Source organism: Pistacia vera, unplaced genomic scaffold (assembly GCF_008641045.1).
Source record: "Pistacia vera cultivar Batoury unplaced genomic scaffold, PisVer_v2 Contig29, whole genome shotgun sequence".
In the NCBI taxonomy this organism is placed as follows: Eukaryota; Viridiplantae; Streptophyta; class Magnoliopsida; order Sapindales; family Anacardiaceae; genus Pistacia; species Pistacia vera.
The window spans coordinates 763653-834296 of record NW_022196101.1 but is presented as its reverse complement, the minus strand read 5'-3'; the positions used below and the strand labels follow the sequence as shown (position 1 = coordinate 834296).

The following is a 70644-nucleotide window of genomic DNA, read 5'->3' as shown; positions in this document are numbered from 1 at the left end:
TCTTCATAATCTATTCCTTCTTGTTGTGTATACCCCTTCATGACTAAGCGAGATTTGTATCTTTCAATATTGCCATCAGCCTTATGCTTAATTTTGAGAACCCACTTGTTCCCAATGGCTTTGCGTCATTTTAGTAAATCAACCAATTCCCATACTTGGTTTGATTTCATAGACTCCAATTCTTCTTCCATTGCTTTCATCCATTTTTCCTTAGAAGGGCAATTGAGAGCCTCATCTACATTCCTTAGTTCTTCTTCATCTTGTGGACTAACTAGAAAAATTTTCCCCTCAATCTCAAATCGTCGACGTGGAACTTGTTTCCTGTTTGATCAACATATTGGAGATTGATTGGTGTTACTCCCACTTGGACTAGCTATCATAGTTGGATCATTAGTAGGGAATGATGGAGGATCTGAAACTGATTCATCAACTTCCAAATCGCTCCCACTGGGATGTAGTATAACCAACTGATTGTCGGCAACAGAATTGCCTTGGTCTTTTGTTTCATATAGAAACAAGTCTTGACCTATCTCGCCCTTCTTTGGAAAATCAGTTTCTAAGAATGTGACATCTCGTGATTCAAACTCTCTCCTATGAAGACGTATCCTTTTGAATGTTTTGAGTATCTTATGAAAATACATTTCTTCCCCCTTGGACCTAATTTTCCATATTTATGGGAAGGATCATGAACATAGACAGCACATCCCCATGGCTTTAGGAGACTCAAATCAGGTTTTCAATTTGTCCATAACTCATATGGTGTAGTAGTAATAGATTTGGAGAGTACTCGATTGAGGATATATGTGGCAATCAATAAGGCATCACCCCAAAAAGTGATGGGTAAGTTTGCTTGTGTCATCATAGACCTCATCATCTCAAGTAGGGTTCTGTTTCTTCATTCTACAACACCATTTTGTTGCGGAGTTCTTGGAATAGTTAATTGACGTTCTATTCCCATTTCATCACAAATTTTTTTGAACTGATAAGATAAATATTCACGACCTCGATCGGTTCGTAGAACTTTTATCTTTTTATCTAATTGATTCTCAACTAAGATTTTAAACTTCTGAAAGTATTCTAAAGCTTCTGATTTTTGAGAAATAAAAAAAAAAACATAACCATATCGAGTGAAATCATCTATAAATGTGATGAAATAAACAGCCCCATGTCTAGCCCTCACATTCATTGGACCACATATGTCAGAATGAATTAGTTGCAATAGAACTTCAACTCTTATCGCTTTTCCAAATGGTTTTCTTGCTGTTTTTCCAATTAGGCAATGTTCACAAGTAGTCAAGTCTACTTTTGTTAAGGATCCTAACAAGCCTTCTCTTGCTAGTATATTCATTTGTTGTTGGCCAATATGGCCAAGCCGTGCATGCCATATATTCACATCATCATTATTGGAAGATGTAATGAAGGAAAAACAAATATTACTATAATTATGAGCAATGTCAAGTACTATAAAACCATCAGAAATATAACCACAACCATAGTATGTTATGTCCAAAAATAAATGGACACCAGTACTGGAAAAGTTTAAATTAAAACCAAGTTTAATAAATTCTAACACGGAAATCAAATTTCGACGAATATCGGGTGCATATAACACCTCATGTAGGTATAGGATTTGACATCCACGCATGATCAATTTGCATGTGCCGATCCCTTTAACTTCCACTTTTGAATTGTTACCTACATATATCCATTTTGTTTCCCATGGTATTCGTCGAAACTCCACGAAATCACTCATTTCTTTTGCTATGTGGTCTGTTGCTGCTGAATCTACAGTTCACAAAGGATGAGATTCAGTTAGAAAAACAGAACTGGAAACATTTATATAACTTACTTGTGCAAACAAGTAATTCACCTTCTTCGGCTCGCTACAATTGCGAGCAAAATGTCCATTGTTGCCACAATTATAGCATTTCACCTTTGCCATGTTTCTCTTCCTGGCAGGATGCTTTCCTTTTCCATGTTTAAAAAACTTTCTCTTCTTCCTTTGAGCCTTATCAGTATTGCCTTTTCTTTGGGATCCACCTTGGAATTTACGTTTAAATCCCTTCCCACCATGTGAATTGGAACCAGTCATATACACATCAGTATTTGCCTTACTTGCATTAAGGCGATCTTCTTCCAGTTCTAAATGTCGTGTGACATCTTCTAAATTTCTGATGCCCCCATTGTGCGTAAGGTGTCTTTTAATGTGTTCCCAATTTTGAGGCAATGATCTTATGACAGCTTGAACCTGTTGTTCATCAGTTAAGACATGACTTGCATCTCTCAACTCACTAATCATGTTTGACAAGTGTTGTAAGTGTACTCTCATAGTATGTTCAGGCTTTTTCTTATATGTGTCAAACTTGATAATGAGTGACCGAAGTTTGGTAATGGACGTACCGCCAAACTTTGTAGCAAGGGCGGACCACATGTCCTTTACTAATTCGTAATCCCGGTACTTTTTCATGAGATCATTGTCCATGCTGCTCAACAAAGTGATGCGAGCAGTGGAATTCTTCTTCTTCCACATGTCATAAGCTGCACGGTCTCTTCTATGTTGAGCTGTGACTCCTTCTTCAGGCTCTTCCATGGTCGTGGTAAGAGCTTCAAGAACCTCTTGTTCTTCCAAGACATATTGGATTTTCATGCTCCATATCTCATAATTTTCGCCGTTAAATTTTTCTCCTTTATTAAGTTTGGCGACAATGTTCTTAGATGCATATGCCATTTCTAAAATTACACATTGGATAATGCATGTTATTCAATGCTCGGAACATACTTATATATTTAATTAATTATATCAATAATAATTGTATATTAGATTTAGAATCAAAAGTTAACAATGTCAACAATCATCATCCAAAAATTCTAATCTCCAATTATCATAGATATAATTAATTGCAATTCTAAAATAATATTAAGACACAATCATATAAATATAATTCAACATAAAGTCACATAAAAATTTAAATTTTAATTAAAAAAAAAAACTAATTCCATTATGTAAATAGAATTCAACATGTAGTGAAATTAAAACAAACAATTTCAAAAAAAATTAAGTGTACTGCCACATTCCATAAACTGGGAAGGATCTAATAATCTTTATCCTAAGGTCTTTATCTAACTTGTAAGTAACCCTAGGCAAGGAAACTCCCAGTTTCTTATGATTTCCTTTACGAGTGTAGACTCCTATAGATGCACCAGCTGTCTTTTTGGCACCTCATTCTATGTACTCCTTGATGTAGTTGTTGACTAAACGTCTATAATCTTTATTGTCATCTTTAAGGTTTTGAACTTTTAGCTTGTTCCAAACCAGATCAAGGAGACCAACGAGAGTAGGGTGACCAAGAGTCTCTCTAAGGACTTTGTATTTCAACTCATCTTCCTTTAATCCCCCTATCCAGACAATTTCCTGAATCTTTTCATTCACATGAATGAAATGATTTACGAGTTGCACCAACTCATCCTTTATGTCTCTTAATAGTAAGATGTGAGTTTGTAGAGTTCTAATCATGTTCATAACCCTTTCCTTTTGAGCAGGTGTTCCAGCAGCCATTACACGTTTATAACGTAATATTTTTCTGTAACAAATACAAAAAAAACTATTTTATTTATCAAATAAAGGTTGACTATATTTGATAAATAATATATATACATGTTTATGGCTTAATAACAAAATTAGACTCATAATAGCATACCAAGTATGCATTTTATTCTTTATAGCAAAGAAAGAAAAAAAAAATTAGAACACTTCACGTGCCCTCGCACACCACCCAGAAGCAGTCATGAGCCTCCACGCGCCGGTTAGGGTCCTTCACGCGCTTGCCACACGCCTCACACTGAATTCAGGTGGATTCGACCCGTTTCACCTTTAACTGGGTCAATTTTGACCCGTTGACTTTGTTTGACCTTATGGGTCGGGCGTTGACTAAGTCGTTTGGTCATATGTGTTAGGGTCGACCAGGTTTGACTAACCTGTTTGATGTACTGAGTCAAATCCGCGGGTCAACTTGACCCTTTTTTTTGGGGGGGGGGGGGGGGGGGGGGGGGGGGGGGAGTTGGGCTGGAGATGAATATATGGGGTTTGTAAGTATAGCTAACACAAATCAAACATGTAGCCTAGTGGTTAGGGAGTTGGGCTTTATTCTGGAGACTTGGGTTCAAGTCTCACCACCTATATTGGTTTTCATGTTTTTATTAAAAAAGGAGTAAAACGACTTGTCATTTATAAGGTTGAAATTAAAACGACTTTTCGGTCCTTGTCATCTTCTACCTCTATCCGGGTCTGCAACTTGGTACCCGACTCGGAAATCAACCCATACAAAACCCGAAACTTTAAAGAGGCATAACTAAGTCATTTTAACTCCGTTTTTTATGATTCAAAAGCCATTTTCTTCATAATTTCATAAGGAATCTAATAATCTAATTATCATTACCAAAAAGACAACTTTTTATGCACAAAAATTGAAATTTCAGAACTGGATTTAAGTAATAAGCAACATGCTTTAACATAATAGTACGAATTTAAAACAATATAAACCACGGCTCTGATACCATTGTTGGAAAAAATACAGAATAACAAATATTCTAAACTAATCCCAAGATCATATTCATAGTCACCCATTGCAATCACATTTTTTATATAAACGAATTACAATGTATTTACACAGCATAAATACCTCTTCTCTTTAACTCTGAAGCAAAAGTTGAATCTGGAGAGAAAACTACCGTAAAATTTTTCCTTTAACTATTTTCAGATAGAGAGAGCGTGTGTGTATTTCTTAATTCTAAAAGAAAAAACTTTTCTTTATATATGGGCGACGGTTATGGAAAAACTGCCTTTGGCAGTTTCCACTTCACACGCCGTTTGGGTTAATCCATCATGGGTGCTTACCCTTATCCAATACATCTAATAGTTGATTTTGTTTCTCTGGTTTGACTATGAGAGTTGGGCCAGCTAGCGTGAGTTTGATTGAGAGCTAGTTTGGGTTTGAGAGATGGCGCGAGTTGGATTAAGAGCTGGTTTGAGTTTGAGAGTTGTCGCGGGTTTGATTGAGAGCTGGTTTGGGTTTCAGAGATGGCGTGAGTTTGATTGAGAGGTGGTTTGAGTTTGAAAGCTATCGTGAGTTTGATTGAGAGATGGCATGATGATTGATTAAAAGCTGGTTTGGGTTTTCAGAGATGGAGTGAGTTTGATTAAGAGGTGGTTTGAGTTTGAGAGCTAGTGTGAGTTTGATTGAGAGCTGTCGTGATGGTTGATTGAGAGCTGGTTTGCATTAACGATTGTTTTACTGAATGAAAATGACATGGGATCAGATCGAAATAATGCTATTATGTTTCTTTTGAAAATGATCTATGACATGGAAATAGAAACTCTTGGTTATAGTTTTAGCAAATAGATTTCATTTGTTATAAATATGAAATTTATTATTGGTTTGATTGCTTTATGATAGGAATTTTTGAAATCTGTTTAACGTTTGTGTGTGATAGCAATTTTTGAAATGGCATGAGTTTATTGTTTTATGGTGGCAGGTCTTGTGAGTTGTGATTTGTGAAATCAATTTTTGAAATGGCGTGAGCTACTAGTTGGTTTAAATTTAATAGTTTAAGAAGTTTTAACTTATGGTTTTCATTTTTTTATGGAATTTTTGTAGATGATGTTGATATTGATCTTGACGATGTTGATGTTGATATTGGGTTTATTTGATCACTTTATAGAGTCACCTAATGGGTATTACATACATAGAGTTTCATATATTCTTATTCTTTCAACAAGCAGCATGCATACTTGTTTTCTTTCTTTCAACAATGACAATTGCCTATAGTAATAAGGTGTAACCTATTATTTGTTTAGCTCCACATGGAAATTGAAGACATAAGTGATGAAGCAATATAAGAGAAGATTGAGCAATTGTTGAAGAATCGATCTAGGAACGAGTGGTAGAAGTTGCACAACCATTTTAAGAAGTGTACAACACTTGAGGAAGCACAAAGAAACAAGCCAAAAGAAAACAGTTTGACTCAAAATAATTGGAATTTACTTTGCAAATATTGGTCTGATCCTAATGTCAATGTATAAAATCTTATAGTTATATTAGACCAATAATCAATATAAGGAATTTACAAGATTCACTATTTTATTGGTTTTATCTAATGTAGGCAAGATGTGAAAAAATTGTTGAGAATCGAACAAAGCATATTATGCCACACAACCAAGGATCTATGGCTTTCATGGTGGTCCACAATGAGTTTGTAAGTACTCTGAATAGCCTTCATTTTTAACCTAGATTGTTTTCGTTAGTTTAGTACAAACATATATAAATCAAATTTGATGAGTCATATAAATTCAATTATTTGGAATTTGAAATTGTATTGTGACCAATTTGGAGGTACATGAAATCAGGAGGAGAATGAATTTAATAGGGAGGAATTTGATCAAATTAGCTTTTTTAAATTCACTCATTTCAAAGAAGGAAAGGGTTGGATGCCCCCAGAAGTTGAGGCAAAATATGTAAATGAAATTAATTAGTATTCAATTGATTGTATGTAACAACGTTGTGTTTGCTTACTAAGATTGGCATTGTTTAACCTAATTCAAATATCAAGAGAAAGTAGATGAACTAACCTTACATTTAGAACAACAAGAAAAGATGTTTGAGATGTGGCTTGCCACTGGAAATCATCCACCTGCTCCTTGAAGGTAAAAATCATTAGCAGTATGTCTCCCTGATGTTTTATGTTAATTTTATCTTACAAACTTTAAACAAATATATAGCTGAGTAATTGTTAATAATGATTGTTATAAACTTGTCTAACATGCATTTATCTAGACGTCCAACAACTTCAACAATTCGCTTTTTTGCTTCTTTTGACATGCGGCTACTATAGGAGTGGTATCTTTTTTGACATCCAAGTAGTGAAGAAAATATTATATATTTTGACATCCAACTAACAAAGAAAGTGTAGTTATTTTATACTAATAGCTGATACATTCTATACTTTTTGTTTATATGTTAATTACAATTGGATGTGTTTATGATACATGTATAGATATATAATATTTTGTTATTACTTGGTTATTTGTTGATTTGTATTAGTATCAATTTGACATTAATTGATATTTTTTACTTAGTTAAAAAGATGTTTCATATGAATTTTTTTACTTTGAGAATCAATACATTTGTTAATTTTCAATCAAAAACAAATTCTCGTCGTAATTCATCATAAAAGAAAGGACGAAATATTTTATCCCCAAATCTTAACACAATCATGGATGGAAATTTTCGTCCCCAATTCACCACAAAGACAAGGACAAAAACATTTGTCCCCAATTATTGACCCAATCAAGGATGAAATTTTTTGTCCCCAGTTGTGCATTTTTTTTGGACGAATAGTTATTCTTTTGTGGACAAAAAATTTCGTCACAAAATAAATAATCTTTAATGACGAAACCGTATTTCATCCCCAATGACGTGGCTTTGGGGATGATTTGTTTTTTCGTGGGCATTACCTTTTGGTAACGCGACTTTGGGGAGGATTTGGTTTGTTGTCCCGCATTGCTTTTTAGGAGGAATTTTTCATCACCTTTTTTTAAAATTTCTTGTAGTGTTCCCAACTGAGGTTTACCAAAATCCAAAGTTCATATCCCTAGTTGCATTTATTTCAGATTCTCACTCTTAATCTAACACCGTTAATTACTATTTGATTGTAACATAATGCTATTACCAAACTGCCCCCATCTTCTTCTTCTTCTTCATCTCTCCTCCGTTCTAACATAGGAACTCCATTTTACAACTTTGTTTTTTTACCCATTCTTCCTCCTCTTCTTCTTCTCTTCTTTTCCTTCTTTCTTTCTTCTTCTCTTCTCTCTATCAGTTGCTTCCCCTCGCCATCCCCACCAAAACCCCCAACACTTGGCCCCACCATTTCCTTTTAATTCACTATCATCCCAACCCATCGTCCGTTAATCACTGTCGCAAAGCCACCACCTTAGAATTCATTGTCGTCGTACCCAACTTCATCTCACAACCAAAAGGGCCACAAACAACTAAAGTCTCCTTTCAACCTGTAGTCAATCTTTTCACATTTGACAGCAAACACCATTGCCCACCCAACTCATCTCACAACCATAATTCTCTGTTGTTGCTATAAGGAGTGGGTTTCTTATTTTTACAATTTTGGATGGAGGTGGCAATGTTTGGGTTTCTTGTAGGTTCATTTGAGATTTCTTTTGGATTGTATTAACTAATTTCGTTCAGTTTTTGTGAGTTGTGATTACTAGTTGCTTGGTAATTTTGTGGGTTTTTTAGGACAATTTTGTGGGTTTCTAAGGATTTTTGGTTGTTTGAGGAAAAAAAATGGAGAAACATGGAAGTGGTGCCAGTGTGGTGGGGGTGAGAGGGACGATGTGGGTTGGCCATGATGAGGGCTATTGTGCGCGGTGGAAGGCGGGTGGGTGGAGTGGGTTGTTGGCCATGGAGGGGATTGCAAGGGGAAGCAACTTGTGGAGAGAAGAGAAGAAGAAAGAGAGAAGGAAAAGAGGAAGAATGGGTAAAAAAAAAAAAAAAAGTTGTAAAATGGAGTTCCTATGTTAGAACAGAGGAGAGACAACGAAGAAGAAGAAGAAGATAGGGGCAGTTTGGTAATAGCATTATGTTAGAATCAAACAAGGGTAGTTTGGTAATAACATTATGTTAGAATCAAACAGTAATTAACAGTGGAATAAATGCAACCAGGGGTATGAACTTGGGATTTCAGCAAACCTCAGGTGGGAATATGTCGTTTGCTCAATGTTTTAATCATTTATAGTTTTTATAGGTCATTTACCATCTTATCCTTGTTTTGCTTAATTTAACTGAAATTTTATGAAGTTCAGGTAATGAGGTTGGGAGTTTAAGGCTATTCTTGATACCTTAGGGTCAGGAGCGGATCTAGAGTATGTTAAGGGAAGGCCATGGCCCACCCTCAATTTTTTTTAAAAAAAATATTAAATATGTTATTCTCACAAAGATTTGGTTTGACTTTGGCCCACCCTTAATTTTTATTTTTAAATATTAAATATTAAAAAATCTGGCCCACTCTCAATTTTAATACTAAAAAAACTTGGCCTACTCTCAATTTTAATAATAAAAAATCTTGGCATACCTTCAATTTTTTAATAAAACTTGCAAAACCTTCCTCTTCAATTGCAAACCCTTAGTCTCTCATGTCTCCCCAGTTCCTCTGCTACTCTCCCTAATCCTTCATAGTTCAGACTTCAACAAAATTCTATTAGCCATTTTCTCTCTGGTTAGTTCTTTTTTTTTTTTTTTTTTTTTTTTTTTTTTTGTGTGTGTGTGTTGTGTGTGTATAATGTTTTTCTTTCATTTGTGTATATTAACATTGATTTTTTTATTGAGAAAACTTTTAGCAAAAAAGGGGAAGTTTTTAGATTTCAATATTTTGTGATAGGTAAATGATTATTTTATGGTCCCAAAATTTGGAAGAAAAATAATATATAGATCATAGAAATAGAATCAAGGAGGCTTTTATTTTTATATATTGTTTAAGACTTTAAGTTGATGATTGAAAACAAATAAAGAGGATAACAATGTAGGTTTATTTGGTTGACCACGAATTTTTTTATTTGCTGAAGCTTGAAATGGCAGATAAAGATTGGTAACAGCACTAATAGTCTAATACTCTAATATTATATTTCAGATTATAATACTTCTTTCTTAATTGCTCCATTAACTTTTATTATATATATAAATCTTACTCAATTTCATTTTTCCCTGCTAAAAAATCATTATGAAGTGACATAATTGTGACTAATTATTTAAGACCAATAATTATTTAGATGAATATTATGGAAAAGATAAAAAATAGTTGGAAAATTTAGAATTTCCATAGTTATTATAGAATTCAATTCGTGAGTTAATTTATTTCTTTGTATTTATATAATTTTATTTCTTTGTATTTAGATATGGAAAAATATTTTTACAGAAAGTCAATTGCTGAGACATCTCAACTTTGTTCTGGTGTCAATGATAATGAAAACCAACCTTCTTCAAAGAAAAATTGCTTCGAAGTTGACTTGGAAAATCTTCCTTTTGATCCAGGATTTCAACTAAGAATTACGTTTTATCATCCTATTGTTCGAGACCAAGTCAGAATGAGCTATTTACAAAAGGGTCCTTATCAACCTCACAACCATAAGTTTCCCAAATCAAAATCTAGTGATCATGAACGAAGTTTTCAACGTTCTTGGTTTGACAAATATCCTCACTGGTTGGGAATATAGTGTTGAGAATGATGGTGCATATTGTTTATGTTGTTATCTTTTCAAACCAGATAAAGGTGAGCAAAGTGGATATGACTCTTTTGTTCTTGATGAGTTTCGCAATTGGAAGAGACTTGAAAATTTTGAATATCATATTGGAGGTCCTAATAGCTATCATAACCAAGCTTTGAAAAATTGTCAAGCTTTGATGAACCAAAAGCAGCATGTGAGTACAATTATTAACAAGAAATCTAACAACAGCAAGAAGATTATTGTATTTGGTTGAGAGTCAGCTTCTTCTTCAGCAAGGATTGCCTTTTCGTTGCCCTGATGAGTCTGATAATTCAATGAATCGAGGAAACTTTCTTGAACTTTTACACTATACAGCTAAGCAAAATGAAGAATATAGATTAGTAGCATTGGAGAATGCTCCTGAACATGGTAAATTGATTGCTTCTAGTATCCAAAAAGACATAATCAATGCATTTTCAATTGAAACCATCAACAAACTAATTAGTGATCTTGGAAATATTTTTTTTTCTATATTAGTTGATGAAGCTCGTGATGGATCCAACAAAGAGCAGATGGAAATTATCTTATGTTATGTAAATAAAACATGATGTATTGTTGAGTGTTTACTGAGCATTATGCATGTCACGGATATGACTGCTTTGTCACTAAAGATGGGAATTGAAACGTTGTTCTCTAAATACAATTTGAGCATATCAAGGTTATGATGGTGCGAGTAATATGCGAGGTCAGTTTAATGGGTTAAAAGCACTTATATTGAAAGATAATGAATACGCCTTCTATGTTCATTGTTTTGCTCACCAACTTCAACTAGCACTTGTAGCTATGGCAAAAAAGGATACAAATATTGAGAGACTTTTTTTGAAAGTTTCTTGTGTGATAAATATTGTTGGATGGTCACCTAGACGTCAAGATCTTCTTTATAAGAAACAAGCTTTGAAGGTGAAAAAAGCTATCGAAAGTGGTGAGCTTTCAACAGGGCAAGGCCTTAATCAAGATACTAGTCTTAAGCAGTCAAGGGAAACACGGTGGGATTCACATTATGGGACTTTATTCATGAGCTTGATTAATTTGTTTTCATCTATTATTGAAGTGCTTGAGGATCTTACTGAAAATTCTGATAATAGAGTTGAAGCAAGTGATTTGGTGGATTATATGACTTCTTTTGATTTTGCTTTTAACCTGCACATGATGAAAAACATTTTGGGAATCACATTTGAACTTTCACAAGCATTGCAAAGGAATGATCAAGATATTATAAATCCTATGTCTTTGGTTCACTTGTCGAAAAGAAGATTATTGTTGATAAGAAATAATGGACGGGATAATCTATTTGATGGAGTTTCTCATTTTTGCATTGCTCAAAATATAAATGTGTCAAATATGGAAGAGAAATTTGTTGCACAAGGGAGATCGTGGCGTAATGTTCAAGAGATAACAAATTTATTTCATTATCATGTCGAGTTGTTCTATATCATAATAGTTTTGCAACTATCAAAGCTTAACAATCGTTTTAATGAAGGTGATACATAATTACTTATTTGCATGGCATCCCTAAATCCAAGTGATTGCTTTCAAGCATTTGATAAGGGAAAATTAGTTCGTTTAGCGCAATTTTATCCACTTGAATTTTCTTCTACGGATCTTATGGCACTTGAACTTCAACTTGATAATTACATTGATGATATGCACTCAAATAGTGATTTTTCATAACTAAATGATATTACCAGTCTTGCTCAGAAAATGATTGAAACGAAGAAGCATCTTATTTACTCATTGGTTTATTTGCTCATCATATTGGCTTTAACCTTACCAGTTGCAACTGCAAGTGTAGAAAATGCATTTTCTACTATGAAAATTGTGAAGACTTATTTACGCAATCGGATGGGAGATCAATTCTTGAATGATAGCTTAATTCCATATGTTGAGAACGATATATTTGACAATGTTGATAAAGAGATGGTCATGCAATGATTCCTCAATATAAAGCCCCGTTGAGGACAATAGTAAATGTAATTTTTATTTTCTTTTTGTGACAATTTTGATTAGAAAAACATAATATGAATGTTATATACAATTAGTTTTCATTTGGCCCACCCTAACAAAAACTTCTGGATCCGCCCCTGCCTAAGGTGTTGAAATAATAATTAGGTAAACCTCAAGGGGCTGTCAACCATTATCCCTCAAAATAAAATCTAATAGTTAATTGATGTCAATCCTATAATCAAAATCTAATAGTTAATTGAAATCGACTTAAACCTAGTACAGACTTAAAACTCCATTATTTCTTTAACTAGTTTGGTTTGTGAAACTTATTTAAAAGATTATCTTTATATTAGTACTTATAAAATAATTTATTTTATAAAAAATTTCTAAATAATGTTTGTATAGCTTTTAATTAAGAATGAAAAGTTGTTTATACAAACGTGAAATATAAAAATATCTTGAAACTTAATTAAAAATTATTTTATAATATTTATATAAGTAAAAATTATTTTAATTTTTATTTAAAAAAAAAAAAAAAATATTTAATTTTGTGAATAATTATTTTCAATTTTTTTTTTTAATATTTATATAAGTAAAAATTATTTTAATTTTTATTTAAAAAAACAAAACAATGGTGTCATTGGTTGGCAATTCTTGAGACTTGAGAGTTCATTCAACGATATTGTCGATTAGTTTGGAAACTCCATATCTTATTGTAGTGATAGTGTACTAAAATAATTTATATATATAGATTTAATTCATATTTTATATCTAAATAGTATCATCTAATTAAGTTCCTCATACTTTTTAGTAGTTACAATCTCCAAAGACAGCCCCCATAGAGTTGTTTTCCATAATGTTATACCCGCCCAGGCCAAGGCTTTCCTTAAGAAGTATTAACCAAAAATGACTTGTCATTTGACAAGCGAATTACTGCGAATGGTAATGGAGAGTGGTTGAAGTTATCATGATTGGTTGCATCTATAAGAATATGTGAAAGCATATTCTGGGTACTATGATAAAACCCCACGTGAATTACTAGCTTGGAATATGTCATTGAATTTAAATGTATTAAAACTTCATCCTCACCAGTTTGAGAAAAGGTCTGAGAGAGTAATTAAGTCAATATTATCTTGTTCATGGACTAGGCAAGACCCAATAGTATTCGTACGAGAAGGATGGATCCTAGGACAGTTAAACAAGAATGTAAAAACTTTGATAATTCTTGTTATATTTGTCGCTTCTTTCTGCATAATTATGACCAATTATGGACAACAAGCTAGGTCTTTTAACCTTCTCAATACAAATGGATGTGATATTCTATATATTTCCAACTTCGGTGATTCTAATTCTGACACTGGAGGAAAATCAGTAGCATTTCACAGACTTCCTTCAGCTAATGACGATACTTACTTCCACAAGTCATCTGGGAGGTACTGTGCGGACGCCTCATTCTTGATTTTCTGCGTTAGTGTAGATAGGAGTGTTAATTCTTGCTTTGCTTCTCATTTCAATTATATAGTGTTTCACACTAGTTAGTAGTTATTTATCTTTGTAGCTGAGAAATTGGGATCGCCCTTCTTGAGTGCATATGTGGACTCAATTGGTACAAATTTTTGACATGGGGCAAAATTTTGCTACTGGAGATTCTATAATTCAACCATTGGATACAAAAAAAATTTAGGGAGGTTTCAGCCCCATCTCTTTTGACATACAACTTTCATAATTTGAACCATTCAAAGCACACACAATTGATGTACAACAAAGGTTAGAAGTAAAAGCTCCATTTGAATTCAAGGGTGAAAATAATCTTGAGAAACAAAAATTATGCTTTATTGGAAAATCATTTTAACTTCGATTCATTCAGGTGCCATGTATCCGTCAAAAGCAGTCTCCTAAGACCTGATGACTTCTCCGAGGTGCTTTACACATTTGATATTGGACATAATGATCTTCATTCTAGATTCAAGTCTATGACAGAGGAACAATTGAATGAGTCTACTCCTAGAATCATCAATCGTTAAGACAGGCCGTAGAGTTGTGCTTTTGGTATGGTAATAACTAAACAGATAAATATTCTGCAACATACACAAAACATTTACATCTGTTGAAACTTTTGCAAAGCAAGTTTGCACCCTGTGCCAGCATATTAGTAATATTAAGGCTGCAGTTGAACAATTAGCTTGAACTTTTTCACACGTTTTAGAATCCTTTACTAGTAGGTTGTTTAACGGTTTTCTCTAAAAGATGGTTTTTCATTCAGGTGCTGTAACCCACAAGTGTGAGGAGCCAGCAAAAACTAAATAGCAGTTTAGGGTAATCATTTGAGCTAAAGCTTCAGGGCAAAATGCAGATCCATATTGCTATTTCCTCTTAAATCTCTTGATGCAACTTTGGATAGGGATGCAACTTTGCATAGGTAGAGTTAGACCTGGCAAAAACAGGCGGGCAAGCCGGGTCCAAACAGGTGCGGGTACCATGGGTATGAGTCCCACTAGTACGAGCCCCACTAGTACGGGCCCAAAACAGGTCGATCTAAATAGGTCCAGAATATTGGACCTGCACCCTACCCTATGCGGGTACTGGTGGACCCGCAAGTACTCGGACTATTCACAGACAATTTTAAATTCCTTTCACCCCCAGTAGTTTTCAATTATGACAGTTACACCCCCAAAATTCCTATAGTTTTCATTTTTTACTATTACACCCCTGGAGTCAACTACTCTAAATGCAATTCAATTCACATAAACAAATACCAAATACATAATCACTAATACACATATACAAATACCAACCACAATAAACAGATACATAATCACTAATACGCTTAAACAAATACCAACCATAGTAAACAAATACATAATTACTAATACACATAAACAAATACCTTTTACAATGAACAAATACATAATCACTAATACACAAAAACAGATACCAAACACAATAAATCAATAACACAAATACAAAATTACAAATACAAAAACACAAGATAAATTTAACTTGACTTGACATTGTTCAACTAAAAATATTTTTGGCCAGCTCATGTTCATTCCACGGTGGGGGTGATAGTAGAGTCTCTTGATTCCGTAATCCCTAGATTAGTTAATGGCATATTAAGATCATCATCCATATCATCATCTACAATTATCAACTACAAATATTAATAAATGTAAATAATAGAACATATGAAATATTATGTTAACATGTTACCTTTAAACTCATATCCATGTAGTCAAGTCCGAGTACATATCAAAGATTCTGCATTTTTGGGTCAAAGTGAGCTTCGATATTTGTTGAGCACTTTACTACCAATACTAAAAGCAAACTCCGAAGCAACATATGTTATTGGTATACTCATGATATCACGAGCCATCATAGAAAGTACCGGATAACGATCACAATTCCTCTTCCAATACTCAAGAATATCCAAATTGTTAGAGTAGGTGCATTAGAGCCAACGTTTTAGCTCTTGTAAACTCATTTCAAATAAATGAATAAAAAAGGCATCGCTTATTTATGAGCACATAGACTGTAATATCTATTTACTGTGCATAAAGAAAATAGTATATGTCCTTAGAAAAGTTGGAACCAATGACGAGAGAATTAAGTGTTATAAATCTTAATTGTGAGAACCTTATGAGCACAGATGGTGGCCCTTCTTAAACTTTATGTAGTCATAGTCTAAATCTGACTAAAGACACAGATTATACGGAGAGATTATCATCGCGTTGAACGACTTTATCGAAAGGTAGTGACAGATCTCACATGTCAAGGCTGTGGGCATCAACCTAGTGCAACGCATTGGTGCTTGCTCGTGCAAGTACATTGAACTAACCCATCAAAGGATTCCACACGAGATGGTAAACCTAGTGTCTGTGGAATATATCCTTTTTACGGATGGTGGTGCATGTGGTCCTTCAACTTGAGATCCCCAAAGCGCCATGTGTAAATATCGATGTGATTTGACACTAGTCTGACGTCGTCTCTCTTAAGGATTACCAAAACAGTAGTGATTGATTGCATCAAGAAGTACATTATGGCTATAGTGGATCAACAAAAGATTCATCACTCTTGGTTACAGGAGATCTTATCTCGGTGAGATATTTGGTTAAAGACTACAACCTCAAATCCGTGGCTACGATGGAATCAAGTTGGTGCTCGAATCCAATTTTATAGTCTTCAGATTCAAAATCCAAATATAGAACATGTCATTATCCAATTTATTGGAAGAGTTTTTAGCAAAATTGGATTCATATTAATTTTAATTAATATGGAGATATATATATATATATATTTAATATATATATTAAAACCCAAATATATATATATATATAGATTAAATAAATATATTTAATTAATTAGTTTATATATATTTATGGAATCAAATAAATAGCTTTATTTATTTAATTAAGTATTTGATATTTAAATAGGATAATCTGTCTAAGAAATATTATCCTTTCCTTTTAGGATTAGAGGAATCCTTTCAAAATAGGGATTCAAGGATTGTAATCCTTATTGAATTCCTATTTGGATTTATACGATAAAAGGAGGAGGGTTTTTAGTTTAAACACAAAAGAATTCTTTTGGGAAATATAGTTGCATAAAATCAAACTATTCTCTCTCTCTCTCTCATTCACGCTAAAAACCCTAGCCACCCTTGAGAGTTTTCTCTCAATTTTCTGCCACAATCACTTTAGCCCTTTGATTGGTCTAGCAATCAATGCTAGGGTGATCTCGAGCCTGCCTTCATGTGGATACCGATGGACTCAATCCTACGTTGCATTGATAGCAACTAGTTGGAGAAATCCAAAGAAGGAGTTGCCAACGAAGGTAAATCACATAACCTTGTATGGTTATTTTATGTTGATTATTCAGTCGAAATCATGTTCTTGGATAATGGAATTATGCCATGGCAAGAATTTTTATTCTAATTCCGCGCTTGCCATGACATGATTCCTACACAAATTTTGATTTTTAACATGATCAAACCTTGTTTCTTCCAAATAATGATCCAATTCAGATTTCTTAGTGGTAATAAATTCACTCTCACAGTTGTCAAAATCCTGCACCATTTAAATAGTTAAGTATCAAAAGTTAAAATTAAACAATAAACAATATTTTATTAATCACAAGAATATAAAAAGTATAGTGACTTATACAAGTATAATATACACACCTACCAAGAGTAGGACCACTCGCAGTAGAAACAACTGAATGTGAGGCAGGAATTTGTTTGGAACATTGGACCTCGTAAGCTGGAAAAAGCTTATAGAAGTTATTCTTAACAACCTCCATCTTTTGTTGAGTATTAGTTAAATCATAAACTTTTTTGTAAGCATACTCCACAAACTGAAACTTGAGATATGGGTTAACAATAATTGCAGTAGTCAACACAAGACTATAAGATTCCTAATATTTTGTAAATTTCAGGATCATTTGTTCCGCCATGCTCCTAATAACTTCATCCTCACTCATCCTCTCTTCAATTAAACGCAATTGAATTTCCCACACACATTTAAAATACAAGTTTGCTGTAGGATATTTGGAACCCAAGAATAAAGTTGTAATCTCATAAAATGGTTTGAAGAACTTGCATATCCTCTCCCCACTATCCCATTCTTCATTTGATGGACAAAATTTATAATTGAGATATATTGTTGATAAAGCTACAAACACAGGACGACGTATTGACGTAGTTTCAAGCATTAAAAAAGTTGAATTCCATCTAGTGGAAACGTCCAATCCCAAACCCATTGAGCTTTTCACACTCATTTGTACAGCAAGTTCTCCAAAATTGATTCTTCTAGCCTCAATTCCTTTATATATTTCACACTATCTTGAATCTTATTTAAAGTCACACTAGTAGTTTTTAACTCTTCCTGAACAATAAGATTCAAAATATGTACAGAACATCGCACATACAAAAAATCACCCATACATAACAAAGCATTCTACACACAAAATTGATTCCTTAAGATATCCCCCATCCTATCATATTACTACTTGCACGTCCAAAGTAATTGAGAAAACTTTCTTTTCAATTCCCCATTCTTGTAAGAAAGTCAAAACTTTATTTGCCAAAACAATCCCTAAGTGTAAAGAAGGAATATGGAAAAAGTTGAGTATTTTACTTTGTAACACCCAATTCTCATCTACGTAATGAATCGTTAAAGAAACATATCCCTCAATTGTAACAGAAGTCCAAACATCATAAGTTAAGCATATTCTACTAGTAAGCATATATCCTTAATTCAAGCTTAGTTGTTTTTTTTCATCGTTCCATATACTTTTAAGCAATCCGCCTTAGCGGTATTCCTAGTATAATGCTTAACATGCTTACACAAATACAAAAAGACATTCTTAATTCCTTGATTCTCGATATATGAATATGGATAATTATGCTGAATAATTGATAATGTCATCTTCTCACGAAAAGTCTCATGACTAATCTTTCTACTTTGCAATTTATGATCATGATCAATCAATAATTACGTTATATCAGTATTGCCACATTTTGGACAATCTCCTATATGACGCTTCAATTTTTTAGTCTCATGAGTGGAACTACCATAAGCATAAGTTTTATTGCATCCCTTACACCTAGCCCTCTCATTCCTATTCTCATCAAAATATGTATCAAAGTAATTCCAAACTTCTGATGTTTACGTTTACTTTTAGAACTAGTAGTAATACTAGTATTAGAAGGAAACGGCATTATCCTAGAAGCATCATCACTTTCTCTCACATTAACCATATCCATATCTATAGACTCAGAATCCGCCATGTCAATGCTTGAAACTACCTGAACAAAAAAATCAATAATTAGTTATGACAAATCAAAAATTGAAAATTCTCCAGCAAGAAACTAGACAAACTAAAAACAGCCTGATCACCTATTAGCTTCTCCTTATCAAGATAAAAACAGCACAGTCACTAAAATAACTCTGAAAAAATCCACTAAAAAGACATTAACAGGCTCATATAATATGTAATAAAATCTACAATAAAGCAAGCAAAAGCATAAAGGCCGACCACATATAATTAGAGATGATTGTGTTCTATTTGATGCAAGCTAGATAATTTTTCATCATCCATAGAAGAAACAGAATGGGAATTGAAAGAGAAAATTGAAACAACATTAGTATCATACAAGCTTGAAATATAAATCAAAATGATGCTTGGACTTACTAAACATGAGTGCTTTGTATAGCCCCAAAAGTGCACAACTATCATACCAACCTATCCCAATACACAAATCAAGTATGTCTATACAAATTTGACAATATACTGCTTTATTTCTACAAAAAAAATTTTTGACAAATTTAACCTAAATAACAGTTATTATGTGAATTTTGTGTTACGGAAATAGCGAACATAAATGATAAATATAGTCTTCAGTTTCTACAAGACATAAAACAAAAAAAGTGGAAAAGTGGGTTTGAGTTCATAAGAAAACCCCCTTAAAATTCTGTTTTCATTTTGCTTCTCTATTTTCAATTTGAGTTCATTCTTTGAAAACAAGAACACACAAAACATTATCGAATGCTCCTTCAAAACATTTGTACCAAATCTTCAACAATTTCACAATTATTTATCTTTTAGAAAAACCAGGAATCTCCAAACCAGTAACCCCAACATAAGCCCATAACATCCAAACATTTTATTTCTCTTATGTTTTCTCCAGCGACAAACAAAAACACAAAGCATGAAGTGAAAAACAGTAACCCCAACATAAACCCATAACATGCACACTTTGTATTTCCCTTATGTTTTCCCAAGCGACAAACAAAAACACAAAGCATGAAGTGAAAAACAAGAAATAAGCAACAAGAGAAGCACCAAGAAATAAAGTGAAAGCAAAGCAGTGACAGAGCAATAAATCTTGGAAGCGAGAAGCTAAGATAGTAAAGTGGAAAAGGTTTAACTAGTTAAACTTTATGGATCAGTTGCTGAAGAATTAGTAGTAGTTGAAGAAGAAGAAGAAGAAGAGAATCGATTTAGCAGAGAAGAGAAAGTAGAGAAGCGGTGGTTGAGGAGTGTGAGAGTCTGGGGGAGGAGATGTCGATGGTGTGACAGTGTGACGATCGGTGACGGTCGATTACAGTGTGAGACAGTGAGAGACGAGAGTGAGTGATTGTGAGAGAGTAAATGTCGAGATTTTGTAGGGACTTAAGGTTACTGGGTTAGGGATTTCAATTTAGATAATTAAGGGTCTTTTTTTTTTTAAAAAAAAAAAAAAAAAAAAAAAGGATACCCATGGGTGTACCCGCCTCACCCTCTAGCAAAACGAGCTGGGCCAGGTTCGGGTTCAATGTAATAGACTCATACCCTATATTTTTTACTCGGGTACAGGTCGACCCGCAGGTCCGAACCCGTTCTGCCAGGTCTAGGTAGAGTGGAGAGTTATTTTCTCTACATCTTGAGAGCTTTGGGATAGGATTACAATATTCTACAAATTGTTGCCTGGTTGCCCCGTATATTTGAATTATATCTCTGCTTACAATGTCATGGAAAACCTTATAAGGTCAAGGGATTCAATAATTCCCTCAAAAAATAGTCATATATCCGCCTTCATGTATTTAGAAAATCAAATCAGGCATGGTTGAAATCCTTCCTCCCTTTAATTTCAACTTGTTTTTTTTATGTTTCAACTACTACATGAAATTGGTGCCAAAGCATTTTGGATATATAATACAAGTCTCATTGGTTGTCTGCCCTATTTTATCATATATCACCATCCAAAGTGTGAAAATGTGGACAAAAAGAGTAATACTACACATACATCATTTTCATACAACATTTTTCATACAACATTATGTGGCAAGATATGATTGGTTAATTTAAAGTTAAAATTAAACTTTCACCCAATCATATCTTGCCACGTAATGTTGTATGAGAAATGTTGTATAAAAATGATGTATGTGTAGTATTATTCGGACAAAAATGGCTGCATAATGTTGAGAAAAAAGATTCCCACAACTCAAACAATCCATTAAGCAAAAGCTTACAACTATGCAATATTTAGAAGAGAAAAATTGCAAACTCCTTACACTATCCCAAAAAGTTCAATTACACCCTTAATAAACATCCACTATGACTATTCTTTTGGTGTCTTTCTTACACTTTTTTGAGATACTTTAAGAACTCAAATTACTAGTCTATTTAAAGGGGAGAATCCCCTTGCAACCCCCTTTCCCAAGCAACATGGGATTCAAGGCACTATCACAACAATTCCTCACTTGACTTGAATCCCCAAGCATCATAGTAGCATTTGAAAAACTTACTTGGTTGACAGTCTTTTTTTCTTTTTCAACAGGAACTAGAACAACTTTATTACTTAATTTCTTTAGAAACACATCTTTATCAAGCAAATATAGTTGCTTTTCATTCTTATTGCCTTGCAAAATCAGAACATAATTTTTATACACTTTACATCCATCACTTTGATCAATGTAGGTATATCCATGAGAAGCTAACTCACTCAAAGAAGTAAAATTGTGACTACAACTCGACATATACCTCACATGACGAAGATTTTTAACAACACCATTCTAAAGCTTGAGAAGAACGTTACCAACTCCTTCAATCTTCACTTTCTCGTTATTACCGACAACAATATTTCCATAATTTCCATCTTCTTTCAACTAAAAAAAAAACAATCTTTATCATTACAAACATGCATAGCTGCAACAGAATCTAAAACCCAACCTTTTCACCCTTTGAAGTTTGAGTTACATCTTGACATGTTACTAAAAATTCACCTTTATTATCAGCAACACAAGCGTCATTCTTTCATCCATCATTCGAATCCTTCACCTGTTGAACCTTCTTGAAAGCAAACATATCCCCCTTTAATTTCTTGCAACGTGGTTGGATATGTCCCTTCTCTCCACAATAATAGCACTCTTTATTACTGTAATCTTTGCCTTTTGATCAAGATCTCCATCTTAATTCATTATCTCTTTCTTGAGTCCTCCTTCAATTAAAACTTTTTACAACTAGCAGATCTCCTCTAAGTGACGAGTTATTTGATCCCATAAACCTTTCATTTTCACGCAACAAGACAGTCACATCATCTAATTTTAAAGTAGATATGCATACTAACAAAGTTTGAACTAAATGTCTATAACATTTAGGCAAAGATGACAACAATATCAATGTTTTTTCTTCATCCTTTAACTCATAAAAAATGGCCAATAATTGAGATACTAGCCCATTTAAGTCATTTAAATGATCATGGAGACTCGTACCATCATCCATCTTCAAAGAATACAAATACATCTTCAAACACAGTATGTTAGTCAATGATTTCGACACATAAATGCCCTCCAAATTTTCCCACAAACCCTTTAGTGTAGACTCAATCAACACGCTGCACTTAATCTCTGGAGCTAGGGCCAATCTGATTGTACTGACAGCTTTCTTCTTAATTCTATTCCATTCTCTATCAGACATTTTCTCTAGCTTGCTCTCTTCTAATGCCTAATCAAGACCTTGTTGTATCAAAAGGTCTTGTATCGTACTTTGCCATAACATAAAATTAATTTTACCATCAAATAAAGGAACCTCAAACTTAGATATATCTCCACAAAATTTGAAATGCTTGACAATCGCCAATCTACTCTTAAATTCAGCCTCCTTTTGAGCTTGCCTTCTCCTAGATAATGAACTTGGTTCTGATACCACTTGTTGGAAAAAAAAGATTCCCACAACTCAAAAAATCCACTAATCAAAAGCTTACAACTATGCAATTTTTAGAAGAGAAAAATTGTAAACTCCTTATACTATTCCAAGAAGCCCAATTACACCCTTACTAACAACCCAATACAACTATTCTTTTGGTGTCTTTCTTACACTTTTTGAGATACTTTAAAAACCTAAACTACTAGTCTATATAAAGGGGAGAGCCTCCTTGCAATTCCCTTTCCTAAGCAATATGGGATTCAAGGCACTATCCAAACACATAAAATCTCACAATGAGATTGCTCAAGAATTTAACAGGCAGCTTAAAGATAAAGTTTTCCAACTAAGGCTATAATTCTCAGCTGCAGTTTTCACTTATGTTAACAACTACTCTGCTAAATATACTTTAATTTTTGAAGCAAAGTAGCAAGGTAAGCTTAGTCATATTTCACCCTTTACTTGAATTTATGTAAGTGCTTTTTTAGTGAATATCTCATAGACGAGTGTTGGGGATTTACAGCTACAGGTTTTTCTTATCCATTTGGATAATGCTAAGGGCACTTGGGGGGCTACTATTTTCCATGTGAAAAGGAGGATTTTGTTAACGGAATTGAACTTTCTAGGGCTGCATGTAGCAACCCTCTAAACTACATTAGTTGGGATGGTATTCATTATTCTCATGTGGCTAATAATTGGGTAGCTAAAAAGATTCTTGATGGCTCACTATCAAATCCTCCAATCCCATCACTGAAGCGTGACATAAGTGTTGCGAAAAATATAGCAAGTGAACTAATCGCTCAAGTAATATAATTAAATGAGTATACTATCGTTCTCACAAAGATTGCTTACCTATTTAATACTGAAATTGTTCTAGTTTTAAATTATTTGAAAACAACAAAAATCGAAATTTGGCTAATTCTATGAATTAAAAGGTAAAATCAACTAAAGAATGCAATAAACAAGATTGAATCACCAATGGGTAGAAATGCTAAGGCATTCGATTTCACCTAACCAATTCAATCTAAATCCCAAAAACATGTTACTAAAGTTTTATCATCCAATGTTGATGGCAAAATACTTTAACCTATTCGAAACCCTCTCTCGTAGAATCGAAATTACTCACATATAATAACCCATGATATCTCTATGTGAATTTAAAAACATATGAGCACATTAAGTTCTATAGTATTTCAATAAAAACCGTACAAATCACGTTGACACATCTCTATCTTTCATTCAACTCATGGCACATATCATAAGAAGCAATTTACATGCATTATCTCTCGATCTCAACAGGCACAACAAATCATTTAAATGGTGACCAATCATTTAAAAACATTAAGTACAGTGGTGCATACTCAATAAGGATTGATAAAAACTCCAATATCATAAATTAAGGATTCAAATCGTCATGGAGAGGCTACATCAAAGCCCTAGCAAAAGGAAATCAATTCATACTTGAACAAAGCAAAAGCATAATTTCAAATTGACAAAACATTGAATAAATAAAAGGTAAGAAGAAAAGAAAAGACCATGAAGATGGCTGTTCCACGAATTCCTTCACCAAGCTCTCGTTTTTCTGGATCTTGATTCTACCAAACCATCAACTTGTGTCGTGAGTTTCTCCTCTATTCCAGTTGATTTGGGCGAAGTGATAAACATAAAGATTTTAGCCCTTCGAATTAGCTTTTTAACGCCGCAAGAATCACATGATTGTAATATTTGTAGCCCAAGTTATCCCCAAAATGCCAAAATATGTTCTGATAATTCGGGAAAGGAAAACTTGCTTGGCCTCCAAGATTTTTAAGAATTTACGTTACTCTCCTCCTTTTGCTTTAAAATTTTCCCTTTTATCCTTATTTGTTTCGAAACCTAAAATAAATACAAAATAAATAAAAATAAGAAAAACTAAAATAATGCTAAACAAACCTAAATGGGGTTAGAAATGAAACATATATTTGAAGCTCATCAATAAGTCTCTTTAGTTATGACCAAAAGTTCAGAACTGCCCCAATTTTGATTTGCAATCCTGCAACGAAGAAGTGATGACTTCTAGTCTTGTTTATGTTTAACAGTATAATATTCCAACATTTAGCAATGAAGAAGTGCTAACATCTAGTCTTTTTTTCTGTTGACAACAATATATATTCCAACCAAAATTGTCATATGTTTGTCGAATGATCGTTTGAATTAAATAGTATAGGAACCAATAGGGGTAGTATATGAATAAAAAAAGTAATGTGTTTGTGGAATGATCGTTTAATAATTTTCTATGGGGTAGTATAGGAACCAAAAATGTTAGATGTTTATAGTGGTCAGTATAGGAACCAATAGGGGTGGTATCTGAATGAAAAAAAAAAAAAAAAATTGTCATAGGTTTCCAATAGGGATAGTATAGGAAAAAAAAATGGCATAGGTTTCCAATATAGGTGGTATAGGAATAAAAAAATAGGAGTAGGATTGGAATAAAAAATGTCATAGATATCCTACAAGGGTAGTATCGAAATAAAAAAATGTCATATGCTTCTAATAAGGGTGGAATTGGAACAAAAAAAAGGGTAGTATCGGAATAAAAAAATGTCATAGGTTTCTAATAGGTTTCCAATAGGATAGTATAGGAATAAAAAAAAAATGGCATAGGGTTGGTATAGATAGAGGTACTATTGGAATAAGAAAGTATTTTAAACCCTGAGGTTTGGTCAAAACCAATATACTCCTTACGGTATTAATAATTACTCTCAACCTCCCTATGTGATACGTGTCTAATAATTGATATTTTCAATCCCTTTACATTAATCTTTGTGATATGTTTTGTGATCATTTGAGCTGATTAATATATTTTATGAATTAGGAAATGAATGGAGGCATGCAAATGAAAGTGGAGAATAATGTGCAGTTTTCAAACATTGGTAAATTCGATCTCTGAAGGTTCAGTAGAGACTTTGATGATCTTAGAGTTCAAGAATGAGAAAGAGGTCTTCTTGAGGTTTGAAATAGACATCCTGAGCTTTTTAAATTGGGCTTATGCGTTTTAATCTTAGTAGATTTGGGCTTTCAAAGTTTACATCAAAATCAAAAGATCCAATTCCGTCACAACTTGGGCACAGGTCAGTAATTGGGCTATAACTTAAGTTCCAGACGTCCAATTGAGATGATTAAAAATGCATTGGAATGCTTATAACTAGGGCTAAAACTTTCATGAAGAGTCCAGGCCCGAATTCAGTTGTTTTCTAACCTGAAAATCAGCTCACAATTTCCAGTAGAAAATTAGTCAATCTATTTTTGAAAGAGTGTGACTCAATACCTACAATTTAGGAATTTAAGTTGTAAACCGTTTGGGAGGTTGTACATAAGATTTTTAGGGTTATTTGAAGGGGCTACAAATAGAACATTAGGTTTTTAAGGAGAAAACACACACACACACACACACAAAGAGATTTATTCAGAAACACTTAGTGGTTTTCAGTTTAAGATGTTAGGCTAAACCTTTTCAAATCAATTCAAGGGGATTCCAATTCCTAACACATATCGACGGTATAATTGATAAAATAATGTAATTTCTTACATTTCTATAGATTTGATTTATGATATTCTGTTTTAGTGGAATACGATATTTGATTTGTTTAATTTACATCAGGCCAGGTAGATTGATTAAATTAATATCGATTGCTAGAATTAGGGATTGTATTACGTAATCGATCTTTTCCTAATCATGCAGTAGCAATTAGTAATAGAAGATTGTGGATAAACTTTCTAGTTTGTTACTTGAATAACAAAACATAAGTTTAATAATCCGAGCTTGTGAGATTGTTGCTTAGATTAACCTATTTCATTGAAACTTAAAGCAACCATTACATTATATCTGAAGAGCTTGTTCTAGGTTGTCTAATGGCTAGAGACTATTGAAGAGCATGTTTCAATAGTCAGAATTAAGGAGAATTCCAGGTAGTAGAGTTTGATACTACCTAGGGTTGATACTTCCATGAAAGGGTAGGATTGTTGCAATTGAGGATATAAATTGATTGTGAGGATGAGATTGAACCGAAAACTAAAGTTGTTTTTTATATTGATTTTCATTCATAATTTCGTTTTGGTAATTAATTAGTTTCCTTGATTTTACGAACCCCTCAGATTATATTTTGGTTATTTAGGTCAATTTAATTTAGGAATTTATTTTTTTATGAAAGTTCTAGGATTTAATTTTAAACAATTGGAATTTAGATTCAACTACTTCCCTGTGGGATCGACATTTACTCATACTATCTACTGGTTAATAATTAGGAGTAAGGTATAGTAATTTTGTAGTGTTGACGACACGTTGTCACTATGGTATTGATAATGACTCTTAACCCCTACCATCAGTGTCTTTTTCTTACTTTTAACCATAGAAAAGGTAAATGACCTTAATGTTCTCATCAGCTATGCCTATAAATCTCAACCCATCCCCTTACTTTCACTTCATACATAGCAGTGCCTAGGGATGGTCACAGGCCAAGTTGGGGTCAGCCTGAAGGCCCAAGGGGATTCCTCGAATCCAGCCTGATCCTCAAACGGAGATTTTGGGGAATCTTCGAACTCCCTGTGAAAAATGTCAAAAAATATCATATTTTTTTTTAGATCTAGTAAGTCTTATCAAATTATAAAAAATATATATATATATGTTTCTTATGAAATGATAGATTATGTCGATTTGATAAATAATAGATTATGTCTATTTAAGATGATTTTTTTTTTTTTTTTTTTTAAAGTCTCTTCTCAAATTATTAAAGAGAATTTAAGATAAATTCTAAATAAATAACTACCATAATTTATTATTAATTAATTTAAATGTCTCAATACATATATATTATGTACTTATGTTAATAACATTTACAACTTATTTGAATAAAGAATATGTTATTATCTATCAATAATATAACGTATATATTAACATTTAGTCATTTACATATATATCAAGTAATTTATATATGCATATTTAGCTTATTATATTTAATACAGACAATTTCTCTATTATTGTTTATTACCCATTTGTATATGGTTTCACTCAATGTTCCCCCTATTATATTATTATAATTCACATTTGAATTTGAATTTGATCAATTAATAGTGTGAAACAATCAATTATTAAAATGGTAATTTCTTGACAAATGTACTTTTCTTTTACATTAGTAAATTACTAAATTGTGACTTGTTACATAATACATTTTATTGTGTCTCTTCATCTTTATAATACAATATATGAATTTTTTGAATATCACATATAGTTCATCTTCCTTCTTCTAGTTAATTGGTAAGTTAATTTAGAACGATTTTAAATGTCGATTTAAGAATTAATTTGTTTTTGTATAATTTATGGCTTTATTTATTGATTTTCAACTATTCAAATTAAACAGTTAAACTTGACTAAAGTCTACCACTATGACTATATATATATAGGCCCAATTCGGGGCCACTATGGACCAGGGACTAGACTATCTCTATCCTCGGCCCAACCTCGAGTTCGGGGATTGCTTTTGGGCCTAGTCCCCAATTAATTTGAGGAATCTCTGCCCCGTTCAAGGTGGGTTTCTAACGGGGTGAGGAATATGCCCATCCCTAGCAGCTCCCAATACCCATGGTAGGCTTTAAAAAATTATTAAATTATGTAAAATATTACAAATTTTAATAAGAAAATAGAAAATAAACTAAAAACAAAAAATGGAATAATGAAAAGAATAAGAACTATATTAAAAAATTAAAAATAAAATTATCTAAGAATTGAAGAACTTACTTTGTAAAAAATAAAAATAAAAATAGTACAAATTGAAAAAAAATAAGTAAACAAAAATTGAACTTGGAAAATAATTTTTAGATTTTAACTTCTTTGTTTTTTTAGGTTTTTGTAGTATATTTTTTTTAAAAGTATTTTTAAGTTTTCAAAATCTTTTTAAGTTTTTTATCCTTTTTTATTTAGTATTTGTGTTTTTAGGTTAAGGATTTGTGAGTTTTTTGCTTTTCTTATTAGTTATTTTACTTTTTTTATTTGCAAATGAGTTAATAGGGTAAATTATTCAAGTTCAAAATATAATTAGGGTAATTCTTAATTGTGTTTGGTCAAATTCAATCAACTCCCATATTTGTTGCGGCTTATGTGGTAGTTTTACAAGTTTTAGGGGTGTAAAGGATTAACCTTTTGTAATTATAAATATTTAGGTGAATTTTACTCTTTTATCCTTGCTTTCATTAAAACTAACCGAACAAACTTTAGGGGGCTGATGGGAGAGGAGTTGAGAGTAATTACCAGTACACCAGGGGGTTTATTGATTTGGGCAAACCTTGGGAGGTTAAAAGATCTTATCCTTAAAAAAATGTCATAGGTATTTTTATAAGGGTAGTATCGAAAAAAAAAATGTCATAGGTTTACAATAGGGGTGGCATAGGAATAAAAAAAAAAGGTCATAGGTTTCCAATAGGGATAATATAGGAATTAAAAAAATGGCATAGGTTTTTTTATTATAAGGTTAGTATCAGACTTAAAAAAAAAATGCCATATGGTTCCGATAGGAATAAATAGAAAAAGTCCATATGTTTCCAATAGGGATGCTATAGGAATAAAGAAAAATGGCATTGGTTTTAGATACTGGTGGAATATGTTATTAACTATGAAAAAATAAATTGTACGACTCCACTGGGGATCGAACCCAGAATCTCTGGTTCCGTAGACCAGCGCCTTATCCATTGGGCCATGGAGTCATTATAGTTTTCCAAACTCTATTTTTTAACTTAAATAATAAATTTTGAAAATTTACTTATTCGGATTGATGAAAAATTAGAAGTTGGAATTCACATTATCTCTGGAAAAAATGTAGTAAAAAATTTATCATTTGTAGTAATTGACCATGGATTGAGTTAAACAAAGAAGATGAATAAGTATTTCGATAATTATTTTGTACTTATCCTAGTATAATCAAATCATCACATAAAAAACATCAAAGCCAATCAATCAACTTAATAGCAGTTGCAACTATGAGATTTGTATTCTCCATCCTCATTTCAATTATGATTCTGCCACTATAAATGGTTTCTTTTATCATTATTATTTCTTTTTAATTAAAGGAATAATTCAGGAATTGGGTATATGAATCTTAACAAACAGATTTGAATATGACCTTATACCAACAATTCATATCTTGGTAAGATATTGGCCATCAATCAATTCTCTTCCTAAAAAATTGATGGCCAATATCTTACCAAGGTGTTATAGCCAATTTAACCGCTTAATCTTCTCTCCCAAAACTGTTGCAGTATCAATGGAGATAAAGATCAACATTTGAGAATAGGAACTTTACCTTTTTGGCAAAATTGCCCCTTATCTAAACTCTCCAATTTAACCATATTTCATTAATATTAGATTAATTTTACTTTTCATATTTTATTTTTACCTAGTCTGTCTTGTAAATTGTAATTGTGTATAAATATCAGTGTATGCAGTCCATTGCTTAACCATCCGACACTTCTCTTCTGACAACCTCTAATGGAGTCTCGTTTCTTTTCATCCCTTGTGACTTTCCTTGTATTTTCATCGCTGAGCTTGAGCCCATGGTTAGCGTTTGCCGGGCGCCCCGCAACAAGCGGTAATCAAAAGTGTTGCTTCCCAGCAATATTCAACTTTGGTGACTCCAATTCAGACACTGGTGGGTTATCAGCAGTGTTTGGTCAGGCTCCTCCCCCTCATGGCATGACATTCTTCGGCGGTCCCGCTGGCCGCTACTGTGATGGCCGTGTCATTGTTGACTTCATTGGTAAATAACTCAATTTCTCTTATCATTTCTGTGTTATCTCATCTCATGTCATTCATATCTATAGTATCCATTAACTCTTTAATCCTTCAATAGCTGGTTTCTTGTCATTGAATCATGTCAATCAATGAATAAATAGTTAGTCAATGATGATTAATCAGGACGTTTCTATCTTATCATGTTTATCTTTATCATGTGACCAACCAAATATTGAGTAAGCGTTACTCAACATATTGTCTTTATTTGAGAGATGGAAATGGAAATTAAAGTATCTTGAAAAGTTTAACCAAAAAAAAAAAAAGAAAGAAAATCCAGCGATGTATAAGTTGAGAGACAAAATTATCAACTTTTGGCCCCACTATGCAACTTTCCAACGTACCACATGTGTTCTGGATTATTTTATCAGATTGCGCGTGTTCTGAGTTCAATTATTGCAAATGGTGGATAGAGACTGTTTGTTTTTCAAGTCCGAAAAATTAGATATGAGATTTTCTGGCTACTACCGTTGATTGTTGGATGTTTATTTTCAGCTGAGCACTTTGGATTACCATACACTAGTCCATATCTGAGTGCGATAGGAACCGACTTAAACTATGGAGCCAACTTCGCCACGGCAGGATCAACCATCAGACCCCAGAACACAACTTTTCATGATACCGGTTTCAGTCCCATTTCCTTGGATGTTCAGTGGAATGAGTTCTATGATTTCCATACTAGATCCCAAGTTGTCCGTAACCACAGTGGAGTTTACCAGAAATTATTGCCCAAGAATAAAGCAGCTTATAGGGATATATTGCCCCCCATTGATGTCTTCAACAATGGCTTGTACACATTCGATATTGGCCAAAACGATCTCACTGCTGGTTACTTCCTAAACAAGACTACTGATGAAGTTCGAGAATATGTCCCAGAAGTTGTTAATAAGCTGAAAGACATCATCAGCGTTAGTCATACATAACACATAACCAAACTTCTTTATAAGTATCAATAATTGAGTGACTTAATTTTGTTGATGAAATTGTGGTATGCAGTGGATATACGGGCTTGGAGGAAGAAGCTTTTGGATTCACAATACAGGTCCGGTTGGCTGTCTACCGTATGTCTTTGAACGTATTCCAGTTTTAGCTTCACAGGTTGATAAGGCTGGATGCGCAATCCCATTCAACGATGTGGCTCAATATTTCAACAGCAAATTGAAAGAAGCTGTGGCACAATTGAGGCAGGAGTTTCCATTGGGCGCCTTCACATATGTTGATATCTACAAATTAAAATATACCATGTTTCACGATGGAGCCAAGCACGGTTAGACTTAATTTAAATTACCAAGTGATGAGTTATTATTATTGTCTATATTGAGGATTATGTATTGATTAATGCAGGTTTCACGGAAACGATAAAGAATTGCTGTGGTTTTGGTGGAAGGTATAATTTCAACTTGAAACAGGGCTGTGGATCAACGGAAATTGTGAATGGGACGCAGGTGGTGTTGGGAAAGGCATGTGACAAACCAGGAGAATATGTTGTTTGGGATGGAGTACACTTCACTGAAGCAGCTAACAAATTTATCTACAACAATATTGTTAGTGGAGCTTATTCGGATCCCCCTGTTCCTTTGGATATGGCTTGCCACAGAATGGATTGAGCCAGCTAGTTTTCATTTCTGTTTATGCACAGGCTAGCTAGATTTTCCATCTTCTCTTGTTAGCAATGCACATTTTAGTTGAAAATAATTAATAAAATTTGGAAGCAGTTTCTTAGTTCTATATAATTTGTCTCTTAAAATCAGTTTTCTTAGCATATCTGTAAAATGGGCCAAACAATTCCACTTCTAAAATTGAAATTTCAAAACAACAAACTATTTCCGAATCCAAGATAGGAAAGCATGATCCAGAATGAACAGAATCCTTTAATAACAAATTTTCAAGGAAATTTTTTTAGTAACAGAAATCATATTAATTAAATTTTTGAATTTAATTAATTAATTCAAGTTGCCATACCATTTTTTATTAGTAGCCCAAACCCCCGTCTTCTCTCTGTTTTCTCTCACTCTATCTCATGGAGCCTCGCTACTGTAAGCCTGTAATCATTTTAACCCTCTTAATTTCAGTAGCAACTACAACAACAGGTTTAAAGGCTTGCAATTTTCCAGCCATTTTTAACTTCGGTGATTCCAACTCAGACACTGGCGGCCTTTCAGCGGCATTCGGTCAAGCTCCTTCCCCGAATGGAGAGACGTATTTCCACACCCCAGCCGGTCGTTTCTCGGATGGTCGTCTCGTTATTGATTTTATAGGTACTTAATTACTTCCTTTTTCTTTTTTCTCATAAGTCAAAGACGAGGCAAAATGAAATTTAAATTCGTTATGACTTTCAAATTTGAATTATGGGGAGGCATAGATCTCAAGAATATTGGTCCAGCAATTAAATGCTATAAACTTTACCAGTTGTATTGCTGATCCATGGAATCTGTCAATTAGAAATTTATATTTTATTATAAATCATCATTGGAGAATCGCACGTGAGATTTTGCCAAATATGATCCTAAAACAATGCTTAAACTGCTGACAAAATGTTTCGATTATCTAAAATGCAAGGTGATCAATTTAAATATATAGATTTCATTTGATTTTAAGGAATTAAATTAATTCTGCTGTCTCATGTTGGTTGTCAGCTGAAGGCTTGAGATTGCCTCATCTCAGTGCCTTTCTGGACTCTGTGGGATCAAACTTCAGCCATGGGGCTAATTTTGCTACCGCTGGATCAACAATTAGGCCTCAGAACACAACCATCTCACAAAGTGGGTACAGTCCCATTTCACTAGATGTGCAATCCGTTCAGTACTCAGATTTCCATAGAAGATCTTCACTACTTTCGAGACAAGGTGATATTATATACTTTACTTTGAATAATAGAGAAAATCCCAAAACTAACCTATTGAATAAATCATTGAACATTTAGATACAAATAGTTAAACATTATACTCTCAAACAATAATGGATAGTTTTTGTACAACATAGTTTTAGATTTTTGAACATTAGGGTCCATCTATCAATTTTAAATTCATTTATTTCTTAATTGACAACATTCGATGGCTGATAACAATGTCAATGTAACGTTTCTTTTCACTTTGATGTACATTTGAATAACAATGGGGAGATATATAATTTGGCATAGGAGGAGTATTCGCAGAGTTGGTGCCCAAGGAGGATTATTTCGCTCAGGCATTGTACACCTTTGACATTGGCCAAAATGATATCACATCTGGTTACAAACTAAACATGACTACTGATCAAGTCAAAGCATATATTCCTGATGTCCTGCACCAGTTCTCCATTGCCATTAAGGTCAGATTTTTACTCTTAAGAATACAATTCATAATATAGTAAAGCTAAGTGTTCAATTAATGTTCTTAAACTCGTCCAGAATGTATATAGTCAAGGAGGGAGATCATTTTGGATACACAACACGGCTCCACTGGGTTGCCTTCCATATATTTTGGACCGCTTTCTTGTTACAGCAGCTCAAATAGATAAATACGGCTGCGCCACTCCCTTCAATCAGGTGGCTCAGTTCTTCAACACTAAACTTAAAGAAACCGTAATTCAGCTGAGAAAAGGTCTTCCTTTGGCTGCAATTACCTATGTAGATGTCTACTCTATCAAGTATATTCTTATCACTCAAGCCCAAAAACTAGGTAACCAACCATCAACACTTGTAAATTCCTTGTCTACAGATGAACAAACGTGGGTGATATTATTGTTGTCTGTGGAATTGCAGGATTTGAGAAGCCTCTAATAGCGTGTTGTGGTCATGGTGGGAAGTATAATTACAACGGGCACAGAAAATGTGGTAGCAAGATTACTGTAAATGGGAAGGAGATTGTGATTGCAAATTCGTGCAAAAACCCATCTGTTCGAGTAAACTGGGACGGGGTCCATTACACAGAGGCAGCCAACAAGTGGTTATTCAATCAACTGGTGAATGGCTCGTTTTCAGACCCACCACTCCCCTTGAGAATGGCTTGTCAAAGAATGGACCACTAATATCAGTTCACTTTTGCCTTTCAAAAGATAGGAATGGAGTAACCTTTTACACAGTAATAGGTAAGAGGTTTTATTTATTGGGCTTAGTTGCTGTCTTACGATAACTACTCTTTTGAAGTCTGCTNGGTCATGGTGGGAAGTATAATTACAACGGGCACAGAAAATGTGGTAGCAAGATTACTGTAAATGGGAAAGGGATTGTGATTGCAAATTCGTGCAAAAACCCATCTGTTCGAGTAAACTGGGACGGGGTCCATTACACAGAGGCAGCCAACAAGTGGGTATTCAATCAACTAGTGAATGGCTCGTTTTCAGACCCACCACTTCCCTTGAGAATGGCTTGTCAAAGAATGGACCACTAATATCAGTTCACTTTTGCCTTTCAAAAGATAGGAATGGAGTAACCTTTTACACAGTAATAGGTAAGAGGTTTTATTTATTGGGCTTAGTTGCTGTCTTACGATAACTACTCTTTTGAAGTCTGCTCCACCACCACCATTGGCCCAATTTCTGCGAGCATGTGGCAGGCAGCTTGTTATGGGCCAACTCATTTTTTTTTTCCCTAAAAAAACTTTAATAATTGTTTGTTTACTTCAATGAAGTAAATTAGGTAGAATATTAAACAAATTTAGTTAAGATGGTAGAATTTCTATATTTATATATAAAACAATCAAGTGAAGAAAACAATAAGAAGACCCATTTGAGCTACATATGCTTATATATAAAGAGTTTTCTGTCAACTCATTACATCCATCACCATCAATTTGCATAATCCCAAACATGGTGGATTGGACGTGTGTGAATATTGGTGAGCTTTTTCTGGTACACACAAAGTGAAAATATATAACATGGGATATGACTACATTGCTTTATATTATATATAAGAGCCTATCGAGATTGGAGAATTATTGTGCGTGCAATGCATGTGTAGTCCAATCTGGCCTGTCCAATCTTGTCCAGACTCAAAGATGGGATAGACTTCCAGCTCTATTTGGGCCCATGTACTGCAGTCTAATTGACCGGCATCCTAAATTTGTATGAACATGACGACCAGTTTTCTGTTTGAGATGATGATACGCATTTATCGTATATATGATAATGATGATGATGATGGTACTAATAAACTACTCTTGCACCACTCACCATTCACTCTACCTTCCAAGCATATAGGAACAAGCAAAACCTTGATGATTCACCTGCATTGTCATCATCTTCTTCTACTGATTCATCCTGCCTGCATACTTCTCCCAACTTTGATGAAGATGATGAAGGAGCTGATGTTGACGAGTTCACTGGCTTGAATATGAACATACCATGTCTTGGACCTGAACCAAATAGCCAATCATGGACATCCCAGTAAACTTCTACACTAGTTTTGCTTATTCTAACGGACTCATTGCCTCTGAACTTCCATTGAAGGTGTTTGATATGAATAGCTAGCTTTCCATCTACTCTTATCTGCAGTTCTGGATCAAACCCACCAAGACTGCTGTCACTGCTTATACTACTGTTGTTGCACTCAATTGAGATATCATGAAATGGCCCCTTTTCTTGGAATTTAACTCTCGTTGAGAATTTCTTCTTACCAAATACATGTTCCTTCCTTGATACCAGCATTGGTTCAATAAGAGAAGGCCTGCAACCAGTCTTTCGAAACGCGTCTTTCTTTAAATCACCAAGAAGTAAAACTACCTCTTCTTCACAAACAATGGCAACATAGTAATCCGATCTTGGCTCAGTCTCGCCATTGAATTTTGCAGCTTTAAGGTCCCAAACAACATCAACCATTCTACCATCTACTATAAAGTGCTTGGAGCCTTGTTTTCTCCAGAAGTACCATGGCTTGAGTTCAACTTTGCACCGATAATGCTTGTCGCCATCAGTTCCTTGAACGGAAACAGATAGGCCATGAAGCAGCAAATTCTTGCACCATGTAACAGTGACCAAACGACACTCACCGGCAAGCTTTGTTCGATATACAGACATAAACACACTCTGGCCTGACCTGGTTACTGTGGCTGTGTCATCAGCTTGCCTTTCACTAGAAGAAAAGCAAGCAGGAATGCCTATTGAATCTTGCATGGTAGTAGTTGAAAGTTAAGAGCTAGTGTGAAAAGGAATTGATTGGTTTTAACAGAAAATGGGAATCAATCTTGAAGTGGTGAGAATAGTATAATAAAAGTATCGGATCAAGATCTCATCCATAAGATCTGCTTCATGGATGCTGCCAGAAGTTGTGTGGGCAGCTTGCTATTATCAAGAGGAAGATGCTCAATTTCCAAGTTGGCAATAGTTTTGAAGGCAGGGAGTAGGGAGTGAATATGACGGAAGAGAAACTTATTTTATATTCAAACTATGTCTAATGTCTATGTGCAACCTAAGCTTTCCCATCAGCTTCTCACTTTTGCTCTCTCTTTCTCACAAAACTACTTTTTCCTTCTTCAAAGTGGGGTTGGCTTCAATGATAGGTTTCATCCCCAATTAAATTTATCTTTTTCATGCATGGTTAAAAACAAGCATACCCCTTTTTATCAGATTTGAAGTCTGTGTGAAAATGTACCTCCAAAAAGTTGTTCCTATATGAGAGAGAATTGGGTCCCTTCCAGCAAGAGAACATGTGGGTGGGGGCTGTAAAAATAATACATGAAATTGGATTTATCGCTTCTGCTCTTATTCATGCCCCAAAAAAGAACACGACCATTCGCCTTCATTCTTCCATTTGATGATCTGAGTCATATTTTTTATTATGCTAAAGTTCATGATTTATGCAATATGATTCTTGGTTTTGTAGGTTTCCATAAACAAATGGATGGGTTGCCAGTTTTATCAGTGTAATGAGATGCCTGGGATGGGGTGAGATTACGATTCATATATAATCAAATTGAATTCCTTTCAAAATCTATCCATCATAATTCTCACCAATATCCTGCCAAAAAAAAAAAAAAAATTATAAACTGTGCACTTTACAGAAGATGACCTAGAGGACAGGAAGAAATAGAACAACAGAGAGCAGTAGTTCAATGAAAACCTCAGTCAGGTGCTGGGAAAAATCACAAATGTCAATGAACCAGATGCCCGGAAAGCATAACAGAAGGAAGAAGAAAAGGAACTTCCCTTAGCAGATCAGCAGTCAAAGCAAATTAGGTAAAAATGTGCCAGTCTTAGGCAGCTGCTGCAATGCTTCAAATAGCTTCAAATATACAGGAAAGAGATTGGTGAAAGACTAGTCAACGTGCTGGTCCATTCTATAGGATCAGCTGTTGCTTCTAAAGTGGTTCAAATCGATTATCATCACTGTTATGTCATCCAAAGTACCCCTACTGACAGCAAGGTTTGCAAGCTCTTTACAAGCAGCCATAAGTCCAACAGAAGGAGGACTCTTCTTAAAGCCTGTGTTTTCTTGATTGGAAGGCTCGGTCTTTATATTTATTTTCTTGATCAATGAAATTCTTCGTGACTTTGATGGAGGGCTTCCGAATTCACAACCAAAGTCATCTTCACTATCTTTCCAGCTATCAGCAGTCTTCTTACATTTTGGTGAAGGAGTTGTCACTTTTGGCTGCTTGACCAGTGAAATCCTGCGTAACTTCGATGAAGGACTTACACTTACACACCCATAATCCTCATCATTTTCTTTGCTAAAATCGCAGGAGGGTCCCAATGTTTTTCCGGCCAATAACCGTTTCACAGTATCAACAGATTCTTGGGTGCCAACCTGGGTAAAATGTCAAAATCAAAATCAGTAATCAAGTGCAAATTGTCTATAACTATTCTCATCAAAGTTACTACTACTCTCATCAAAAGAAATAAATTTGGTATCTAACTATTCTCAACAGAAGAAATAAGTTTGATATCTCTATAAATGCAGTAAGACCTTAATGCTGGTAATGACACAGTGCATGACAAGAGAGTGGCTTGTTGACCATATCATGTATCCTAGATGTGTGGTAGGTATTGAGAACCTAGCTACCGTCTGTTTGCAAATATTACTACAACCTAATGTTACCAACTCTAGCATTTCAAACTGACTCTCCCCCAGTCCTCAAAAAATTTATTAAAGAAAAAAGGAGCTTGATCATCTATATCGTTGCAGAGGACTTAATCCATCAAATAAATGGTAAGACTGTGTCAGCAGACAAGGCATACAAAATGCATATGAAAATAGAAAAAGATGAGTCAACTTAGGACAAGCAACTGCAACAAGAAGCACAAATCAACTAGAAGGACACAGCAAATAACAAGTTGCTGCTGCTCTTTCACAGTCTGCCCTTCTGCTCTTTCACAGTCTGTCCTTTCTCACCTCATCCCAAAGTCCATCGGATGCCAACACAAGAAACTCCGTGTCTGAATTTAAGTGAAGGATTTTTGTATCAGGCTCAGCCAGTACCCAATCCTTCAGATGAGCATCTCCAATACTTCTAGACACAGAAAGTATCCCATGTACTCTCCAAGCTCCTCGATGCAATTCCACGTATCCTCCCTGCACCACAGTATCAGTATAAACCGTCAAAAGTCAAAATAAATTTCAGCTCCTCCCTTCTAATTTTGACAGCACAAGAAAGAGCACCTTATTCTCTATTCGTTTACGTTCATCCTCTCTCTCTGCTCTATGATCCGTTGTAAGGGCTTCAGCCACTCCTCCTCTAGATAGAACAGCTCTACAGTCTCCCAAGTTTGAGACAACAACCTCTTGTCCTTCAATTAAGGCTGTGACACAACAGGCACCACTGACTAAACCCTGCATTTCATTTAGAATATCCCCTAAGTAAAAGGCAATCAAGGTGAACATTGAAGATTGGCAGAAAGATGCAAGTATCTCATACAAGGAAATATTGATGTATGAGAATTGTAGATACACTAACTCCACTTTTAACTTTAAATTCAAAAGAAATTTGTATGTACAGATTAAAAGAGTTATAATAGCTCAACATATCTTCCCAGGTTGTCGCTACAAATAAAAATGTTATATGTTTCACATATCGTGATCTGCATTCCAAGCCATCAAAAGCCATGCTTTTCTATAGTAAATTATTAAACTTAAAACATTCAACTTTTACCATCTAGCTGGGCTTCTGATGTTATGTTTTGGTGAAAAAACTATAATATCAATAAGCCGAAGGCCTAAACAGCGGCAAATTGAATAAACAACTCCTTTCAGTTGTTCGAAAAGCAAAATATACAAAATCTTATGGACAGGTTACTTTTAGGAAAAAAGAAAAAACCAGCATCATATGAAGATGATAGATCCATTCAACACTACAAACAGTTTTACTATCTAAGGTTATAAAAGAGTTCTTATAGAATATGCAAATGATTATGACAGTAATTAACTTTTATTGTATGGGTTGCGACTGAACCCTTCAACTGCAACAACAGAATTACACACGACTAATGGATCCTCTCCAATCGGATTCGTACATGTGATAAGACTCTAGACAAGTCTTTCAAAATTCAATTCAAGTTTCAAAAGTCTTTGGTCTTGCACATTATTCTTTCATTGTTAGACCAACCACCCATGTTTTCTCAAAACTATACTGAGGACTAAAAGTTTATCTGAGAAGCCAAGATTTGTAATTCTCCGACTGTCTTTTTAATTTCAGGGTAAGAATTTATAGTCAACTCACTTAAAGAGGGTTATTTACATTATTCATAAATACATTATTTGAAATTCAAAGGCATTAAATGCATTGTAACGCCTAGGAAAATAAAATCTTTTGTTTCTCTTTTTAATTACTTAGTTTAAGCTAAACACCAGAAAGACTTTACTAATTCACACACAAAACCATAAACATAAAACAAAAACAAATTGCTATTACCTGTTTCAAGAACTCGTCATCGGTTTTTAGATACCCAGCTTTAACAGCTTCATCCTTTTCCTTTTCTCCTGTACAGTCCTTCATCATTTCAAAAATATTTTTATGCAAATTTTCTACAACAAACTCTGCAGCCTTTTTGCCTCCATGTCCATCATAGACGCCAAAGAAACTCTATAAATAACCAACAAAGAAAGAAAAAAATCATATTCAAAATTACAATATAATGTGAAAATGAGGAAAAAGAAAAACAAATAAAAAGCTGGTGCAAAATAATTACTTTATTGGAGTTGCCCTGTAAGCAAGAAATGATATTGTGAGAATCTTCCATGAACTTTTTCTTGCCTTTGCGGGAGAAAACAGCGACACCATGTCCATTAAAAGAAACGGCGTCGACATCGTCGTTGAGAGGCGTCAAGTCTTTGAACTTAAGCTTGTCCTTATGGATTTCTTGCAAGACATTGGGGATCTGAATCTTGGGAGGTCTCTTACGCTTCAAAGAGGGGATTTGGGAGAGTGATTTGTTGTCCATTCTGATCTGGGAAAGGAAAGAATGGTCGCTGGTGGTAATTGAAGAAGGCATGGTGAAGAGAGAGTGTAATGGGGTAATAGCAATAGCAACGGCTATAAAAGAAAGGGAAGAGAAAAAAAGAACTGAAGTGTAGGAGTCAAAGTAAATGAGAGGAGTTCAAAGGATAATCTCCGGTTGTGCCGTTGGGATGTATTTTACTATTTTTGGGTCAACAGTTTGAATGCGTACTTAGTCGACACTGGAGGGAACTCATTTTTGGTGCTTTTTACTTTTGTCCCTTTTAATCAAATAAAACAAAATTATGGTCCCTTTTTTTTTACTCTAAATAAATATATATATTTCAAATTATTATTTTTTTTGCATCATATCAAATTTATTTAGTGGGATAAAGTAATGAATATTATAGGGTATCTGGTTCAAAGTGGAAAAAAATATTTGAATTGTATTTTTTAGATTTTTTTTATACGAAATTATGTATGTTTTCAATGCTCCACTATTTTTTTTATTGTTTATTAATTTATTTTTTTTTTTTTTTTTTTTGTTTTTTTTTTTTTATTTTTTTTATTTTTTTTTTTTTTTTTTTTTTTTTTTTTTTTTTTGTAAATTTAATTTGTTTTTATTTATATTTTTTTTTATTAATTTTTTATTTTTTTAAATTTTCAATTTTTTTAATTTTTATTTTTTTTTATTTTATTTTTATTTTTTATATTATTTTTTTTTATTTTGTGTTTGTTTTATTTTTTTAATTTTTTTTTTTTTTATTTATATTTTTTTTTTTGATTTTTATTATTTTTTTTATTTTTTGTATTTTTTTTTTTTTTTTTTTTTTTTATTTTTTTTTTTTTTTTTTTTTTTTTTTTTTTATTTTTTTTTTTTATTTTTTTCTTGTATTTTCTTTTTTTGTATTTTTTTTTTTTATTATTATTTTTATTATTATTTTTTATTTTTTTTTTTTTATTTTTTATCTTTTATTTTTTTTTCTTAATTATTTTTTTTATTTTAATAATTTGTTTTTTTTTTTTATTTCTTTTTTTTTCTTTTTTTTTTTTTTTTTTTTTCGACTTTCTTTTTTTTTTCATTCTTTTTTCTTTCTTTTTTTGATCTTGTTTTTATTTATTATTTTTCTTTTTTATTTTTTTTTTATCTTTTCTTATCTATCTTGTTCTTTTTTATCATTTTTTATTTTTTTTTTTTTTTGTTGTTTTTTTTTTTTTTTGTTTTTTTTTGTTTTTTTTTTTTAATTTTATTTTTTTATTTTTTTTTTTTTTTTTTTGTTTTTTTTGTTTTTGTTTTTTTTTTAAATTTTTTGTTTTATTTTTTTTTTTATTTTTTGTTTTATTTTTTTTTGTTTTTTTTTTTTTTTTATTTTTTTTTTAAATTTTAATTTTTTTTATGTATTTTTTTATCTTATTTTTTTTTATTTTATTTTTTTTTTTATTTTATTTTTTTTTTCTTAATTTTATTTTCTTTAATTTTTTTTTTTTTTTTTATTTTTTTTTTTTGTTTTTTTTTTTAATTTTTTATTATTTTATTATTTTTTTTTTTTTTTTTTTTATTTTATTTTATTTTTTTTTTTTTTTTTTTTATTTTTTCTTATTTATTTATTTTTTTATTTTTTAATTTTTTTATTTTATATTTTTTTTTTTATTTTTTTTGTTTTGTTTTTTTTTTTTTTTTTGATTTTATAAATTTTTTTTTGTTTTTATTTTTTTTATTTTCTTTTTTTAAGCCTCCTACATCCACTTCTTCAAGACAACCTCCTTTAAGTAACACTAGAATTAGTCATCAGATTGCGCCAAAAATACTAGTTTGATAGGATTTCGCCTCTAGATTTATAGGATTTCGTCCATAAGATGTTTGATTAAAAGTATGTGAAAGATTGTCTCTTAAACTAGGCTTAAACACACAACAAGAACAATACTCTCAAAGGTTTTCAAATGAGTACAAGAGAGTGATGATTTTTATTTGGATTTTTAGCTCAAGGGATTTTGTGAGAATGTTTTTAATATGACTTTGTATCTCTAATATTATCTCTCTCTGTTTCTTTGCAATAAAATGCTCTATTTATTGCTCATTACTTCCCTTTGAAGCAAAGAATCATTGTTGCATTTAATACAAATCTGAAAAGCCTACAGACACAAGAGGAACGAGTGTTCCACCATTGCGAATTGTCGTTCCTAACATCAACGGTCACTTAGTATAGCTTTAGGGTTTCTACGATAATCATTCCGCCATCACGAACGGTCATACCACCATCGCTCACAATCATTCCACTGCAGAGAACGATCAGTCTATTGGCTCCTTACAAATCCATTAAAATTCCAAAAACATGCACGACTTCCTAGAACGATGACGTTCTGCCAAGAACGATCTCTAAGTAGAAATGGTCATTCCATCACGAGGAATGATCGTTCCACTTTAGATACATGAACTTCAATTTAATCTTCAAGGCTGGACTTCTAAGATTTGTCAAAGGTGAGAAATGTTTGAATTCTAAGTACTTTGACTTTTGACTTGAATGGAACAAGCATGTTGTTTGGTGGTGTCGTTGCGAGTGACTTGACTTCATTTTAAATAGAAGCATGCACGATCATGTGGAATGATGTCGTGCGGCGAGGACATGCATCTGGGTGTATTTGTTTTGCTTTGGTGTGGATCTCGGTTCTGGTTCTAGCAATGGTGGAACCAAAACTGAAATCGCATAGTACCGATTCCAATTTTTGAGAATCGGAACCAATCCTATGAGGACTAGTTCGAAGTAGGAACCGAAATTGGTTCCAGTTTTCAAATGAGTACAAGAGAGTGATGATTTGATTTGGATTTTTAGCTCAAGAGATTTTGTGAGAATGTTTTTTATATGACTTTGTATCTATGATATTCCCTCTCTCTGTTTCTTTGCAATAAAATGCCCTATTTAATGCTCATCTCTTCTCTTTGAAGCAAAGAGTAGTTGTTGCATTTAATGCAACTCTGAAAAGCCTACAGACATAAAGGAACGAGTGTTCCACCATCATGAACTGTTGTTCCTAACACCAACGGTCACTTCGTATAGCTTTAGGGTTTCTAGAACAATCGTTCCACCATCAAGAACGGTCGTACCACCATCGCTAATGGTCATTCCACCACGGAGAGCGATCAGTCTATTGACTCCTTACAAATCCATTAAAATTCCAAAAACATGCATAGCTTCTTGGAACGATGACATTCTGCCAAGAACGAAATCTCTAAGTAGGAACGGTCATTCCACCACAAGGAACAAGCGTTCCACTTTAGATACATGAACTTCAATTTAATCTTCAAGGCTTGACTTCCAATATTCGTCAAAGGCGAGAAATGTTTGAATTCTGAGTACTTTGACTTTTAACTTAAATGGAACAGGCACGTTGCTTGGTCATGTCGTTGCAAGCGACTTGACTGAGTTGAGAGAGAAAAAATGCTCAAAGGTTTATAGTGATTTGAAGCTTTATCCACAAGCCTCCTACATCTATTTCTTCAAGACAACCTCCTTGAAGTAACACTAGAATCAGATTGCACCAAAAACACTAGTTTGACAGGATTTTGCCTCTAGATTTACAAGATTTCACCCATAAAATGTATGAATAAAAGTATGTGAAAAATTGCTTCTTAAACTAGGCTTAAACACATAACAAGAACAATACTCTCAAAGGTTTTCAAATGAGTACAAGAGAGTGATGATTTGATTTGGATTTTTAGCTCAAGGGATTTTGCGAGAATGTTTTTTATATGACTTTGTATCTCTGATATTCTCTCTCTCTGTTTCTTTGCAATAAAATGTCCTATTTATTGCTCATCTCTTCCCTTTGAAGCAAAGAGTCGTTGCTGCATTTAATGCAACTTTGAAAAGCCTATAGACACAGAGGAACGAGTGTTCCACCATCGCAAACGGTCGTTCCTAACACCAACGGTCACTTCGTATATCTTTAGGGTTTTTGGAATGATCGTTCCACCATCATGAACAGTCGTACTACCGTCATGAACGATCATACTACCATCGTTAACGATCATTCTACCACGGAGAACGATTGGTCTATTGGCTCCTTACAAATCCATAAATCCAAAAACCTGCACGACTTCCTAGAAATGATGACGTTCTGCCAGGAGCGATCTCTAAGTAGGAACGGTCATGCCACGACGAGGAATGGTCGTTCCACTTTAGATACATGAACTTGAATTTAATCTTGAAGGCTTGACTTCCAAGATTCATCAAAGGTGCGAAATGTTTGAATTATGAGTACTTTGACTTTTGACTTGAATGGAACGGGCGTGCTGCTTGGTCGTGGAGTTGCGAGCGACTTGACTTCATTTTGGATAGAAGCATGTACGATCATGTGGAACGATGTTGTGCTGCGAGGAGCGTGCATCTAGGAAACTTTGTGAAACAATGAAAGGTCGTTCCTTTGTCCTGCACGGTCGTACCAATTGGGAAAAGTGCATTTTTTTTTTTATGACTTCTTGTCATACCTTAGCATATTTGTTAGAGAACTAATCAACTCTGTTTTTCATTTGACCCTCTGTTTCTTCTTTTCACAAAAAAAAAAAAAAAAAAAAAAAATAGATCTAGGTTTTTAATTTGAGTAAGACATGTGGGATTGTGGGTAGTGTATTTGTTTTGCTTTGGTCTAGATCTCAATTTCGGTTACAACAGTGGTGGAACTGGAACCGATCCTGTGAGTAGGAATAGGAACCGAAACCCCAGGTACATATCGGTTCCAATTTTGGTGGTTCTTTTGCATACCCCTATCTCCGACACCATTGCATAAATTACTAAATGACTAGTGGTGTTGACCCATATACCCCTAGCATGTTCGTCGACGACGACTAATCGGCGACTCCATTGATCAATTTTAAACATTTTATTTCTAATATTATTTTATTTTTATTAATCCCCAAAAAATAGCTTTTGAATTGTAAAAGCTAGAAAATGGTCATAAACTTAAAATAGAGACTTCTTGGATAACATTATAAATTCATGAATAAGAGGAAATAAGAATTAGATACTAGAAGTACTTAAAAAAAAAAAAAAGAGGAGGTTGGTAATCTGTTCTATCATGTTTAGTTTTCTTTATCTTGTAAAATGTAAATTAGAGGGAAACAAGCAAAGCCTTTATGAAATGACAATTTGTTACTACCCTTTCAAAACCATCCACTTCCTTTTCATCAACAATTTCCACATACAATACAATGCTCCTCTCCGCAGTTACTCCCCAATCTCTTCTTTCAAACCCTAACACTCACACTTGTAATTTCCTCTACTCCCCCAATTCTAACAAATTCCACTCGTCTCTCAAGTCTAAACCACTATTTGCCCCCTCTTCTTCTCTTACCACCAACAGTACCTCCCTCCGCCACGTCACACGCACGGTCTCCGACGATGAGCCTGGTAGAGATGCTCTTACGGTGACCTCCGCTTCCGCTATTGCCTCTGCTATTCGCCGAATATCAACGTCTCCCGTCGAGTTCCTTCAGAGAATCGAGGATGACCAGAAGACCTCTAATTTGGTTCTACCTAGTCCGGATTTTCAGAAACTTTGTGTCGAACAGCTCGACCTCTTTCGAAGGATTGTTGATTCCGATGCAATCGTCTCCGTCAGTTCGTCTCTCTATTTGCTTCTTCTATTTATTCACACATTTTTTTTTTTTTAAATTGTGAAATTAATTAACTTTAAAAAAAACACAAGTGTTCAGGTTTATGTGAGGCCAGCTGGTAGTTATGTGATGGACCGACTAGAGCTGCGGCGTGTGGTTAGTTATCCTGGTGTGAACGCAAACGACATTGTGATATTGGTTGGCAATTTTAGCGTGCCAACCGGATTACGTGCTGCCGAAGCTGCACTCTCTAGTAAACAAGTATGATCAATCAGTTATTAAAAAAAACCTTGCTTTTCGGTTAGTGAAAGTCAAGGTAGTTACTATTTCTGACAATTGGTAACTTAAAGTGCTGTATTCAAAATTTAGGTACAAGTTGTGCCTGAACAAGGGGCCGTGGTTTTCCCGATGGTAAAGCAACCATTTGTGGTGGGATTCTTGGTTGCGGAGCTACAAATGATGGAGAGTGAAGGGGGTGACTTGATTCCGAGCTTGTCACCTGAAGAAGCCTATGCACTGCCTCCTGGTTCAAATACGAAAGCGTGGGAAATTGAGACTTTTGATAATGAGAGAATGAGAATGTATAAGTTTACGCCTGAACAGAAATTGAATGCAGTTAATATATGTCGGTCTCTTGCCATGGCATATGTTATGGATCAGGTAGATTACGGTGGTTAAATCGTAGGAACTTTGTAAAATAGCTGTTTATATGTAGGGCTTGTTTGTTAAATGAATACCAGATTGATGCTTGCTTTCTTTTAGTTGGCAATGCAGTTCATATGATCTTTTCATTGACATCATGATCATATGTTGAATGTGTGCTACTTATGACCATGCTCCTTTAGCTTACATCCTTACTGTCATTCTAAACTGATAGTATAACAGTATTGCGATGCTAAACTGATAGTATAACAGTATATAGCATATAGTTTATGTGCTTGCTTTGGAGAGAAATAATATATTTTACCTTCAAATTTTTTATAGATTGATGTTTATTACAATGTTTTCCTTGTTTCATATTTTGCACAGTTTTTAGTCATTTAAAAATATGACATCCTTGCTCTTTTTTCCTCAGAAATCAATGTTACTTCAGCAATCCTCATGGCAAAATAATTTGAGGATGAGTAATCTGGTTGAGCAAGTAATATTTCTCGCTTACTTTTTCTTTCTTTCTTTTTCTTCTTCTCCTTTTTTATTGGTGCTGCACTTGTTTAGTGAAGTTATTGTGGTATCCCTGTCTTTATAATCTCACAGATTCGTGGTCCACTTTCAAGCATTCAGACTTTAAGTAACATGTTATCCCTTCAGTTGAAAAGAAGTGAGGTTTGTGCCCTTTTGTCACCTGGGATTTTTCTTTTTAAATTTCTTTTTGATTTTTTTTTTTTTTTTTATTTTTTAAGAGTGAAAACTTGTTCGCACAGATTTCTTATGATATTGTTGAAAATATTAAAGTGGAAGGTGATCGTATAAGAGGTACCCTTCAAGAACTCCAGGATGCTGTTCAGTTGACAAAGGTAATACATGATCCCCATTCTCTATCACACTATCTCAAACAAAGTCAGAAAATTGACTTTTTTAATCTTCATCTGCATGGATTTCTTGCTTCAACATAATATTATTCTGTCAAGGATTTTTTTTTCAAATTCATTCTCTTCGTTAATTTTTCTTATAGCTTTGAGGGCTTTCTGTTTTCCAGTCATCAAATTCTGATATTGTTGAAATCATCAATTCAAATGAGATAGCTAATGAAATTGGAACTTTGAAGCTAACTTGACTTAACTTCACGTTGTAGTATTTACTTTAATTCTTTAGCAGAAATTTTGTTAAGATTATTTATCTGACATTTTTGTGGTAATCTTTAGGCTAATATTGTGCACTATAATGAAGAAAGTTTGAAGAAAATGCACAATTCTACATTTGCCCATCTTGAGTCAATCAGGTCTCAACTATCTGATAAGATTGGAAGTGATAGTTCCAGCAGTAAATTGCAAAATTCTGGTAAACCATTATTTCTAAGTTCGACAACCCATGATTTAGAAATGCCCATGCCACCTCTGGCCCTTGCTCCTTTAAAACAACATGGAATTAGGTAAGTTTTTGAATGAAAATTTTGATTTTCGTCACCTAGCCTGATTTGATTTTGCAGCATGCAGATAATTTGAAATATTTAATTTAATCTGTTTTCAAATTTAAAATTATATCTTTTTGCTTATGCTCTTCTTCACGTCAGGAAGACCATGCAATGTTTCTGATGTGTTGGTGGATTTGGTTGAGGCGGTGATACCTCTTGCTCATATGCAGCAACGTGTGGTGGAACTAAGTGAACGCTCGCAATCTTTGCAAGTTGCTGTTGAAGAACCGGCTTTGCGTCAGGCTTTGAGCAACTTAATTGAGGGAGCATTATTGCGTACCAATGTTGGGGGAAAGGTTGAAATTGTGTCTGCTGCAGCTCCAGCAGGTGGTGCTCTAGTAGTAATTGATGATGATGGGCCAGATATGCACTATATGGTAATAATGGCGAACTCTCCTCTACTCAAAATATTGCTTCTATATTTCAAATTAGAGATTGTGGATATCTGTGGAGTATTTTTTATTTAGAACATAACATGCCTTGGTCATATCTCCCCATTTTCATTGGGATGCGAATGTTGCAAGGCTTTAAGTTATATACTAAAATATCATTTCAATGTCCAAGGAACCAAAACTTTGCAGAATGTGTAAACTTTTAGTGGGATAGAGAATTTGCTTTTGGTCCAGTAAGTTTTTAAGACTTCCAAAAGAAATTTTGATTTTGTCTGTATCTTAAGAATCATTTCTTATATTTGGTGGAGGCTTTTATAGGTAATGCTCTTTTAATAGAAAATGCAAATAGTAAATCGCTAACAATGATTGTAGATTCATTCGCAATGTCAGTCTCGGGATTATGAGTTTTTAATTAAGAATTGAGCTTGTAAATGATTTCCTGGCATAAAGATACCATGCTCATGAGCACAGATATAAGCTTGTTCCTGTAGACCTACCTTATTTATGTGCAGATCCAATTTGGTCCTTCTGTCTATTAAAGTTATTTGTTGGTGGCCTTGTACACAGACACAGATGCATTCACTCACACCTTTTGGGGTAGAACTCTTCTCGGAAAACATGGTTGAAGACAATATGACATGGAACTTTGTTGCTGGACTGACTGTAGCTCGTGAGCTACTTGAAAGTTATGGATGTGTTATCCGTGTCATATCACCTCGTACTTCAGATGCTGCCCTAGGATCTGGTGGAACACGTGTAGAACTCTGGCTTCCTTCTTTTGCTGCATTATCTGATTAAAAAAGGTGTTGCTTATGAGGCATAGCGAGAAAGGGGAGTATGTGTAGATGCTCTTATTCAACAGAATAAATCCGGATGAGCGCAGGTTAGTATAAATTTTGAAGCTAAATGTCTTCTTGTACCAAATTCTATTAGATTCTTGTCTATATGTTGTATTCTTACTGTATATGACAGTTGTAAATAACAAGTTTTAGGTTTGATTGGAAGCCATATAACTTAATGAATTGTTATAGCATCATCTTTGTACATAAAAAGGTTTTACATAAAGAGGATATAAAAAAGATGATGTAGCCCTTAACCAACACATTATTTCAGAAAGTTATTTAGGATTGGATGCATTGTTCCTGCACCTAATATTTCGCCCTTCGACCTTGAAATGAAATTCTAGGTTGCTTGGGTTAACTTCTGTTTTTTTTTTTTTTTCTGGATTACTTAAGAGTGAACTAAGATCCGCTTTTAGACGGTGGCGTAGGCCAAGTATTCCCTACGATAAGTTCGTTTCATCCTTCACCTAACCGGGTGCCCGGTGAACAAGTTTTTTTATTTTTGCTTTTAACCGTTACTAATACTATAATAGTAAATAGTGATCGAGGGTAGAGAACAAAATCACTTATGATTGTTTACCACCCTAACTAAATTCCTTATAATATAATTATTTTTCTATTTAATAATCTTTACAATATAATTTACACAAAGCAATTAACCTTATTTAATCACCATACAATACATCTAAAGAATTAACGAAAAAAAAAAATTATAATAATAATAAATCTAATAAAAAATTGGGGAATGTAAACTCTAAAACAATTTTGTGAGATCGGTGTTATTTTCAAGTTTCAAATTATTTTTTTTGGGATGGGTAGCTTCGGTGAGAGGCAGTAACCGGTGGTGGTAGCAGGCACCGAACTTATCATGTGCTAACCGACCTATACTAGTCAGCATGTAGCTAGATCAGCAAAGGTCGGTCTAGTTACTAGTACCTAGATCGGCTTTTATCAATATAGGTAAGACTGGCTTTTGTCAATCTAGGTACCGGTAGACCGGCAATTGCCAGTTTAGGTACTGGTAAACCGACAATTGCCAGTTCAATGTAGACCGTTTTTTACCAAAGATCGACGCACAATCGGCCAGATCCGGTCGATCGATGACCAACAATGACGGTTGGCGGTGGTGGCCAGATCCGACCATCTATCTTAGGTAATTTGGTTCAAGTTCAAGGGTGATAATGTCCCAAAAATCTTATGTATAAGGATAAAATAGTCTATGAGTATTCTTGTAAATTGTGGTAAGAATAAGGGTATTACCATCCAAATATTTAATAGTTAGGAGTAAAATTATAATAAAATTAAGATTACCAAGTAATCTTAGAATACATAAGAAAATAGTGGTATTCAGATTACTACATATATAACCAATAATAATTACTATTGGTTTTGAAAGATTATCAGAATCTTTTATTACTTGACAACCAAACATGGTAATGTAAATAATATAAGTTGACATTACTAGATTAATGTCAAATATCTTTGAACCAAATACATCCAAAGAGTAATAGTAGATAACATTTTTTTTTTTTCAAAGTTTTTTTTTTTTTTTTTTTTTTTTTTGTCCTTGTGATTAGGGGTATCCGGGTCAGTTTACACGCACATCGACTAATCCCTCAGGACCTTAAAATTAACAATCATATATACTCTTCAATGACCATCCCTTTTAACAATTGAGGTGACCTGAACTCAAGACTGCTTAAGTAATATACCCAAGAGTCTTTGTCCAACCACTTAACCACCCAGTGATGGTTTTCTTTTTTCAAAGTTTGTCCAAAGCTTTCTATGTTTGCAGTCATCAGGAATATGACTTATAAAAAATTAAAATTAGAGAGATTTTATTTTAAAATAACGATTAAATACCTTTATACACCGCAATAACTCTACGTTAATTTTACTCTTTAGTATAAAACTTAAATAATAGTTAGACTACTGTAACATAAATTATTGACTTAAAATAAGACACAAATTAGCCACCCTTCCAGAATTTCTAGAAAGAACTTTTGTATTTCTTTTCTAAGTGAGAGTAGAAAACAATTCAACGCCTCACACTTTTATATACAGCACACACGAGTGAGTGAAGACGATGAAGGAAGCTGAAGTACTTAATGAAGGTGTCAAACGACACCGTTTCTTTACAACAACAAACAAGTGCTTAAGTTTTACAAGGCCAGCACTTCAGAACTACAGCTTTGCAAAATCAGCTCTGGGCAACATTCCCCCTCAAACTAAGCTCCTCTGCAGAATCCAAAACTAGACAACATTCCCCCTCAAATCAGACCCCATACTTGTTGGCTTTTGGTTTTCTTTCAATCTTTCTTTTCCTTCATTGCCTTTGCTTCACTGTAAAACTTCATCAAGAACTAATAAACCATCTTGCAATCTCAGCTAAACTGCAACTAAATTGTAACTAAACTCTGTATTTGTAATCTTTGTAAAATTTCATAAAAAAAAAAAAAAAAAACCTCTGCACAGGGCTGCACTGCTATCAGACTCCAATTCTGAGCTGCACAACTAAAAATCTGCATAACTAAAAACAATCAACATCACACATCATACTGCACCATTCTGGACTGCAACGCACCAGCATTCTGAAACATTGCTCTTTTGAGGCTAACTTTAAGATACTTGTTATCTTTCATATGGAATTTTCAAATACTATTGGACTTGTATTTTGAGTGAGAAATAATCAGATTCATCATAGCCACGAAATTGAGAATTAATTTCTTTTGTTACGAGTAGAAACCCGAGTCTATTGGTGTAATGTTGTAAAGAGAAGAATTTTTCTTCATTTAATTCAATAGAATATAAAAGTTTCATGAGAAATTTGAAAAAAAGAAAAAAAAAACTATTTAGGTTTGGTTGATGATCCAGGAATTTTTTGAGTACTTGTTTTTTATTCGATAAGTAGTAAAATAATTGAATGCGAATGATATGTAAACTCTTTTTAATCAAGTTTATATGAACCATGATTAGATTTAGATGTATGGTAATTAATTTGTGTCTTATTTTAAGTCAAAGATTTGTGTTAAAGTAGTCACCCCTTAAATAAAGTTAGAGCAATGCTATGTAGGGGTGAGCATGGGTAGCTGGTAGAACCGGAACCTGCGGATAGAATTGGAACCTACTCTGAACCAACACTATGCGGGTAGATTCCGGTTCCATTTTATTGGAACCAACACTGTGCGGTTCAGGTTCTAGTTCCTACAGGTTCTAGAACCGAAACCTGGGAAAAAAACCTGAAACAGGTACCCAGCTGGGAACCTATTTGTGTTTTGGCTTTGATTGAGAAATTTTATGTGAATTGTGATGAATTAATTGAATTTAAGTGTTGCCTAGAGATTAGAGAATTTATGAGTCACATTGGACACAAATGAATGAGTAATCAAAAGTTGAAAACTATTAAATGTAGGTTTTCTTAATTTGTTAGGGGTATATTTGTAAACTTTTAGGGTATTTTTGTCATTTTTTAAACTAATAAGGGGGTAATTGATTTTTTACAGGGTACTCGGGTAAGGAACCGGAACCTGCATTACAGATTTCGATTTCTTTTTTTGGAAACCTGCACTGTGCGGTTCTGATTTTCCTGAAAAATGCAGGGTATACGGAACCGCTCAAGTCTAAATTGCTATGCTTATAACTGAGTCATACAAATAGACAAAAAACAAAGAATAGAGTAGTCATTTTACATAAATTTTGTCCAATTTTTGTTTATTTGTATGACTTAATCGTAAGTAAAACATTATTTATAAAGTTAATGTTAATTTCATCTACATAAAATATGTGTTACCCATGAGATTGTTACGTGCCAAAGTTTGTGACCTCGTAATGAGTTTATGAATGGGTAGAGAACAAGGATCATCCTTGCGTACTCTACCTATGATGGAATTTTGTAGGACACTTCGAGGGATCCTAGGCCTCCTTACTTGGTTTAATTCGAGAAAAACCATAACTCCAAATCAACATAAAGTTGAAGATAATACTGATAAGATAATATTCATTCTTGGCCTCAAGCTATTAAATAGTTGAACAACTTTTGATGGAATAGGCAATAACCCATTATTACAAAAAAGGAAAATTACAATCGCATAATTCTAGCACAAATTTATTGAAAGGAAATAATATTGATTGAAAGGAAATAACATTAATTTAATTATTGATGGTAAGCATCAATCACTCCCATCCCATGATTCTTGGTCCCAAACAACTCTTCCGTCCTTAAAAAATTCCTTGTCCTCAAGGTAAAAGCATGTCTTCAATTCTGCCAGATTCTCCCATGTGGCCTCAGCAGGAGAGAGATTTTGTCAATGAACAAGAGCTTCAATTTCTCCTCCTTTTTTGTAAGTTTCCATAATGGTTTGAGGAAGTGGATGGAGTGCCGATTCTGCTGGTAATTTGGGTAGAGTGGGAGAGATTTTCTTTTGATCTCCAATCCTCTTTTTAAGGAATTGAATTGCAATAAAAAGCTCTTTTTCCTTTCCGCAAGAGCTCCTCTAAATCACCATCACCCATGATTTTATTGCTAGGCCCTCTTGTCCCACGTAACTCTATTGTTTTCCCCTCCCACCAAAATCTCATCCATAGCTCATTGAATTCCCAAATAATTGGACCCAAGTTTTTAAGTCATTAAGTTCCAAAAATGGCATCGCATCCTTCCACCGGTAAAAAGTAAAAATCCACGTGGAAGTGAACCTTTTGCAATAAAATAGGGAGCCTTTCACACAATCCTTCACTTTTCATTTTATTTCCATCCACCACTTGAACCGAAAATTCTCATTTCTTTGTAGGATAAATTCCCATTTTGGTAGCTAACTTTGAATTCAAAAAGTTATGAGTGCTACCGGAATCCACCAATATTGTAACCACGGAATCTCCAATTTTTCCAAAAAAACGCATGGTCTAAGGTGCCACATTTCCTGAAATAGCATGAAAACTAATTTCAGGAATCTTTTCTTCCACTTCTTCCTCTATGGTAGTCTCATCCAACGACTCATTGATAAAAGGAAAAATTCCTTCTATTAAAAATAACTTCTTGCAACGATGGCCTGGGGAAAATTTTTTGTCACAATTGAAGCATAATCCATGCATCCTCCTTTCTTGCAACTTAGCCGGACTCAACCTCTTGATGGTGGGGGTACTAGCTCGGGTAATAGATGCTGAGGGTAAGGGTGGATGTTCCATGGTGGATGGAGCCTTCTGAGGTTCCACGTACCCTCCCTTCCGTTGGTCATACATACGAGACTCATAGAGTCGAGCAAGACCGATAGCAGCAGACAATGAAATTGGATTACATGCTTGCACGTCCACTCGTATTGCCTCTTTTAACCCGCTCACAAAACACCCAACTTGTTGTTCTTCGGACAAATGGCCAGCTCCATGTAACAAACGATCGAAGTCCCTTTGGTAATCGCGGATGCTTCCCGTTTGCTTAAGCTTGGTGAGATCCCCAAAAAACTTTTGGTATCTTGAAGGCCCGTATCGTAAGTGTAACTCGTACTTGAAAACTTCCCAATTGATGCCTTCTCGTCGATTTTTGAAACGTTGATACCACAATTGGACATCCCCGTCCAAGTGATAACCGGCCATGGGGAGTTTTTCCGCCTCTTTAGTGCCTTAAAACTCGAAAAATTGCTCCACTCGACAAATCCACCCAGTTGGATCATCCATGCCATTATAGCGTGGAAAGTCCAACTTAGTGATTTTGGGTGCAAGAGAGCCTCCTCCTGAAAGGCTACGACAGGGCCCACAAGAGGACTCAACATCATCGTCATGTCCTCCACTACGCGTAGAAAAACGAGCAAACATGCTTTCCATATGTTTCAAGAGACGTTCTTCACTAGCCTTCATAGCTTGTTATAGTTCCTTTTGGCTCGTAGCCAATGAGCCAAGCTCATTCTCCACTTGCTCGAGACGGTGGTCGGACATGCTTGGCTTTGATACCAAGTTGTTACGTGCCAGAGTTTGCGACCTCGTAATGGGTTTATGAATGGGTAGAGAACAAGGATCATCCTTGTGTACTCTACCTATGATGGAATTTTGTAGGACACTTCGAGGGATCCTAGGCCTCCTTACTTGGTTTAATTCAAGAAAAACCATAACTCCAAATCAACACAAGGTTGAAGATAATACTGATAAGATAATATTCATTCTTGGCCTCAAGCTATTAAATAGCTGAACAGCTTTTGATGGAATAGGCAATAACCCATTATTACAAAAAAGAAAAATTACAATTGCATAACTCTAGCACAAATTTATTGAAAGAAAATAATATTGATTGAAAGGAAATAACATTAATTTAATTATTGATGATAAGCATCAATCACTCCCATCCCATGATTCTTGGTCCTGACAAAGATCACCTAGTTATTGAGAAAATAAAAGATTTTTTAGTTCATTGTGAAAAAGATGAAATTAGAGCATCTCCAATTGTGCTCTTTATTTGGAAGAGTATCTTTCATATAAATAAATAACATCTTCATTAATTTTAAAATATAAAGAACATAATTTTTATTCAAATCCAATAGACTCTTTAAATTTAATGAAAATGCTCTTTATTTTTAAGAAAGAGACTTAATGGGAGAGAGAATTAATAAATAAAATGCATAGAAACTTATAGTTTATTAATTAAAATTAGGATAGAGAGTGAAATTTGACTCTCTATTTTATATTTTAAAGATAAAGAGTATGTTGGACTCTTGTTTTTATGAATAAACTCTTTATAATAAAGAGTTTGAATCATATAAAGAGTCATTTGGAGATGCTCTTATATAATTAACCCAAAATTAAAACTCTCTTAAAAATGTAGCCATTGTTATGCAAAGGTAGATGTGTATATATTGTTCATAAATTTGTAAGACTTAAATAAAATAAAAAGAAAAATATTAATTCATGCATTTTCAAGGGGTTTGGGTATATATAATCAACTCAAATGTGCAGGTTTTATATATTGGATAAATCTAGTTGTAAAATCTAACGACTTATCAATTATATTCTTAATAAAACAACAAATGATATATTTTTAATATATAATGCTAAAATATACAAGACTCTAACATTAAAACAAAACCTTGACATTTGGGATAAATTTTATTTAAAGGATAAATCTAACTATAAAATCTAACGAGTTATCAATTATATGTAAAAACATATTCATATTCCAATATTCATTGATAATACAATCAATTACAATATAAAATCTATTCCTGGAATATATGCGGAAGTAAATGACAAACCTCCGGCCATAGCAATTGTTGTTTGTTCTCCTTGCTCCTTTATAAATTACGAGATCTTCCACTGACTGCAATATTTTGGAGTGATGGTTTTTTAAACTTAAAATAAAAATTGCATCAATGGGGACCTGTAAAGTCTCTTTCTTGTATGCAGTTGTCTTTCCATCAAAGACAATTGCTCAAGAGACACAACCGTATGACCACATCAGTCCACATCAACAAGGACCAAAATGTAATTATATGAGAAGTGTAGGACCATATTGTAAAAGTCTAACATTATACTCTTAATAAAATAACAAATGATATATATATTTTTAATATATAATGGTAAATTATACAAGATGGATAGTTTAACGTTAAAACAAAAGAGATTTGGGGAATTAAGATTAATAATGAGGGCTATATATAGGAATAGGAGTATTTTTATTTTTTTCAATTAGATTTTCGATTTGTTTAAGAAGAAGAGGTTTGGGTGATGGGAAAGAAAAACTTGTTGTGTTGGTTGGGAAATTATTGCGATTTGAGGCGTGACTAACTAGGTTTCCCTAGGCATTGGGCTTTCTCGCTCCTACAACTTTTCTTATTTTAAATAAATTGAGATTTTAGAAATAAGATGTGTAATGTGGGATTCACAATTCGAATGGGAATAAAAGGGTGCATTCGCTAAACGCGTTGACTTGTTCTGAAGTTGCCAAATCAACATTATTGAATTCAAAGTCCAATACCATGTATTTTGAAGCACGTGACTAATGGCTCACATTACGTATATAAAATTCAAAATTTTCAAGTATTAAAACTTAGTTAGTGTCGTGATTGGCGTAATAACTGACTAAGTAATAGTAGGTTGCCTAACTCTCTGTGATTTTATCAAATGAACCAAATCTTAAGAGTTAGACCGACGACGTTTTAATTTTGCATACTCAAAAGAGTAGGTGGCACAACTATAAATGTTGCGTTAAAATGCCGATGAAACTTCCACAGCTGTCACATTTCAATTTACTATTACAATTCCCATTTGTGTTAACTGAAAATACCTCTCTTTCAGGAAATTTTATGAATACTCAAACAGGGAGATTATTCTCATAAATTACTCAAGATCTTCTTGCCAAACTTTGACTTCATTATTCAATCTTTGCTCTTCCTCACGTTTTATACACAACCATCACGCTCTTTTACCTCCCTTTTATAACTCCGATTCAAGAGGGTTTCTCGTGATTTTCTTTTACTGTTTTATGTTCAACAGATCTTATTCATATTCATTCATCAGGTACGTTTTAGTGCAGTTCAATAACTTCTTTCTGTTTTGTGGGGTTTCACTATTTTTTCGTGATTAAAACGATATATTAAAAAAGTGATGGTTGATTCAATTGTTCATTTTCTTTTAATGTAAGAAAGGACAGTTATGTTGTGTGTGTGCACTGGGGATTCGTATTTTTGTGATTTAATTAAGGTTTTGGTTTTGAGTCAAAAAAGAGGCACATGGTTACGTGATTATAAAGCTCTGAAATTAAGGTTTGAATGGGTTTCTTGGTTGGTGTTGGTTCGTTTGTTTCTTCATGATCCTGTCGTTTTGTCAAATTCAGCACATGTTTTAGCTTGATTAGTAGAGTTAAGAGTTGCTTGTAGAGGATTTTGTGGAGGGAGCACATGATTGCTTGTGTTTTGGTTTGGTTTATTTTTTGTGTTTGAGGAGTTCCTGCTGGTTGATCGGTTGAGTATAGATTCTTCAATTAGTTACTTTTTGAAGTCTTTCTTTTTGTACGACTGTGATACTATAATCATGATGGAATTTTTTTTTTTCATTTCAATAACATGAATTTGGTATGTTGGATTTAGTTGAGAAGAGAGTAGGTGTGAGATAGAGACGATGCTCAGAAGCTCTTTTGAAAGTCAGAAGATTGTAAATAGAATGGGAAACGCGGCACGCAGGTTTAGTTCTTTTCGATGTCTTATTTCACTAAAAGAGTTTGCTTATATTTTTGCTTTTATTATTTCTTTTTGGGAAAAAATTTTGCCGGGATTTTCTATGTGGTTGGTTTGATATTGTTTCTTGTTGGCAGTTGGGCTAGTAGAAAACCAAATGAGAGTATGAGGCTTATAGTAACAACATTTGTGGGAGTAGTTTTTGGCTTCTTGATAGGAGTATCTTTTCCGACATTGTCACTAACTAAGGTATTTAGAACTTTTGATTTCTTTTATTTTACTCTTTCATAATTTCCTTTTTGTTTACGTGTATATTCCTGTTATTGCAATTGTACGACTAATTTTAGCCTGATGAGTAACATTATACATTTTTTCTGAATTTGGCAGTTGAATCTCCCGTCTAGCCTTCTTCCTACTTTGGATCTTTCCTATAATGAGGACCATAGATCAGGCCTTTCAACCCAAGCCGTTTTGAATGCATTGAATTTGAAGAATGATAAAAGCTCAGCTCGCAATGGGAGTTTGAATGATACATCAAAGGTATGGTATCTTTCTTTACATGATGTCCAGGTAACAGGTTTTACGTGACTTGAATATTTTCATAGCAATGGCCCTACTGCTATTTCAGAGTTTTGTCTCTGGTGAGCTTTCTAAATGCTTGGTTGGGGTTTACACTTAGTTGAGTTTAGTATTGATAATTGCATCGGAGATTCTTGCTCTGTTTTACAACAGAATAGTTTCTTGGGGTTGGATAGAAACTTACAAACTGCTTGCTTTGAGTCCCCTGTAAACCCTGCTGCTCTGGAAATGCTATCTTAACTGCACAAAAGTAGCAATTGCCTTTTTCTTTTCCCTTAAATTCTTCCCTGAGAGCATATCTTTACCAGCTAATTTTATGATTGTGCCACAGCTTATACATGGTTGGCATGCACAACAGGAAGATGGTAGGCACATGAAAGAAGTCAAAATAGGATAGAGTAGAAATTTAAATTGAAGTTTCTTATAATAGTAAAGATTTATTTTCTGAAATAAGAGATCATTTTTTAATTACAGCACCTGTCTTTCCACCACCACCATAGATGACAAACTAACCTTGGAAGAAAATATACCATGGTAGGGATCAGATGTGCTGAAATAATTTGTGGAGGTACTATGGTGACTTATGCTTTGAGAAGTTGCAATGCCCTTACTGTGTCCGGGATTTTGAAAATTCCTTTAATCTCTAGTACCAGCGACATCTCCAGGAGCTTGATCTTTTAACTTCTCCAACTGGAAAATAAGAATCATACACTGCCCTGCCTATCTTGCCAATATTAATTTGATAACTCTTGCTTTTAGTGTTTTAAATTTGTTTGTAAATTCGTTGCTGCATGCTTGGTCTGTTTTATTATCAAGTTTGGATAACTTTTGTCATCCTTAAATAATGTGTCTTATTTTACAAATACTGAAGAAATTCTTTTAGTACAAAGTTCAGAATTTTTTGAACCACTATTTTGAGCTTCTTTTCTAACTCTGCCACAGATTTGGGTCCCTACAAATCCTCGAGGTGCAGAAAGACTACCACCAAAAATTGTTGCAGCTGAGTCAGATTTCTACTTGCACAGATTGTGGGGTAATCCTAATGAGGTATGTAAAAATCACTTGCATATGCAACGTAATGTTTATTTTCACTCTATTCTTTGGGTGCGAATTCAGAGAAGGCACCAATGGAGATGTCTTGATGTTTCTCAATATTATTGTTTTGCTGGCAATGACATATATCTGATAAAATGGGCATATCCAGGATTTGACGAGCAAACCAAAGTATCTTGTTACCTTCACTGTTGGTTACAACCAGAAAAATAATATTGATGCAGCAGTTAAAAAGGTTAGTGTCCCTTCATCCTCTCCTTGCCTTTTTTCTCCGTCTTTTTGTGCTTGTGACACTAAATATCTGTCTCAAACAGTTCTCGGAGAACTTTACAATTGTTCTATTTCATTATGATGGACGAACTACTGAATGGGATGAGTTTGAATGGTCAAAAAGGGCTATTCATGTGAGTGTTCGGAAGCAGACTAAATGGTGAATATTACTACTTTCCAAAATTTTAAAGTCATGACTTTAATTTCAGATTTTACTTGTAGGCTTGAATACGTGTGAGTATTTTCTATGTTTAAAATCTCGTTTTCTGGGATTTTGTCCTAGGTGGTATGCAAAGCGGTTTTTGCATCCTGACATTGTGGCGGCATATGACTACATATTTATCTGGGATGAAGACCTGGGTGTTGAGCATTTCAATGCAGAAGAGTGAGTGTCGGATGCAACATAACTTTTCTATTGATAGTCCAGTTGCCGTCTACTCAACTTTGTTATTTCCTATTTATTTAATTTTCAGATACATAAAACTAGTGAGGAAGCATGGTTTGGAGATTTCACAGCCCGGTTTGGAACCTAACAAAGGGTTGACTTGGCAGATGACAAAGAGAAGAGGTGATAGTGAAGTCCACAAGTAAGAATGAAGGATTGGATGATTGTCCCATATTCTTATAATATAGATAGTTTTATCAAATGATGAATTAACATTTGATTTCATTTTTGCTGAATTCATAAGAGTGACAGAGGAAAAACCAGGCTGGTGCTCTGACCCACATCTACCTCCCTGTGCAGGGTATGGCAGGCATTGAATTTTCGTATGGTATATACTTTGACTCTCCACTCCACTATTTCCTAATCGGATAAATTATTGCATGCAGATTTGTTGAGATCATGGCTCCGGTATTTTCTAGAGATGCTTGGCGGTGTGTTTGGTATATGATTCAGGTATTGAGGGTTGTCTTCCCTTTTTCATTTAATTCTTAACTAGTCAACAATTATCTCATTAGCCAGTTGGTTATTATTACGATTTTATTAATTTTCTTTGTAAATTGTAGAATGACTTAGTCCACGGGTGGGGTCTTGATTTTGCCCTCAGAAAGTGTGTTGAGGTTGGTGAACTGACTTGTATTGTTCTCTCTGGAGGCATGCTGCTTCTAAAGTTTGAATTAAGCTTGTTATTAATATTATTGAACTTTCACTTGAAAACAGCCTGCCCATGAGAAGATAGGGGTTGTAGATTCACAGTGGATTGTTCATCAAACGGTTCCATCACTTGGGAGCCAGGTAATCTGGCTACCTCCAATCCCTCCATTTGTTTTCAAATGTTAAATGTTTACTGTGCTGAAATACAGAACTTGTTATTTTTAACTTTGGATAGGGAGAGACACAAAACGGAAAGGCACCATGGCAAGGGGTATGTAAAAAAAACCTTTCTTAAATAGTTGTCTTTATTATTATTATTATTATTATTATTATTATTGTAATGCAAGTGGGCATGTTGGTTTTATTGGTATTGAAAAATGAAAATTGTGTCTCATATATAAATTGATGGCAGGTAAGGGAGAGATGTAGAAAAGAATGGACAATGTTTCAAAGTCGGATGACAATTGCTGAAAATACTTACTTTAAGGCTCTGGGAATTGATCCTAACAATTCCACTGCTCATTAGGAAACATCCGTCTCATCAATCCATGTACATGTTGACTGTACACAACCCCATCGTTATAGAGTGTTACACAGTATATTTTGTAGAATTCTAATATCATTATTAGAATGTAACATTATTCAATTAAATAATTCATTAGTTTCATATTCACAAAAATAGATGTCCAGTTTCCAATAGTTGAATGGTTGTTTACAATGATGTAAAAATGGTAGAGGGATTAATATCACATGGGCTGGGACCAAAATTCTGTCAGCCTAAATTACATTTTCAGGACAACTGCATCCAGAGAATTCCTGCTACAACTGGTGTCCCCTGAGATACAATTCCGAATCTACTACACATCACATCACAAATCAGATGTTTCAGGAAAAAAGTTTTTTCTACAGATAATTCATTATTTACAGTGCCTTTCTCATGTCACTCAACCTCAGGAGAAAACAAAAATTATGCCTAAAAATTTATATGGCAGGCTGCCAGTTTGAGGAAACGTGATGTTCTGCCGACTACAGATATAGAAAAAACAGGGCAGAGAAAATCGAATTAAATTTGGTTGGTGTCAGGGTCTCTGATGTCTTAGTTTTGAACTGTTAGATTTGATCAGTATATAAATTCTACTTTGGGATTATGAACAAAATTGAAGGCTAAAACGCAGAATGAACAAATATCATACGCGGTTCCAGTAATCAAGAAACTTCTTGAGTTTGGACTGAAACTGAAAGGTCACTGTCCATTACACTGCCACAAGGCACCACCTCATTAGCCAACACGGACACGTGGTTCCAGCAAGTTACCCTTCCTGTTTCAGTGAAAAGCCAGCACAACCAGTGTTTTTTCACTTCATTATCAATCACAATCTTTACACGTGTATCCACTGACCCCACCATGGTTAGCCCATTTAACTAGAGTTAACCTAGCCCCTGTATTTATCATTCAACTCCAAGTCGGGTTCTGTTGGTGAAATCTTCTTTCAGACTGTTTTGTGGAAGTAAATTGCTTGCTTCCTTCTTTGTTTTCTCCTTCTCTGTATCCATACCCACCCACCTCTTCCAACAAATTTAGTAAAGATTTNATGATGTGTATATAAATACGTATTCCTAAAACCCAACAGCCAACAGCACTATTAATCCTCAATCACCGAGTCACCGTCATCGCCAACGTCGTCGTTTTCACTCTCAAATAAACATTTTCCTTCTGTAATTGAACTCAGTCCGAGTCGCAAGAAAAACAAAAATTTCTGTCTACTGGCAAAGCCTCGCCGGTAAGTTTCATTATTTACTATTCCGCTTCATAAATTGTGCCTTTAAACATTATTGTGATATTTTTACATTGAAAATCGAAGCATGTAAGGACTCGTTTGGTTTTCTTATAACTTGTGGGTTTCAGGTTTTTCGTTTTTCCCCTAAAAATCGTATTAAATCCTCGCTGTTTCGCTTTTATTTTATTCTTTTTTATCTTGATTCTCACTATTTGCATATTTCTATTCATTATTATGGCATATTACATGTGGGTATCTCTTGTTTCACCGCTTTGAAATTTGAAGGATATAATTTTATTTTTATGGATTTTCTGCTTATCATTTTCTTTTGTGGATTTTGATTAATGTTTTCAACTTTCATGAGTAGTGGATTCTATTTATGCTTTTATCGAATTAGTTGAATATTCATTTTCAAGTTAGCGACTTTTTTATTATTTTAGGAGAGCAGAAATTGATTATTTTTGGTTGTTACATACTAGATTTGGAGATTGAAGCTGATTCAGTAGGTGGGCAAAAACTTTTAAGTTGAAGAATGCTTCAAATTAGGCTGAGGAAGATCCCATCATCAGATGGTGGTGGAGCAGTGAAGCCTTTGCCCGTGGAGACGGTGACAGTTGCGTGCCCAGACCATCTTGTTCTTGCTGATCTTCCTGTAGCTAAGGGCATTGGTGCAGCAACTGCAGCTTCACTTGTCAAGACTGTGGGTCGCAGGTCCAGACGCCAGCTTGGCGAGCGAGTCCATTTTTGTGTTCGTTGCGATTTCCCAATTGCTATCTATGGGCGCTTGGTAGGTTCTTATAATCACTGCTTAAATCTGTTAGTTGCTTTTTAGAAACTGTGAAGTGTTTATTTAAAATTAAACAAGGGCAAGGGAGTAAGTGAATAGTGATTTTTCTCTATAAATTGACAATGCAACCTTGGTTGTGATGGTCAATTGTGTCCTTTGATTAAGGTTGTGAAAGGAAAGGATTACTAAACTGAAAATGGCAAGCGGAATTAAAATGCTTAGTGCTTATTTGTAACTTCTGTGGGAGGATTTGTACAAAGTTTAGTATCTTGTCAGGCTAAGTTGTAATGCATATAAGCTTGAACAGGGGATGCTTCACTTACGGTTTTGAAAACTTCCAAGTTAACTCGTCTTTTGTATGATTGGGTCTGTCTATATCTTTTGTCATTCACTTTAGCTTCCCGTAACTTGTACTGTGAACAATGTTTTGGTAGGTCTAAATGAGATTTTCTCTATGCTAACAAGTTTATATCCTTGCAGAATCCTTGTGAGCATGTCTTCTGTCTGGATTGTGCCAGGAGTGATTCAATTTGCTATCTGTAAGGAGCCTACCTGATATTGTCTCAAGACATTTTTTGTGCTTCTGCAATGTTTGTTGATGCTCTTCTTTTACATGCTTCCTCACAATAATTCAAGGAACTCTACCGTAACCAAGTGCTAATCCTATCAAAAAATGATCCTTTTTTGTTTAAAAGGGGCCTTGTTTGGGGAAATTTTACTAGGTTTGATGCATGTACTAGTGTATAGGTTGAATTTTTGGAGCATATGAGATTTCACATGAACTCAAATTTACACTCCCGCCTTAGCCCAAAATGAGATTGAATTCCTATGATTGGGAAGTCTTCAATCCCACTTGTTGCACATGATTATGTGACCGGCCTGTTTGCAGGGAACTTTTGCAGCTAAGTTCTTTAGGCAGTAATCAGGGATAAATGTGGTGCATTGCCTTTGGGTTTAATATTGGTCGGTGTAGCCTAAAAAAGAAAGCTTTGCTTTAAACAGGAATAAGACTTATGTATAAATTTTATCTTGGTTCCTTCATATTTCCTTGTAGTATCTCATAAACAAGATAGAACCTTATTATCATTGCCATCAGTTGTTAAGAGACTTAAACTATAAGGTTGAATTGGGTACTTGAAAATGAAAGCAAACCATGTAGGGCAGCCACTTTACCATGCATAGATATCTGTAATGATTTATACAACGTTTCTACCACTGAACCACTTTCAAACTGTTAAATGGTTGAAGAGTGCACTAAGTAGTTTCTCACGTTTTGTTGCATGTAGTTGTGATGACCGTATACAAAAGATTCAGACAATCAAGATGATGGAGGGCATCTTCATCTGTGCAGCCCCTCACTGCCTCAAGTCTTTCCTGAAGAAGACTGATTTTGAGTCTCATATTCACGAGAGCCATTGTGACCTTCTACAGCCCAGTGCAGAGAAAGAAGATGGTAATGAATCTGAGAGTCTGAGTGCCAAACAACCTACAGTTTCAGATTCCTCTGTCCGAGCTCCACCAAGGCAAGTCATTTCTCCTGGTTCTAATTCCCAGCTCACTGATCGGGAAGACAAAGCCCGACGGCAGCAGTCTCGAGAGCAACCACCACCAAGGGCTGTCATGCCACCAAAGCCACCAGTTTTTGGGCAAGTTCAAAATTACCAATCGGAGGCCCAATCTGACACTAACCTTCCCCCAGGCTTTGAGAGGCCTGGCCCCCATAATCGCTTTAACCAGGGCTTTGACACACAAGGCATCCCACAACAAGAATCTAGCCAACAGCAAGGACTTGTATCAGAATCCCAGTTTCCTGAATACCCTCCTGTGCACTCTATGCAACCACCTAATTTTGCTGTCCCTATGAATTCAAATCCCTTGATGACTCCACCATTTGCCGTTCCTCCTTTCCCAACTGAAGGATCTCAACAGTTTTACACTGCCCCCTATGGGATGCCTAGGCCAGACTCAGCACCAGAAGTTGGATCAGAACAGGCATCATTATTGGGTTTCCCACCAGGTCCACCCGGGGGAGTAAATTTTCCAGCAAGTTATCCTCAGCTCTGGAACACTGGTCCCACTGGTGTGCCTTTCGAAGTTCCCTCAGGGGGTCAAGGAGTTCCAGAGGGATTTGGAAACATTTCGGATTCCCAAAGTAAAGCAGCATTTTATCAAGGCTATGCTCAAAATCAGGGTGGTTTGCCCATGATTCCTCCCCTACCAACAGCCAATAAGGGGATGGAAACTCTGCAGGGTAGTAATACAATAGATCCCCGGGATGGCAAGGGTATATTGGCACCGCCACAAATGTCACTTCCACCACCACCACCACCAGGGCCACCACCGCAGTCTCACATGCCACAACATAAACGAGGTAAGTACTATTCTGGTGACATGGTTCGTGATGGTCAGGGTTTTGGATGGCCACATGAGAGTCGAGATAGCTATTCAAATAGCCAAGACTAGAGAAGTTGCCTCTATTATGGGCATTATGGCATGTAATTTTTTTGTGCTGAACTTCTTGTCTTATTCAATTAGCCCACTGGGCCATGTTTCATTCTTTCTCTGAGAGCTTTCTGTTTCTGTTTCTGTTTCTCTTTTCTGGGTCATTTTGGCTTGCATATCTCAACTCAATCGGGGCTAAAATAGCAAAATTTTGAAGACATGTCTTTGTTTGCCTGGGCAGAAATCTCCATACCAAGTTGTCTATAAAATCATATGTTTTCAAGACTTGCATTTTATTTTACTCCTTCGCCTGGGGATGCTAGGTCAAAACTTTTGTAACACCAAACATCCGAAATGAATAGTTTTAAATTTGCCCCATATATATATTTACATTGAATTACATGATTCCTTCTTGCTTGGCTTGCCATAGATAAAAAATTTTACTTATAGGGCCGTTTGGATCCGGGGTTTATAAGATAACAGAGATAATTTTCGTTTATTTTGCAAGATTTTGGTGTTTGGTTTGCAGGTAATAAAATATTACGGTAATCTTTTATTGCCAATAGTGTTTACTGTTGGTAATGTGGAGGGTAATCTTACTACCTTGTTAGGGGGTGTTATTACAACATTACAAGGGTAATCTGATTTTTCTATCCATTTTGCCCTTAATTAAAAATCATTTCGAACACAATTGCCCTCAAATGTCTATTAAATAACAATTAGCCTAATCCCCTTATATTTGAGAAATTAGTTAAAACACCTCAGCTACAAAAAAAGTTTAAAAGTTAACAAAATACCCCTAGCCATCCCAGACCATCGCCGGCCCTGACTCATCACCGCAGGCCATCTGCGTCAGTTGTTGTAATGGTGTATGACCAGCGGGATCTGGCTAGTCATGTTTCGGTAAGGCCTTTTCAGGCCATGGATTTCCCAGAAGCAGCCAAATCTAGTGTTTCTATGGCTATTTCACGACCATAGATCTTTGGCCGTGATATGGCACGACCAAAGATTTGGCCTTTTCACGGCCAGATCTGTGGTCGTTTCACAACCACATCTTTGGCTGTGAAATGGTCATAGATTTGGCTATTTTTTTTGTCATGGATTTGTGATCTATGGCCATTTCCAACTTTGCCGGTGCATGGTTGGCCATATACGGTCAGTCATGCGCCATTCTGTCGACTGTTGACAGTAGTTGATTGCCAGCAATGACTTGGGGTGATTTTACTACAAATTAAAGTTTGATATGGTTGAGGTGTTTTGACAAAATTTCAAATGTAGGGGGTTAAAAAAATGATTTAAAAAATAATAATAAAAAATACTATTATATTAATATTTAAAAGGGAAGACAATTTAGTAATCTATATAACAAATTCACCAATTTTTACTCCCAACCAAACACATGATTAACCAATTTATTTAAACTAATCAAACACATTTTTTAAACATTTCCAGTAATCTTTAAGGTGATTTTTTTTTCCGTTAATATAATATACTCCTATAATAAAACATTATATAATCCAAACGCCCTATATAAATAAGTAGTTTATAATAATTGTATTTTTTAATTCTGTTTATAAACTGTCAAGTGATTGCCTTAATCCAAAAAAAGATTTATCTGAATTTCTATAAGTTTTCCAGAATTTAAGAACTAATTAGCAGTTTTATTAGGATAGCGAGAATTTATACTGTACATTTTCCCTTAGCAGTCTGTATGAAAACAATAATGGAGAGAAAGGGTCAACACCCACCAAAGGTGGTGAACCCAGATATTTTTTCACCATTGAAACCATATCTTAATAACAAGTAGAAGTATTTCAAAGCCAAAACTTTCTCATTGTATGTTTTTCAGATTCCCTCAAAGTGATTAGGGTAGTGTCTCCTATATTTCTTTCAATCAAAAGCTCTCACAGCCTAAAACTCAGGCATCTAAATAAGGATACAAAGACAAGAAACCATTTTCGAATAAATACACTCTACCACACCCTGCAGCTCAATAAGAAAACAATCCAATAATGCCCCTCCATTGACACTCCCCAGCTCCTCACAAAAGAAAACCAATATCAGAAAGGAAGGTAATCACGAAGCAAGGAGATATTAGCTTAGTTTTTTCTTTTCCAAGATCCATTTCCAGACTTTGCTGACAATTTTCACATCAAATTTCACATACAATTCCCGCAGTTTCCTGTAGCTCATAATCACACATTTATCTATACAATCTTCATATCTTTCATATAAAGCTGGAACTGTAAGAACAATAACGAGGCCTGCGATTGAAGAAAGTTAATGAGTAGAATTATAGAAACTAAAATTCAGGTCACAATTAAAAGAACATTCACAAAATTATTAGAAATAAAAAGAACTTTCTCAGAAGGCCAGTTAGTTTTCTGTAATAGTTATTAGAACTGGAACTTACTGGTATAGCCTAATGTAAGAAAATCTGTGAAGCCACCAATGAAGGAAATCAACCACAAGAGTACAGCTACTTTGAAAAACAACCTTGAGTCCTTTCCCAGGGCAATGTCGTGGGAAACTGAGAGCAAATCATTTACATGGGTGCGAACGAAAGCTGCCACTTCATTTACCGTTTCTTCTGAGAGATACAACTCCGGAAGGGGTGGAGCAGGTCTGTTCAGGAGAAAGAAAAGCACAATGGGATTGCAGTTTTCTAACAGATGAGAAAAAAGAAAATTGAACATTGTTTTCATTCTAGTGGTAATAGTTAACACATTCTATAACTTGGAGGACAACAGAAACTAATTGCAGTTTCCAAAGTGGAGTATTCTTGTATGGTGTATGTGTTCATTCTTCCTACTTATTAGACGAGGGAGCAGCAACTACACCAAAGATCAGAGAAAGAAAAAGACTGATGTCTATGAGAATTACATGTTCAGATCAATTCCAAATTTGCAAAGCCAGAAGTCATCAAAGCAAACCAACAATCTTGTAAAAAGAAAAGCTTCTCCAAGATAGCTTTGTTCAAACTTTGTTCTTGAGAGAACTTTGTTCCATCCTAAGAATCAACGAAAAATGCAAAAGTAACTGACTTGTAAGGGTACAATTTAGCTAAATAGTATACCCAGAAGAACATCATAACATATGTATTTTGCATAATTTAACATCCAAGTTCATCTCTATTTCAAAGACTCCCCAATGTGATTACCACTGGCATGAAGAAACCACTTTGTGAGGACTGGCACTGCAATACCATGATGGAGCAAAACAATTTCATATAAAATTCTGAAAAGGAACGGTCAACCTTAAAAATTTCACATCTTCAACTGGGGGATGATGATATCCAATAAAGCTTGAATTCAAGATAAGCTCATAAAATGCAGTTCATAAACAAATGAAATTAGAAAAGCCAATCTCCAAATGCAAAATGGAGGAAT

General features: G+C 34.4%; 7 protein-coding genes, 1 non-coding gene and 1 pseudogene across 8 annotated transcripts in view; 6 read left to right on the top strand and 3 right to left on the bottom strand.

Annotated features, from left to right (window-relative positions):
* The first annotated feature begins 13534 nt into the window (after window positions 1–13534).
* On the top strand, window positions 13535–23770 carry LOC116134603 (annotated as a pseudogene).
* A 5849-nt stretch (window positions 23771–29619) lies between these two features.
* TRNAR-ACG lies at window positions 29620–29692 on the bottom strand. The gene has a single exon. It is a non-coding gene; the product is annotated as a tRNA-Arg (tRNA).
* Window positions 29693–30256: 564 nt separating this feature from the next.
* LOC116134583 (alpha-L-fucosidase 3-like) lies at window positions 30257–32501 on the top strand. Its single transcript, XM_031420269.1, has 4 exons — window positions 30257–30741; window positions 31269–31681; window positions 31770–32040; window positions 32118–32501. Exons 1-4 carry the CDS (start codon window positions 30474–30476, stop codon window positions 32378–32380), a joined length of 1215 nt encoding a protein of 404 aa, XP_031276129.1. The 5' UTR covers window positions 30257–30473; the 3' UTR covers window positions 32381–32501.
* A 201-nt stretch (window positions 32502–32702) lies between these two features.
* Window positions 32703–34877, top strand: LOC116134630 (GDSL esterase/lipase At3g26430-like). The gene is made up of 5 exons (XM_031420310.1): window positions 32703–33031; window positions 33410–33619; window positions 33913–34082; window positions 34162–34432; window positions 34516–34877. Exons 1-5 carry the CDS (start codon window positions 32794–32796, stop codon window positions 34779–34781), a joined length of 1155 nt encoding a protein of 384 aa, XP_031276170.1. The 5' UTR covers window positions 32703–32793; the 3' UTR covers window positions 34782–34877.
* Window positions 34878–35534: 657 nt separating this feature from the next.
* On the bottom strand, window positions 35535–41204 carry LOC116134629 (probable protein phosphatase 2C 14). The gene is made up of 6 exons (XM_031420309.1): window positions 40875–41204; window positions 40598–40768; window positions 39349–39519; window positions 39082–39261; window positions 38046–38496; window positions 35535–36847 (listed from the first exon to the last, which is right to left on the bottom strand). Exons 1-6 carry the CDS (start codon window positions 41175–41177, stop codon window positions 35928–35930), a joined length of 2196 nt encoding a protein of 731 aa, XP_031276169.1. The 5' UTR covers window positions 41178–41204; the 3' UTR covers window positions 35535–35927.
* A 5124-nt stretch (window positions 41205–46328) lies between these two features.
* LOC116134580 (chloroplast sensor kinase, chloroplastic-like) lies at window positions 46329–50300 on the top strand. The gene is made up of 9 exons (XM_031420266.1): window positions 46329–46733; window positions 46833–46994; window positions 47103–47393; window positions 47809–47874; window positions 47988–48056; window positions 48155–48247; window positions 48596–48822; window positions 48968–49241; window positions 49824–50300. Exons 1-9 carry the CDS (start codon window positions 46329–46331, stop codon window positions 50052–50054), a joined length of 1818 nt encoding a protein of 605 aa, XP_031276126.1. The 3' UTR covers window positions 50055–50300.
* An 8105-nt stretch (window positions 50301–58405) lies between these two features.
* On the top strand, window positions 58406–62927 carry LOC116134631. The gene is made up of 15 exons (XM_031420311.1): window positions 58406–58594; window positions 59164–59256; window positions 59388–59499; window positions 59638–59790; window positions 60772–60876; window positions 61034–61117; window positions 61197–61312; window positions 61436–61537; window positions 61626–61739; window positions 61842–61898; window positions 61984–62050; window positions 62161–62214; window positions 62315–62389; window positions 62484–62519; window positions 62661–62927. The coding sequence occupies exons 2-15, from the start codon at window positions 59195–59197 to the stop codon at window positions 62772–62774; spliced, it is 1251 nt and encodes a 416-aa protein (XP_031276171.1). The 5' UTR covers window positions 58406–58594; window positions 59164–59194; the 3' UTR covers window positions 62775–62927.
* Window positions 62928–63892: 965 nt separating this feature from the next.
* Window positions 63893–67370, top strand: LOC116134562 (E3 ubiquitin-protein ligase HAKAI homolog). Its single transcript, XM_031420235.1, has 4 exons — window positions 63893–64029; window positions 64506–64813; window positions 65294–65352; window positions 66100–67370. Exons 2-4 carry the CDS (start codon window positions 64559–64561, stop codon window positions 67274–67276), a joined length of 1491 nt encoding a protein of 496 aa, XP_031276095.1. The 5' UTR covers window positions 63893–64029; window positions 64506–64558; the 3' UTR covers window positions 67277–67370.
* A 1725-nt stretch (window positions 67371–69095) lies between these two features.
* Window positions 69096–70644, bottom strand: part of LOC116134564 (reticulon-like protein B12) — a 2392-nt gene continuing 843 nt past the window's right edge. The window contains exons 3-4 of the mRNA XM_031420237.1: window positions 69669–69880; window positions 69096–69519 (exon numbers count right to left, since the gene is read on the bottom strand). Of these exons, the coding sequence (XP_031276097.1) occupies window positions 69350–69519; window positions 69669–69880 (382 nt within the window). The 3' untranslated portion in view covers window positions 69096–69349. The remainder of the gene's footprint in view (window positions 69520–69668; window positions 69881–70644) is intronic.

Excerpts from the sequence above, each read along its gene's own strand:
- LOC116134583 (XM_031420269.1), top strand. The coding sequence starts at position 30,474 with ATGGAGTCTCGTTTCTTTTCATCCCTTGTGACTTTCCTTGTATTTTCA. Across the intron at positions 30,742-31,268 it reads TGTCATTGTTGACTTCATTG|CTGAGCACTTTGGATTACCA; the intron begins GTAAATAACTCA and ends GTTTATTTTCAG. Across the intron at positions 32,041-32,117 it reads TCACGATGGAGCCAAGCACG|GTTTCACGGAAACGATAAAG; the intron begins GTTAGACTTAAT and ends TGATTAATGCAG.
- LOC116134562 (XM_031420235.1), top strand. The coding sequence starts at position 64,559 with ATGCTTCAAATTAGGCTGAGGAAGATCCCATCATCAGATGGTGGTGGA. Across the intron at positions 64,814-65,293 it reads TTGCTATCTATGGGCGCTTG|AATCCTTGTGAGCATGTCTT; the intron begins GTAGGTTCTTAT and ends ATATCCTTGCAG. Across the intron at positions 65,353-66,099 it reads AGTGATTCAATTTGCTATCT|TTGTGATGACCGTATACAAA; the intron begins GTAAGGAGCCTA and ends TGTTGCATGTAG.
- LOC116134629 (XM_031420309.1), bottom strand. The coding sequence starts at position 41,177 with ATGCCTTCTTCAATTACCACCAGCGACCATTCTTTCCTTTCCCAGATC. Across the intron at positions 40,769-40,874 it reads TACAGGGCAACTCCAATAAA|AGTTTCTTTGGCGTCTATGA; the intron begins GTAATTATTTTG and ends GGTTATTTATAG. Across the intron at positions 36,848-38,045 it reads CGATTTGAACCACTTTAGAA|GCATTCCTGCTTGCTTTTCT; the intron begins GCAACAGCTGAT and ends AAGATTCAATAG.
- LOC116134630 (XM_031420310.1), top strand. The coding sequence starts at position 32,794 with ATGGAGCCTCGCTACTGTAAGCCTGTAATCATTTTAACCCTCTTAATT. Across the intron at positions 33,032-33,409 it reads TCTCGTTATTGATTTTATAG|CTGAAGGCTTGAGATTGCCT; the intron begins GTACTTAATTAC and ends GTTGGTTGTCAG. Across the intron at positions 33,620-33,912 it reads TTCACTACTTTCGAGACAAG|GAGGAGTATTCGCAGAGTTG; the intron begins GTGATATTATAT and ends AATTTGGCATAG.
- LOC116134631 (XM_031420311.1), top strand. The coding sequence starts at position 59,195 with ATGCTCAGAAGCTCTTTTGAAAGTCAGAAGATTGTAAATAGAATGGGA. Across the intron at positions 61,740-61,841 it reads GGTGATAGTGAAGTCCACAA|AGTGACAGAGGAAAAACCAG; the intron begins GTAAGAATGAAG and ends TGAATTCATAAG. Across the intron at positions 62,520-62,660 it reads GAAAGGCACCATGGCAAGGG|GTAAGGGAGAGATGTAGAAA; the intron begins GTATGTAAAAAA and ends AATTGATGGCAG.
- LOC116134580 (XM_031420266.1), top strand. The coding sequence starts at position 46,329 with ATGCTCCTCTCCGCAGTTACTCCCCAATCTCTTCTTTCAAACCCTAAC. Across the intron at positions 46,734-46,832 it reads ATTCCGATGCAATCGTCTCC|GTTTATGTGAGGCCAGCTGG; the intron begins GTCAGTTCGTCT and ends ACAAGTGTTCAG. Across the intron at positions 49,242-49,823 it reads GGCCAGATATGCACTATATG|ACACAGATGCATTCACTCAC; the intron begins GTAATAATGGCG and ends CCTTGTACACAG.